The following is a 72,089-nucleotide window of genomic DNA, read 5'->3' as shown; positions in this document are numbered from 1 at the left end:
TCTCCACACACCATGAAGAAAACCATCTCCACATACCAGGAAGAACCATCTCCACATGACATGAAGATAACCAAGAACTCCATGAGTCCTCAAGATCTAACCATCTTCAAACACCATGAAGATAACAAGTGCACCATGCAAATGTCAAAGACGCTTCTGCAGCAACAAGATCTAAGACAAACCTCCAACATCTGCAAACACTCAATAAATATATCAATGCCAACAACTCCCACTCAAATGTGGTACCAAGTCACCTATGGCATCATAAAATCCATCTCCTATATGAAGATCCGAATCAAACCAGGAACTAATCCTACACTGTCACCCCATCACTGTCACAAGCTCCCACTAAACCGTGTATCCAAGCTATCCATGACATCATGATGAAAATATCCATCCTCTAACCATGAGAATCAACCAAGGCATCAAGCCATCAAAGAACTCAAAGTGCACATCATGAGCTCCTCAAAAGAAACTAAATAACTATGATCCTCAACCAAGAAGATATACCACCATAACTGAATCAAAAATCCAAGCTAATGAACATCAAGGATGTACCTGTATATCCAATCATGTCATGCCAAAATCCATGACACCATGATCACATCCATGAACCGAGCATCTGGCTCTCAAAGTGTCCAACCTATCAGCATAAAATAGTCAACCACAATCCTCCACCATGACTGTCCCTGGTAAAAACATCTCATCCCTTCTACATGAAGATAAAATCATGTGACTTAGGGCATAGACAACCCAAATCCAAGCCACCAATCTGAATATGCATCAATAATGAAAGATCAATGGGCAAAGACAACCCATAACCAAGCTATAAATGCAACTTGTAAGTATAGGCCGCTTACAACACTGCACAACTTGTAGATCCAACAAGTCATCATGCATATCCAAACCAAACACTGATAACCATATTATTATGAGACCAATCTGAAATATGAACTAAGTATACAATGACATCAAAACTTAAATCTCCAATGCCATAAACTCACAATGTTACCATAGTCAAAATATATCTATAAACTGTTCAGATCAATATATCAATAAAAAAAACATGCCAAACCTACACCAAATCTAAACCAATGTGTAAAGCTCTCCAAGAGCTTTCCGTTGACTACTTGAAGTCCAAAATCTGACTCCGTATGCCTAAGTTATGCCCCAATTCATGCTCAAAATAAATAACATCTGACTTTAGGGCTCTTAAAACTTGAAAAAATATTAATATCATAGAACCAAACCTACACCATCTTATAGTGCTTTGAATTAGCTTTCCAACGCCTATAAGAACTCTGAAATCCGATATTCTGAGAGAAAGTTATGGCCGTTTTACTAAGACAGTCTTTTTACCATTTTCAGTACGATTTTTAATTTTTAATTTTTTTCAATGACGAAAATCCCGACAGGATTAAATTTGACGGCCATCATGGGCTGAAACCAAAAAATTCTTTCATTTTCTTTGAACATGGCCAAGCTAGGGCATATTATATATCAAATTTTATGGAAATGTCGACTCGGATTCAATGGTGAGGTCTGTTTTTACCCAGGAGGTCATTTCTGCAAGCTACCCCCCAAAACCCTCATTTAAATGAAACATCCGAAAAAAAAATATTTTTGTCCAACAATTTCCCATGCCCAAATATTTTAACATCCCATCATAACAACAAACCCAAAAGCCTCAGATCTGCAATAAATCATTCATATATCTTGCCCTTTCTTTTATCCTCTCATGCATTCCCATGGATTCAATCTAGGGTTACAATAATAAAACCATAGCTCTGATACCACTTGTAAGGAAACTTGGCAATAAAGAATATAACCATTTCCACATAACCCATAATAGATCTAAAATAAACACGGAATTAAAATCCACATGCAAGAGAATAGAAAACATACCCACAAAATTGTGACACAAGATATACCCTGGGAAACCCTCATTGAGGGAAAAATCCAGCCTCCAAAAGCATCTATCATCATGTATTATTCAGCAAAAATACCATTGCCATACAACCACGGAAGCCTTCATGGCCATAGCCACAACTGAGCAAACTATGTCAACAAGCATGAATCCACACATCCCATGCCATGCTTTCAACCTTCACAAATGCTCCCTTGGCTAACCTGTCAAGCCTTGTCCCACTCGACTCTTGCCTTTCTCCTCTTCACTCTCTACACTCTACAATAACTACCCTTGTGGCTGCTTATATAGTAGCAAGTCCCACAAAACCACCAAGTGGTATTACATAAACCATGTGCTAAAACCATGTGCTACCTAACCCACTGACCCCACATTTAATATTGGGCATTTAATTCTTTTCCCCAATATTAAATAATTACATGAAATATTTTCACAATGTTACAATACAACTCATCAAGAATATTCCATGGAAATCTTTACATGTTGCACGTCCATCTAGGTACAACATTACATAATAAATAATAAAATAATAAAATAACAATATTATGCAATGTGTGCAACACCCATTATCTCAACACTTATCAGCATTCTCCTTATACTTTTTATTACTTTGTTTCAACGTCAACTTTACTTCCTCATGCAAAGACTTCATAAAACCAACAAATTCTTCCCCTTTAGAAATTCTCTTCTCTTTACCAACAACATCCCTTAAATATGAGACTCCTTTAGGCTCCATTTTAGTAACAATCTCAAAAGGTATTTTTTTAGTTCTCCTATTCATAGAATTATTATATGCAAACTTAGCTTGTTCCAATACCATATCCCAATTACTCAACTTATCCCCAACTAAACATCTCAAAAAATTACCCAAGCTTGTATTCACAAATTTTGTGTCCATATGCCTGTGGATGGAATGTATAACTAAACTTCAACTCAGTATCCATTGTCTTCTGCAAAGTCCACCAAAAGTGACCAACAAACTTGTTGTCTCTATCAGAGATAATACTTCTTGGTAATCCATACAATCTAACAATCTCTTTGAAGAAAATCTCAGCAACATTCATAACATTTGATTTCTTCTTACAAGGTATAAAATGTGCCATCTTATAAAATCTATCTACAATAGAAAATATAGAATCATACCCTCTTGCTATCTTAGGTAATCCAAGAATAAAATCTATACTAATTTCACTCCAAGGTTTCTTAGGAACCAAATAAGTGTATACATTCCAATATTCTGACTTACTCCTTTTGCAGCTTAATGAATTCCACAACTCCTTACAAACTTATGAACATCCCTATACATATGTGTTGAATAATAATTTTCCTTAAGAAAAATCAATGTGTTATTAATTCCAAAATGTCTAGCTAATTGATTACAATGATTTTCTTCAATCAAATTAACTTTCATATAACTTCTTGGTATATACAACTAAATTCCTTTAAACAACATATCTTCTTGAATGAAATAGTCATCATACTTACTTTGTTGATCTGATAGATTTGGTGCTCTACACTCTCTCCATGCTTAAGAAAAATCATGCTTAGTATCATACAACTCTTGCATCTCATCAAAACCAAGAACTTCAACCTTTGTCTCGATCAACAAAGAACATCTTCTACTCAATGCACCTACAAATTGGTTAGTAACTCCATTTTTATGATTTATTAAAAATGTAAAACTATGCAAATATTCAACCCACTTCATATGTCTAATTCAACTTATGTTGACTTCTCAAATACTATAAATATTTATGATCAATTTACAAAAAAAACTCCTTAGGAATCAAATAGTATCTCCACTTCTTCAAGGCTTGAACAATATCATAAAACTCTTGATCATACACATAATACTTCATTTTAGCATCATTCAACCTCTCACTAAAGAAATCAACATGTTTACCTTCTTGATTCAGCACAAATCCTATTGCACCACCACCTACACCACATTCAACTTGAAATACATTATTGAAATTAGGTAAAGCCAATACATGTAATTCAACAACATTTTGTTTCAAAGTCTCAAAACTCTTATCATCTCCATTTGTCTATTTGAAATCCTTTTTATCTTCTTTTATAGGCTCATTCGTAGCATTACAAATAGAATTGAAATTATTTATAAACTTCCCATACAAACTAACCAAACCATGAAATGATCTTATCTCACCTACATTCTCTTGTGTTGGCCATTCAAGAATTTCTTTAAAATTTTCAAGATCCATTCTCAAACCATCAACTAAAATCATAAATCTTAAATACACATCTCTTCTTGCATAAAGGAACAATTTTTTAGATTAATCAATAACTTCTCCTCTTTCAACATCTGCAATACTTTCCTAATATGCTCAAAAAGTTCTTCCTTAGTCTTACTAAATATCATAATATCATCCAAGTAAAAAATCACAAATTTACCCAAGAATCTCTTTAAGACTTCATTCATCAACCTCATGAAAGTACTAGGTACAATAATCAAACCAAAATGCATAACCATCCACTCATATCAATCATATTTTGTCTTGAAAGCAGTCTTCCATTCATTACTTTCTTTATTATGGTCTAATGATAACCACTCTTCAAATCAATCTTGGTAAAACACTTTGCAACACTCAAGAAATCCATTATGTTATCTATCCTTGACATAGGAAACTTACATTTTACTCCGGTCTTGTTAATAGCTCTAGAATGAGTACACATTTGCCATAGAGTAGGTACACCACATGTACTCAAGCTTTCCCTGACTAGACGTTTCTGCAACAACTTTTTTACTCATCTATTAAGTTATTTATTTATAGATTCTTCTAATTTTGCATTGACTTCTAATGTGTCTCCTAGAACCTTCTTCTCTCATCATGGATTCCAAATAAAATATTCTAAAATGTATTCCCAACCCTAAACCCAATTCAAGTTATTTAGGGTCATTTCTTGCATTGTAATGATAGTTTTTGGTGGATTTGGGAGAAGGTACAATGAAAAGGGCTTTTTTCTCCAAAACCTAATAATATTTTAAGCCCATAGGACATGTGGTTGAGTCCATTTTTCTGTAGTAAATGTAATAGCATTTCATTTTTGATAATAAAATTATCCTTTTCTTGTTGTGTTCATTTTGTCTTGGATTGTGCCTTCATCAAGTGGTATCAGAACGAGAGTTCTTGAGTGTGTAAACAATGCTGACTATGAGGCAATTTGCATCGAGAATATGTAGTTGTAGGTTTGAAGACAGTGAGAAGATGCCTCCATGGAAAGAATGTGGTAGAAGGGCTGAAGGTGTTCCCCTGAGGTTAGAGCCCTCTAGAGACAAGTTCAAGCATTACAAGAGGAGATCTATAGAGAGATTAATCTTTTCATAAGGGATGAAAGTGAAAAGGAAATTTTGTGTAGGAAGGATAAGAAGAAGAAGTCTTGAACCAAGTAGAGGATATGATTTTTAGGGTCATTTCCAAGCTAGGAAAAATATCTAAACTTGAGGTTAGGATGTTTTCAGGAAATCTAAACCCAGATGAGTTGATCGACTGGATCAATTAGCTAGAGGAATATTTTGAGTATAAGGATATTAAGGACCCTGATAAGTTCAAGTTTGTGAAGGCCATACTAAAGGGACATTGCAAAAATCTGGTGGAAAGAGATTCAATTAGAGGGGAATATAAGAGGGAAGGAGAAAATCACAAGATGGGATTGCATGGTGGACAAACTAAAGAACCAGTTCATTCTCGTTAACTATGAGCTTGATTTGTTCAAGGAGATAAAAGGGCTAAAGCAAGCAAGGAAATATGTCAAAGAATATAGGAAGGATTTTTATTGAGTCCTTATTAGGATAGTGAATGCAAAAGTAAACAAGGAGAAGGTCGTATATTACCTTAATGGATTACGACCTAGAATTCAAAAGGATATAAGTCTAGTTAGAATGACCAACATTGAAGAGGCATGCCAATTTCCCTTGTGAGTTAAGGAGAAGTCATTTTTTTTTTGTTTATGGAAAGAAAATAGGGTGTAGTCAAGGAGGAAGGAGAGGTGGTAGATCTTTTGGAGGCCAAAATGAAGACCAGAAGAAAAATAAAGATGTGGGTACCGGTCAAAACTAGAGGAACGAGGGTTTCAACCGCTCCCATGATTAAAAATTTTGAGACCAAAGAGGAAAGGTAGAGGATGTGGACAAGGTTAAAGAAGAGGATGCTTCTATGTCACATGTTTTCATTGCAAAAAGGAAGGACACTAAGCCTATGAGTGCCCTCAATGCCAAGGAATGACAGATAGGAGAGATGATGGTCAATCAAGGGTTACTTATGTGGATGATGATGCCAAGTCAGCACATTCAAAGGATGATGAAAGAGGAGAGGTTCAAGTAAATAAAAGGGTCTTGTTGAGTGGTGAAACTAAACCTAGACAAAAGCGGTGTTTATTTTGTGCTAGGTGCTTTAGTGTGAGGGTAAATGTTGTAATGTAATTATTGATGGTTAAGGCACTAACAACTTGGTATAAGAGGCAATGGTCTCAAAGCTAAAGCTCAATATGGAGACATACCCCCATTCATATTAGAATTCCTAGGTGTAGGATGATCTCAAGGTCTTGGTTAGTTAACAATGTTTGATGAAGTTCAAGATTGGGAGTTACCATGACAAGGTTCTCTATGACATCATATCGATGGATGTATGTCATTTTTTGTTGGGAAGGTCATGAAAATATGATAGGCATGATATACATGATGATCATGAAAATACCTATTCTCTAATGAAGTATGAAGTTCATCAAAAGTTGAAGCCCTTGATAAAAGAAGATGAAAATGTATGTAGTAGTGTGAGGGTTTGTCTTGTTGATGGAAGAAATTTTTTGGATGGGATGAAACATCAACATATGTGTTATGCTTTAATTCCTAGAAAGGATAAGTAAGTTAGTAGTGATGTTTTAGTTGAATTCTCAGGACTATTAAGTGATTATGAAGATATCATAAGTGATAATGTCCCAAAAGGGTTACCACTGGTAAGGAAAATCACTCATCAAATAGATTTAGTCCCTGAAGCTAGCTTTCCTAACAAGGTTGCTCATAGGATGACTCCTACTAAGAATGAAGAGTTGAATAGGAAAGTTTAAGAGCTATTAAGGAAAGGTTTGATTTGGGAGAGCCCAAGTTCATGTGTAATAGCTATAGTATTAGCACCAAATAAGGATAGAGAGTGGAGGATGTGTATATACTCTTGGGATATAAATAAGATAACCATCAAGTACCAATTTCCTTTTCAAAGGATGTATGATCTTATGAACTACTTGATTAGAGCTTAATACTTCACAAAGATAAATCTCAAGAGTGGTTATCACTAGATGCATATAAGATAGGGAGATGAGTGGAATCCTATATTCAAGACCAAGGACGGTCTATATGAGTGGTTAGTCATGTCATTTGGATTGACCAATGTACCACACACCTTTATGTGGCTTATGAATGAGGTACTTAAGACACATTTGGGAAAAGTTTTTATTGTCTATTTGGATGATAGTTTGATTTTTAGTACATCTCTAGATGATCATTTGTTGCATGTTTGTAATGTCTTTGACAAGTTCAGGGAAGAGAAATTGTTGATTAGTTTGAATAAGTGTAGCTTTTTAAAAAATGAGTTAGTTTATTTGGGGTTTGTTGCATCAATTGAACATCTCAAAATAAAACCTAGAGAAGGTGAAGGTCATCCTAGAATGGCCTGCCCCAAGGTTTGCCACTGATGCGAGTTCATTCCAGGATTTGGTTAGTTTTTATAGGAAGTTCATTTGGAATTTTAGTAGTATCTGTGCACCCCTAATTGAAACAATGAGAGGAGATAGAAAAGCATTCAAGTGGACTACAAGAGCTACAAGGAGTTTTGAGTTGATGAAGAAGAAGGTGAAAAGATAAACTATATTAGAACTTCTTGATTTTAACTAGGTGTTCTAGGTGGATTGTGATACTAGTGGTGGTGCTATTGGAGCTCTAATGAGCTAAGAAGGTAAGCCTCTTTCCTATTTTAGCAAGAAATTAAATGATGCAAAGAAGAAGTATTATATTCTTTTATCTAGAGTTCTATGCAATAATTCAAACCTTAAAGAAATGGAGGCATTATATGTTGCCAAAAAAAATTGTCTTATATACTGATCATTAGGAATTGCAAGTACCTTAATATACAAGTTAAATTGAATCAAAAACATTTGAAATGGGCAGAGTTTTGTAGAGCTATACTTTTGTATTGAAACATAGAAGTGGAAGATCTAATAGGGTTTCAAATGCATTAAGTATATAGGAGACAATTGTTACTAACAGAAATGCAAGTTGAAGTGGTTGCGTTTAATGAACTCAAGAATTTGTACCCTAAGGATCTTGACTTTGTAGAGGCTTGGAAAGCTTCTAAAGAAAATGTTACTCAAGATAGGACCATGTGGTTGGATTACATGATCTAGGACAGTATGTTTTTTAAGGATAGTCAACTATGTATCCGAAGGAGTTCCATGAGGGAGAACTTGATCAAGGAAAACATAGTGGAGGGATGACAAGACACATTGGTCGAGACAAGACCGTTTTTATTGTTAGTGAACATTATTTTTGGCCTTAGTTATCATAGGATGTGAAGAAGTTTTTGTAGAGTTGTCACATATGTTAGACAACTAAAGGAGTCAATCAGAATAGTGGACTGTATCAACTATTGCATATTCCATCAATGCCCTCAGAGCACATAAGTATGGATTTTGTTCTTGGATTTCCAAGGATACAAAGGTGTAATGAATAAATATTTGTGGTGGTTGGTAGCTTCTCCAAGATGACACATTTCATTTCATGCCACAAGACTCATGATGCAATGCTTATTGCAAATTTGTTTTTCAAAGAGGTGATCAAGCTACATCATCTCCCAAAAAGTATTGTTTCTGATAGATATACTAAAATTGTTGGGTATATTTGGAGGAATTTTTGGAAGAAATTGAAGGTTGTGCATAGTTTAATTTTAATTCTTCACATCATCCACAAACTCATGGACAAACAAAAGTGGTAAATAGAAGTCTAGGCAATTTTTTGAGGTCTTTAGTAGGATATAAGCCCAAGGGATGGGATTTGATTCTACCATAAGCATAATTCTCTTACAATAATTATGTGAATTGGAGTACTGGTAGGTCACTGATACAAATTATGTATGGGCATAGTCCAAGGACTCAACGAGAGTTGAGGAAACTAGAGCACAGAAAGAGAACTAGTACTGAGGCAAAAGACTTTGCTGGACTTATCAAGAACCTTCATGAGGAGGTACATGCACATATTACCAAGATGAGCCTGTAGTATAAGGCTAGAGAAGATCAAAAGAGGAGACATAAGGAGTTCCAAGTTAGGGATTTGGTTATGGTGTACTTGAGGAAGGAATGATTTCTAGGGGACACCTAAAATAGTTTGAAGATAAAAAAAATTGGTCCCTACAAGATTTTCAAGAAACATGATTCAAGGAATGAATATGAAATAGAGTTTCCAGATGGGATCCATATTTCCCCTATTTTCAGTATTGCAAACATAATTGAATATCATGAAGATGGTGTAGATGAATTTTATATGTTTGTCTTAGATTGGTTTTGACAATTGAGTGTCAACACACTTAAGAAATTTCTAAGTTGATGCCAAGTATAATATAGATGCCGAGCTATAGTATGTGCCAAGCCAGAAATTCAACAAGTGTCAAGTTATTTAGATGCCAAGTAGATAGATAGTGTCAAGCAAGTTTCAAGTGTCAAGTTGCAATTGATGCCAAGCTAGTATATGTGTGGAGTAAAATATAGGAGCTGAGCAAGACAAAATTCCTATATGTGTTGAGCATCAGCAATCAATAAGTGTCGAGTAACACAAAATCAACATAAGAGTTTGCACTCTCACAAACTCAGATGTAAACCATTTTTGAGCTGATTTAAGATGAATCTCAAAGGATCTAAAAGATAAGATTGAATCCTTTTAATTCCTTATGAAATCAACATGCAACCAATCAGAAAAATGGAAAGAATTGACTGGGAAAGATGGATGAATCTCAATCGTAGATTCATACCTAACCCTAAGTCTTGAAACCTTTTTACGGAGGTCGAAACCCCATAATGCAAGCATGGTATGGGAATTCAAGGAGAGAATGCTAGTGAAGTCTAAAGGGGTGTGAAGACTTATAGGAAGACCAACATTGCAGAATCAAGTTGATTAAATTAGAGCATCAACACTACGAATAGAGTCATATCAGATCAAGAAAGATTAGATTAGATTGGTCAGAACAAGGATATGAAATTAGCAATCAAAGATTGTAAGTTTTCAGGTCAACACATTCTACTATACTTTCTAGCCATTGTATTAGGAGAATGAAAATCCTATGAAGATAGGTTGGTTTAACAACCATATTGTAAATCCTTTAACAGGGTGACATTCCAAGTGAATGTTTGTAAATCCTTTAGATAAGTCACTATTAACAGGGTGTTAGAGCCTTTAACAGGGCAGGCCTCTCACAGGGCAGACCATTGATGATGGTCAAACTTTGTAACCTTGACAAATTACATATTGCTATAGTGATAAGTTGTGGGTGTCATCCCCACCCCAGTTTTACCTTCTCATTTTGGAGGGTTTTTGAGTGATCAAATCTTATGTTATCTATTTTCATGCATATTTTTACTTTCATGATAATTAGATATATTACATGCATGTATTGATTTCAGTCAAAAGGTTTTAGAGGTTAAAGTTTATTACTTTTGATTCACCCCCACTCTCAAAAGTAAATCTTGCCACTTGTAAATTCCAACACTTGGTGTCAGAGCCAAGTTCTTAAAAAAAGAAGACTTATAGCTTGAAGAAAAGATCCAACAATGGAAGTCTACAAACTTGGGAAGATCATAGAAAACCAACAGATTGAGATACATCTCATTCTACATTCTTTGGAAGAAGCTAGGGAAGAATTGAGGAAATCCCTAAAGCGAAGAAGAGAAATCGCCATAGTTGAGAATGATACATAGTACAAGGAGATTGAAACCTCAAAAGTGTTTGCAAATGGAGATTCCAAGGAGTTTGATGCAGCAATAGTAGATCTAATGGAAAAGAATACAGCTCAAGTAGAGAGATTAGAACTCTCAAGATTGAACAAGAATCACAAGCCATGATGCTTTGTGAAGTGACTAAACAAAAGAAGAGAGCTATTGAAGATAAAGCTATGATAGAAGAAGACAAGAGAAACATTGACAATAGATTGGAGAAAAATTTAATTGAGGTTGCAAGAATTTCCAACATGCAGCTAGACACCCTAAGCCAAATGATGAATGTCCATCATGAGCTGAATGTCAAGGACATTGAGATCTCCACACTAAAGTTGCAAAATGAACAACTGCAAAATGACTTGAAAAGAGAAAAGGAAATTTTAGAAGGCTTCAATAAACCTAATGAAGCTATCAAGTACTTTGAACAACTTTTGAAATCACCAAGATCCAGCAAATGACACTATAGGACTAGGATACACCAGTATTGAGGAAGGAGAGTCATCCAAGATTGTAGAAGAAAGAAATTATAAAGGTAAGAACACAAAACCCACTTGTCATTTTTGTGGTAAAAAGGGACATACTTCTATGTGGGAGCAAGAACACCAATCAACATGAAAAACCTAAAAATATGGGTGATTGTCATAAGTGCAATAAGCAAGGTCATTAGACACATGACTATAGGACTAGAACCATCATGATACCAGGATTTGAAGGTCACTACTATAATTGTAAGAAGTATGGACACAAAGCTTTTGAATGTAGATCTAAGACTAAATGGTCATCAAACAAGGGAAAAAGCCATGAAAATTCCTATAATTGGGACTACAACACTAGGCACATCTATCACTACTGTCAAGAGTATGGACACATCCTTGAAAATTTCATAAGAACACATTTTAGTAGAAGCTACAAAAGATGGTTGAGCCAAACTACATGCTTTAGTTGTTTGAAGACTGGTCACATTAGCAAGAACTACCCAACAAGGTCAAAGGCACCCAACTCAGAGTTCAACAAAGGAAAAGGAAAAGTTGATGTTGAACACATCAAAGGAGAAAAGAATAAAATATGGAAGAAGAAATATGGAGGCAATACATCCAATGGAGGGATCACTTCACCCAAAAGGTCAAGTGGTCACATTTCATCCAACTAAGAAAAAGAAGGTATGTGGAACTGATATACAAGATTTATCATACATCAGTTCCAAGACAAGTAAGTACTGAAAATGATAGATCAGCATAAATAGAGATGCAAAGTTAAACCTTCAATTTTTCACAAGTGTTGCCAAGTAAGAAAAGTTTTCCTCAAATGTGGAGTAAAATCCTAGTGTGTGCCGAGTTGTCTGCCTAAGTTAATAGATGCCCAATGATTAGTTACAATAGAGTTAATAGTGGATGCTGAGTGAAAAGGAAATTTGTATTGAAGCCGAGTAAGTAAAATTCCAGTGCATGTCAAGTGTTAGAAAGACAGTGGAAGTCGAGTAAAGCAGAATTGCTTAAGAAGCTGAGTGGACAACTGTACAAGCACTAAGCATTAAATGCTATGAAATGGAGGGTATATGGTTGCATTTTTTTATCATTTTTCACCATCACAAGCAAAAAGAAAGAACAAAAAGAGTATAGAAAGGATTTCAAAATAGAGAATAAGGCATTTGAGTAGATTTCAACATAGATTTAGCACAGTTTCAATGATTCAAGGTATTTTACTTGTGCCGAGCTACATAGTTTCAAAATTTCTTTGTGTTGAAACCCTAGATTACACAAATGGCCTCCAGATTTAGAAAACCCCATGAAAAAGAGCCATTTGAAGTCCAGTTAGTATCAAATGAAGTCAAATAGCCCAATTTTTTATTTATTCCCAAAGTTGCGTAAAAAAATGACCTTGCTGGAACCCTATCTGTTATTGCTCCTAAAGTGATAATGGTGCAAGATGTTAGGAGATGTTACAATTGAAAAATAGGTGCTATTGGAGACATGAAAATTAGGGAGGCATACAATAAATTGTGTGAAAATGGGGTCTTGAAAGAAGATTTCCAAATTGTTGAAAAGAAGGGCTTAACCCATGCTCTAGATTTTCCCACAGTGTTTATGATCGAATGGATCAAAATTCTATTAAGTAGGATACATGATGATAGCTTGTGGTTGGAAGATGGACCAGTCAAAATATCAAAAAGAATTATTCATAGGGTGACTGGGTATCCAACCCTAGAATGACCCAAAACATTGAGGAGGGATTCAAAAGAAGCGATTGAGAAGAATACTGGAGCTAAGTGGAACAAGAGAGGCATGACCATTGATACAATTAAGGATCCTCTTGTTGATTTTTTAGTTAGAGTCATATCTCACTAATTTTATCAATCGAGCTGACTCAACAATGTTCCCTATATTGTAGTGGATGTTGGTTACAAACTTGTCAAAAAGGATCATACTTATGATCTAGCTGAACTGCAACTACAATAGATTATGGAAAATTTGGGATTTTTAGGAAGGTTCAAGGGTGCTCAATGTAAATTTGGAGCAATTTTGATATGTTTATTCTTCTATGTATAGAATGAATTTGCTTCTTTTGGAAAGGTAAGCTAGAAGATAAATAGGTCTATAGTAGTTTAGGTGAATGAATACATAGAACAAATGGGAGCCAATTTTGAGACTATTATGACCAGCTACTTTGAAGATTCCAAGAAATCAATGAAATAGAGACTAAGGATACCTGTCTTTCTTATTGAGAAGCACATAAATGATATATGTTTTCTTTTTGATATTGATTACACCTACATCCAAGTAGCCATACCAAGGGTAAGATGGCTTAGGCCACTTAGTTATGAGATAAATATTGATGAGGTATCTGCAGCAATAACAACACTACTTGCAGAGGAAGTAGATAAAAGTGCCAAACCCTTTGGCACCTATGATGTTGTAAGATCCAAGGTGGATATGGAATTGAAAATTGCTTCAACACTAAAGAAAAAGGACAAATTAGTAAAGAAGCTTAAGGCCAAATTTGGTGAAGGCAGAGCAAAAGCAGAGGAAGAAGAAGAAGAAGAATAGGGCTAGGAGCCACTTGCATTGACCCAAGGCATGGGCGAAGATGTTGAAGAAAAAGAAGGTGATGAGGAAGAAGAGGAAGCACCTATGGAAAAACCTAAGAAGAGGAAATCACATAAACATCCTGTTACTTAGCCTAAAGGCAAGAAGAAAACTAAGCCTACCTGGAAAAACCTACCACTAGGGTAGATACAAGGGCTACAAAAAAGGAGGCCAAGGAACAAGAAAAGAAGAAAGCTAGGGAGGACTAGAAGAGAAGAAGCAAAGAAGAAAGTATGTGGCACCTTTTGAATTAGATGAGGAGAGGACAGAGTCTGATGAAAATGGACAATTCAGAGTGGTAAGTCACACCACAAAGTCTGATCTAGAGAATATATGTAACAATATAAGAGATAATGCAGACTTGTTTGGATTGAAAAGTATTGATTTTAACAAGTTGACTAGAGAAGAATAGAACATAGTGGAAGAATCAATGTACACTATGATGGTCAAGTTCAAGAATACTCCACTTGAACTTGACAATACAATGCCTAAGGAGTTATATTCAATAATAGAGAATAAATGGCATTATTGCCTAAATATGGAGAAGGAAATAAGAGATTCAACATTGGCTCATGTTATGCCTAAAGTTACAAAAGGGAAAATAAGTAAAACAAATAAGAAGCATGGGAGTAAATTTGCACCCAAATATAGAGCCTTCAAAATATTGCAGAATAAAATTGAGGATGTTGTAAAGAAGTCTACTCTAATGTGGAAAGTAATATATGGCCTCACAACTATAAACTAAGGTCAAGAAGATCCCTTTGAGGGAAGAAACAATGATGAAGAAGAAGAGGAAAATGATAAGGAAGAAGAAGGAGAAAAAGAAAAGGAAAATGTTACAGTGGAGAAGGAACCACAAAAGGTTGATGTGGCAATTGCTAAGGAGCGACAATAGGAACAGAGTGTGCAAGACACACAACTACCACCACCAAGCCATCCACATGTGACTCCCACACCTATAGATTTAGTGATAGTACAAGATGTTCTTGATACTTCTGGTCAGAACATAAACCCACTAATTACAGAGGATCTTAGAAAGATCCTTCACTATACTACTTTACAATCATAGCTATGTACCAATCCAATTTTGGTGAGTGTGGAAGATCTCCAAAAAATTTGTAGCTGACATCACAAAGGAGAAGGTGAGTCCACAAGAACCACCTTCACATATCCAAATAGTTACAAGTGGAAAACCCCAAGAGAAAGCAACACAAGACATACTAGCTAGGGTTGATTCCACAATACCAGACACAACAACTATTAAAGAACAAGTAAAAGCTCAAATAGGACAGAAGGATACCTCTATTCCTACTACACAAGGAAAAGTTGCACCACCTTAGATCATAATAATTGATCAAGGCAAAACAGAAGAGGAGGAGATCCCTAAGGAGAAAGAACAAGAGGAAATATAAACATTGGTCAATTTGCCTACACTAGGGACTCCTACAATGCCTTAGAAATTGAGGAATGAAGCAATACCGCTTCAAGTTTTAGCACCAAGCTCAAGCTCTACAAGAGTTCCAAGGGTACTTCACTATAGAGACCCTACACTAGATGAGGACATAGTCATTCCAAAATATGAGTATGAAAATATGAACATAGATCAGATAAATGAAGTGCAAGAGGCACTTGAGAGGAAGAAAAAGAAAGAGATACTCAGAAATGAGTATAAATAAAGGCAAGCTTTGATTGAAATTAAAGACATCTTTTTAGATGCATTTAGCTTGCAAGTACCTGATGAAACCAAGCCCATAATGGAGCAACTAGCTAGTATAGTGGACTAGGTACAAAATGAAGACCTAGACACAAATGAAAAATTACTAGAATGGTCTAAAAAGAAGTTCCAAATGAAAGTAAATGAATGAATATCAAGTGAGATAACACTATCTCAAGTGGAGCTAGCAAAGAAGGTTGAAAAGGTAAAAGAAGTACTTGAGAACATATTCTCATTGTACTCCAAATTGTGTGATCCATCAATTTTCACACAAGAGACCAACCAAAGGATACTAAGCTTGGAGAGGAACCTAAAAATATCAAGCATGTAACTACCCAAAGATCCAACTCAAAATGAGAAACATTTTGATACTATGCTTCACATTCAAAAGGAACTAGCTGTGCTAACATCAGATGAGGTGAACATAAAGGAAAAAATGATTCAACTTCAATCTACCATTACCCCACACATGGAAGGTTTGCAAAAGGAACTAGCCTATGCAAAGAATGTCTTGAAGAAAGATCCCATTCTTTCTACATTAGAAGGCCTAGTACACCTTGTAGTAGAGATAGCCATCCAGCTTAAAGCACTAGAAATTATATTAGACAATTGGGATGCTGCTCTGAAGATCATAATGGAGCTAAACAAATCCTTTTTGGCTAAGTATTCAATTAATGCATAGAACCCTTTGACATAGGTGTCAAAAAGGGGGAGATAATAAATTAGGAGACCCAAAGGGGGAGATATCCAAAGGGGGAGATAATAAATTGAGGGAGATAATAAAAATTTTGAGTTTTGAGAAGATAAAACTAAGGGTGAGATAAGGAGCTAAAGCCAAAAGGTTGCAAAAACTGCAAGGGAAGATGTGAAAAAGGGGGAGAAAATATAGAGGAGATAGAATAGGGAAAGCAAGAGAAGGAATGACAAGGCAGAGATAAAGAGTGTCAGAATAATCAACATGAGACAAATCTAGCATAATGAGTTCTAGATTCAAAAATGGCACATCAACTCAGGGGGAGTTACAAGTTTTGACATATATAGTCTTCTATGAAATTTTGAACAAGTTTTTGAAATTTTGTACATATGCTAAACAAGATCTATATTATACTCATAGAGGTCAGATTCATAATATTTAGTTAAGTGTTTTTGACACTCATGTCAAAGGGGGAGATTGTTGGTCTCAAATTGGTTTTGACAATTGAGTGTCAACACACTTAAGAAATTTCTAAGTTGATGCCGAGTATAATACAAATGCTAAGCTATAGTATGTGTTGAGCCAAAAATTCAACAGGTGCCGAGTTATTCAGATGCCAAGCAAATAGACAGTGCCAAGCAAGTTTCAAGTGCTGAGTGACAATTGATGCCGATCTAGTATATGTGTCGACTAAACTATAGGAGTCAAGCAAGACAAAATTCCTATATGTGCTGAGCATTAGCAATCAGTAAGTACCGAGCAACACAGAATCAACATAAGAGTTTGTGCTCTCACAAACTCAGATGCAAACCATTTTTGAGCTAACTTAAGATGAATCTCGAAGGATCTAAAGGATAAGATCAAATCCTTTCAATTCTCTATAAAATCAACATGCAACCAATTAGAAAAATCAAAGAATTGAGTGGGAAAGATCGATGAATCTCAATCATAGATTCATAGCTAACCCTAAGTCTTGAAACCTTTTTAAGGAGGTCAAAACCCCATAATGCAAGCATGGTATGGGAATTCAAGGAGAGAATGCTAGTGAAGTCTAAAGGGGTGTGAAGACTTAGAGGAAGAACAACATTGTAGAATCAAGTTGATTAAAATAGAGCATCAACTTTATGAACATAGACATATCAAATCAGGAAAGATTAGATCAAATTGGTCAAAACAAGGATCTGAGATCACCAATTGAAGATTGTAAGTTGTTAGGTCAACATATTCTACTATACTTTCTAGCCATTGTATTAGGAGAATGAAAATCCTATGAAGATAGGTTGGTTGAACAACCATATTGTAAATCCTTTAACAAGGTTTCATTCCAAGTGAATGTTTGTAAATCCTTTAGATGGATCACCATTAATAGGGTGTTAGAGCCTTTAACAGGGCATACCTCTCATAGGGTAGACCATTGATGATGGTTAAACTTTGTAACCTTGACAAGTTACATATTGTTGTAGTGATAAGTTGTGGGTGTCATCCCCATTCTCATTTTGGAGGGTTTCTAGGTGATCAAATCTTGTGTTATCTATTTTCATGCATGTCTTTACTTTCATGATAATTAGATATATTACATATATGTATTGATTTCAGTTAAAAGGTTTTAAAGGTTAAAGTTTATTACTTCTAATTCACCCTCCTCTCAGAAGTAAATCTTCCCACTTGTAAATTCCAACATGATACTAGAGCTATGTCCCATTCCTACTCCTAAGAAGGAGGAGACTAAAGAAATTCTAAATAGTTGTATGGACTAGAGTACTAGAAACATGCAGTATGAGGAGTGCCTGGTGAAGTGGAAGGGACAACCAGTGGAAGATTCAACTTGGTTATCTCAGATGGAGGTTTCCCATTTGGGTTTTCCTCCATCAATAGTAAAGTGGTAAGGCCACTTCTCAATTTACCCTAGGTGTTTGATGTATGAGCATCTAGTAGTGTAGGGGAAATCTTATATCACCCAAAAATATGCTTAGTGTTTGATTCTATTTAATGTGTTTGTATTTCTAGAAACCAATTTGGGCCAAATAATGATTCCAACTCTCATAGTTCCACTATTAGTTTTTTGGATTAATGTTTTTGAACACCTTGAGATACGTACCAATGTAGAAAATGGGTTAGTTTTCAATTGATCCATAATTATGATTATTTAGATGGTATAATTTGGAGGGATGATTGTACTTATAATTGAAAACACTCCAAAATAAGAATCAGGTCAAAAGACTTTACAATTTCAAAGTTATTGTAGTTTTAAGTTGCCTAGAAATCTCTTGAGAACACTTCAAAGTCATATTTGAGGCATTAAGAGGCCTTGTACGGGTCCAAAAAATGGAGGATGAGCTGTTATCATCATTAAATATATAGAGCGCTCAAAGATCTTTCTGGAAATGTAAATAATTTGTCAATCAAAGTCACAAAACAAAAGTTATGCCTCTTAGAAGTTGGACTACTATTTCTGGATTCTTCTAATTTTGCACCTACTTTTGACGTGTCTTCTAGAACCTTCTACTTTGGTGGTGGATTCCAAATGACATATTCTAAAATGTATTCCTAACCCTAAAGCTAATTTGGGATACATAAGGTCATTTCCTACATTGTAAAGGCAATTTTTGGTGGACTTTGGGAGAAGGTATGGTGAGAAGGTTTTTTTTTTCTTTAGAATCTGGTAATATTATAAGCCCATAGGGCATGTAGTTGAGTCCATTTTTCTCTACTAAATGTAATATCATTTCATTTCTTATAATAAAATGCTCTATTTCCTGTTGTGTTCATTTTGTCTTGGGTTGTGCCTTCATTGAGCACGATCCATGTCTATATTTTAGTTACCTGGTAATTTATGGTCAAAATTAGTACAAATGACATGTATGAGGTATATGCTCATAAAGACATTCATTACTATCATATTGCTTAAGTTGAAATTCTAGATATTTTTATTAAAATATCTCTATCTTAGTGGTAACAAAGACATAATTAGTAAAGATATCATGTATACTTATAAAGACATTGGATATCATCAAATTTTAAGTTGGATTTCTAAATGTTGTACATTAGGATCTCTCTCTCCCTCTCCTTGCACCCCTCCTCTCTCTCCATATAAAAATTTAACATTCAACCTACTTCTCTAATATATATATATAATTTTCTCAAATATAATTTATATTGATAAAATAAAGTAAAATAGCCATATCTAGAATTTTTAGTTACATTGAAAAATTGATCTAATAACTCACATTCTAATCTTCTCTCAAACTAGATTTATTAATTTTTTAATATTTTTTTATTAATAGTGTCACATATTTATACATGCATCGATGAGCCAATATGACAAATATTGAATACAATGACATGTACATTAAACATAGTTACATATAGATTCATATAGCTATATTTGTGTATAGAAGTATGCATATTTTAAATAATTATAATAATTGAAAGTAATCTTATATAGAGATAGATAGATACACAATTATAATGATTAAAAGAGCTACACCAAAATTTATAACATAATTACATGATTTATAAAATAAAAGTTAAACAAGAATTGATAGTAACTCATAATGCCTTATTAATTAATTATAATAACACCTTATGCATTAATTTTGACAACCATTCAAATATATTTTGAATCGTTAACCTCAAAAATTGAAACTTTCAGATAAATCACCATAAGTGCAATACTCATGAATCTAAAAAATAAATATGTGGCCAATGTCATTTTCTAGCTAGAAGAACACCATAGGGCCTTGGATCCATGTAAAAATGTTCTACAACTCAATTTTTTTAATTTCTTGAGGATAGTAACAAGTTCTAAAACCTTCGATTCATTGGATAAGACCTTTTTTTCTACAAAACATTAAATATAGGAATATAAACCCTCTAGGAAAAAATAGATGATAGATGATTGCAGTAATACAAATATTTGATCTTGTGATCTTGAAAGATAAAAGACATGCATTTGGATGAGCTGTGGAAAGACCACTTTCAAGTGCTTCTATTAATAAGACAATGCTTAAGGGGGAATAGATGTAGGATAAAATAGATAATCTTCCTCAATCTAAAATAGAAATGAAAATATTTCTCTATCTCGAAAGCATATGAAAGGAGTTCAACTACATAGAAAAAACATGTAGTAGAATTGCTAGTGACTGATGAGAACATCCTATTCTTCTTTTATCAAGAAGGGTCACATTCCAATCTCTAAAATAAACAAATCAAACTATGATTGGTTTAAACTCTAAGGAGCTTACTGGCAATTTGAAGAAACCCTCCTTTTCAAGCTTGTAGTTACAAAAAGACATGGTAGGAGACAAGTTCAAGGATGCAGACAAGAAGATAACACCATTTTCAAATTAGATTATACACTAGTACATGAAAAAAGAATAAACTACATTATACATATAAAACTAAAAGGAGACATTTCCCTCTACAGCTAAAAAGGATAAATAAATAAGGCCACACTAAATCAATACATTAAAATTAATATAGTGATAGGGAGATGGGGATGGGGATATTGGAGTTTTGAAGGCTCTATATTTAAAATCTTTAATGGACTACCAAAATGAATTCCTATCTAGGAAAACACCCTCAATTTTTAGCTTAATCCAATGCTTTCTATTTCCTTCCCCTTTTATTCACAATATTCCAAATTTAAATTAGATATCTATGTTAACTTGTGCATAATAACATGTGCAACACAAAAATTAATGACCAAATAATAAACAAATCTCTATAGCCCAAGGTTCAAATAATGCCTTAGTTAACTATGACAACATGTAATGTCCCTTGTTCCTCAATAGCTCTAGGTTTATCTCATCTTCTCAATTCTTCTATGTATTTCAATATTTATTATTGCTTTTGTACTTGATATAGATAAATATAATTAAAATGTTAATATGATCACTGAAAAGATGTTATTAGTGAAAAACAAGATAAATTTCAGCAACATAGTAAAAAATGAATGATTCCATAGCAAAAACACTTAATATTATTTCTATGAACATTTGTGTCATTCTCGCCAATGCAAATTGTGTGACTTTAAACGTTTGATTAAATCTGAAGAAGATTCAAAGCAAATGAGCAAGTTGTTAAAATCCTTAATAGTGTTTATCTTACCATAAGCTTTAAATTGGTCTATACCCATTTCCATGAGCATCATGTTATTTTTTGTTCCTTTAAGTGAGGATTATCAACTACAACACAAACTTCAAACATTATTTTTATTTGAATTAAATGCTTGGTCAATTATTGAAAAATGACGAAAGAAAAACAATAATAGTAATTTTCTCGAGTTGGAATTAAAAAAACCTTGTCAAATATATTTGATACATAAGAAAATAGATACATAAAAATATGTTGAAAATAGGAAGAAAGGAAATGAAATACAAGAGTATATCAGTTAAAATGAAAATAAAAAATGTTCCAAGGAAGGAAACTAAAAAATAGTTCCCCATAAAATGCCACTTTTTATGTCAAAACTGTATACAATCATAACCAATACCCTTTCTTTTTCTTGTAAGATTTGATGAAAGACAAATCTTCTAAGCCCAAGAAACCTGCATGCAAAAACCTATCACAAAGAAGTAGAAATAAGAAAAGTATAAGGGTTTTGATTTGAAAATGTCCAAGATTGTATTATTGGTCAAAAATAGTAAATGAAAAAGTACAATAGATCAACCCTTATAGAAGGAGATAAAAAAACCTAATAGAAAACCCTAGTATGATATTATATTATATTAAGATCATTTACATATTGGGTGCCCCTTAAGAGAAACAATTACAACTTATTCAAGCTCTTTTCAAACAATCACACTAGAAACAACAATTGGAAGACCAAGAGTCACAACTTAGAATTCCACAAAGATGTCTCTCTTGAGATTTTAACTAGGGTGTCCACAATGAGAACTCATTTCTTTAACCATCTAAGCTAAACCCCTTGGACAATAGGAAGCCCTATTAGGAAAAGAGTCATTTAATAATTGATTTAATTTCTAAGTGACTAATGCAAGTGCATGAAAATGAAATCTTAAGAAGGGAGTGGATTTAAGTTAATTTTAATATTATTAAATTAATACTTTACTCTAAGACCCCCCTCTCTTAAGATGATAAAAAATGTAGCTTCAAATAATGCAAGAATAAAGTAATGGAACTACAATGCTAAATGCAAACTTGGGCTTGACAAGATGGCCTAATGAGGTAACTGATCATAAACAAATCTCTATGAAATGGAGAAATAGGGAAAACCACATAGGAAAATTCCTACTCCAAAAAGAGGTAGAAAGATGCTAAAAGATGAAAAGGAAGGGAAGGCTGACCCTATAGAGAACCTTGAAGGACAACTTCTTTTGCCCCAAGCATAGAAAGTCACTGAAGATACCATGGGGATGCAAAACATTTAGTGAAGATGTCAACAACCTACTCTAAAGTGGGAATGTACTCTAAGTTGAGAGAATCATCTTAAATTAATTGCCTGATGACATGCATATAGATCTCAATGAGCTTGGTCTACTAATGCTCAACTGGGTTGTAGGAAATATGGACGACACTCTGATTGTCACACCAAAGAATAGTGGGACTATTAGGAGTAAAATCAAACGCTATCATTAACTTCCAAAGACATAAAACCTCCTAACTAGCTAGCACAACTGCTCAGTACTCTACTTTTGTAGATGATAATGCAAGAGCTACCTACTTTTGGCAAGACCATGTGATGAGACCAGAACCAAGACAAAAACCAAAACTAGAAGATGTAATACTCCTCCTTTGCTACCATTGTAGACTTAATTGTTAACGTTCTATATGACTCTTCTATAGATGTGTTAGCCCTTATTTGATATTTGAAATACAATACATTGATATGTTGAGTAATTGATTACATCAAGTTGTAACAATATCCTACTAGTGGTGATGATGCTTTAATTTCTCCTAGTTAGTTAATAAAATTAGTTTTATGATGATGTCATATGGTGTGTCTTAGAAAGATGTTCAATACGTCCTCACGATGATGAGATATTCATGTTAGGATATGATGCTATTTATATTCAAGATTTACTATTATACTTACCCCATACTTGAATGTGTATGGTATGTGTGTATGTTTTATAATTATGTTTGACATGCTTGGTATGGTTGAAGGAGGGAGTCATAGTCACCTGCTAGTCGAGATCTATACGATGTACTACTCCTTGTCACTGTCTATTTAGCTTAGACATATATGCACATGTACATACTCATATTTTATATAGATTTGAAGATATTAGGTATCAACTTCTGTGAATTACCAGGATGAGAGTGTCATATCGCAATAACTCAATGGTAAGAATGGGGAGATAATCTTTAGGTCTAATCCCAACCATAGCCTAATTACTTGTCCTAAGAAGGAGGACATTTATTTGACTTTCTACCCTTTTTAAACCCACAAGTTTATCTTTGCCTATGTTGTTTAATTTTGAATTTTGGTTAGTTTTGGTAATGTTGCTTTTGTCTAGATTTTGACTATGTGATTTATTTGGTAAATGATTTAATTATAATATTTGGGTTAATAATATAATATTGAGAATTATTAAATATTATTTGATTAGAAATAAAATGTTAAAATTTGAGAATGTTTAATTAGTTGTAAACTAATTAAATATTACTTTAATTTAAAAGACTTAATTTGGAAGTCTAATTTGAAAAAAATGGTTAAAGAGAAATTTAACTATGATGATATTTAATTAATTAGAAATTAATTAACTATGTGATTCAGTTTAAAAGTCTAATTTAAGAAGTTGCATTAAAAAAGAATTAGAAGATTAGAGATTTAATGTTACTTTATTATAAATATTTAATTAATACTAATTAAATTAGAGTCATACTTAAATAACGAGCTTTAATAATAATAATTAATTTAAATAGTGCTTGCATTAATTAATAAAGTGGAGGAAAAGAAAAGAAAATAATATTCTAATTAAAAGTTTTTTTAAGTGTGTATGAAAGAATTAAATAATTAATGTAATTATTATTAAATAAAGTTAGTGGCTTTTGAAATATTGGAGAACAAAAACCCTAGTTAGGGTTATGGTTCTTTAATAGAGAGTTTGTAGGTCATTTGAGGGACACATGTTTTGGGGAGCAAAATTTAGAATTGGAGCAAAATAATTGTTGAAAGTTTTAGGGGGTTTAGATTTGCATGCATTCACATATTGGCTTAGATTTTAGTTGTGCTTTTGAGGTAGGGTTTGAAAACCCATTGTAGAATTTTATTGAAAGATCTATCTACTTCATGTCTTCCTGAGTGCTTGCATAATGTTTATTAATTTATTGTATTGATATTTGGATAAAATATTATATTGTAGATTTTGAAAATGAAAACTTATTGATCAAGAAAACTTGACTGGGGAAAATAGTAGAAAAATCTAAAAATTTATTATGATGATATTCTTTTAAAACTCTTTCTAATATAGAAAAAATTCAATTATAGAAAATTAGAAGAAAACAACAAATTGAATAACTAGGTTTCAACTTCAAATTTGTCATTAGAACCATGTGATTATCATGACTTTTCTAAATAAAGATAAATATTCTTCTTATATTTAAAATAATTTAGTTGCAAAATTTATTGGAAAAGTAAAAGATTAATTGAGAGGAAATCATGTTGTAACTAAACTTATAAATGCATGTGAAAACAAATATACTAAAGATAGAAAACTAAGTATACAAATATACTAAAGATAGAAAACTAAGTATATTATCACTGCATGATTTGAGAGATCAAAGAAATACACAAATACTAATTGAATATTTATCTTTATTTTATAAAATATAATTTAATATTTCAGATTTATTTATTTAATTTATTTAATGATTAATTATTAATTTTACAAATTTTAAAAAATTAAATGAAAACATATTATCTATTTATTTTGAAAATTAAATAAACTAATACTATTAATTTTTTCATAAGTAGGTTTTTAATATAAATTACTTTTAAAACTCTTAGTAGGATATAACTTATTATATATTTATTAATGAAAGTGGAGTTATAAATTAATAAATATATATTTGTGATTCAGTTATATTTTTAGAGAAGTTATAGCGGAGTTGCTATATAATCATCTACTTGTGAATATTTAATATTATGAGAGAAATTGTAGATAGCTTAATTAAAACCAAAATTTCAAGTTTGAGTTATCTCTACTTGCATTATGAATTAAAAAAAAAGTAAATATTGATATTGGACTTAAATAGAAGTCAAATTAATATTTTAGAAATCAAATTGATATTAATATTCAATCCAATAATATACATTTATGTTATGAATTAAATCATTTATGATTTGAGATTATTTAAATTAATAACATGATAATGTTGCATGATATTTTACATGCACAAATAGATTTGACATTTAAATACTTGTTTATTTAAAAAGATATATTAGCCTAACTATCTATGTAAACATGTGTGTTGTTGCTTTAATGTTAAACGCATCCTTATGACCTAAACTAAACAAGAGAAATGATGAAATTAAACCATATGACTAAAAACTATGTGTTTTCTTAAATATTATATTTATAGACTTGTGATGTTTATTTTCGTGATGGTTTTCTTTGTGATTTGTTTAATTAGCCAAGTTAGGATGTGCACTAGAGGTATTTTTGAGATTTCTATGATTATTTGACTTGGATGTCATGATATACTTTATGATTTGAATTGAGACTTATGTTTTATGAGCTTTATGTTATTAAGCATTTATGAGAACTTTGGTTTTGAGAACCAATGTTATTTTTGGGTTGCCTATTAAGGAACCAAATTCGATCAATATTACTTTTTTGGTATGAGACACAATTGTGGTTTGTGATTTTTTGAAAGGTAGTCTAGATGCATGTCTATGTGAGTGGTTTGTAATGGGGGCCAAGGCCCAAAGTGGCTACCAAGGTAATTCATTGTAAGTTGCATAATAAGTGATAACCTAGTAATTAAAATATTTAGAAAATATTAAAAAGATAAGTTAGAGATTTTTCCTCGCCTATGCCTTGAGTTCTTGTATAGGATAAGGATAAGAATGTGATGATACCTAATGAGAGGTATGATTGGTTTTCCTTGTCTTCATGAGAGGGTATTCTAGTTCCACATGTGTCATGTTGAGGATCTAGGGTCCAGAGTGACTAGTTTAGGGTATCTCAACACTTGAGGGTTTGGGGTCTATTAAGAGACCAGTCTAGGGTAACTCAAGTAGTTTGACCATGTGATGACACTCCCTAGTATGTAGCCTAAGTCTCCTTTATGTTTAATTTTTTTTTCCTCTAGTGGTGTACTTGCTAGATATTACTTTTGATGGTGTATTTATTGTGAGTTGTTACTTATTGATTGGATGTCATTTATTATTGACAGTTGACTTTTATTGATGAGTGTCAACTATTTATTGATGATGTACTTATTGTTGGTGATTTACTTTTATTAATGATGGTTTTTATCTGTTGATTATTATTCTTGGACATGTGGACTTTGATTTAAAGTGGATATCTTTCATTGACTTTATCTTTATTTTTGATATTTGATTTATACTTTCTATTTGCATGTTGACTTGGTATGTGGTGTTGGTATTCAATTGAGTATTTTTTTGATTTTAATTATCTCTTCTTGTTGATTAGTTTATGTTACCCTTGAAGTAGTTCTAGCTATTAGGATTCCTTGCCTAGGATTCTTTTATGATTTGTTTATCTCTGTATGGATCGTACATTATCTCTCCTTCACGGTGGGAGTGGGAGCCTAATTACATGACCACATGGTCAAGAGGTAGTGTCTTCTTACCATTTGGGTCCTCCTCAGATTGATAGATGTTGGATACTCATTGATAAAATTGTACCATTATCATTCTGATTCTTATCTTGGAGACTTTAATTCATTTGATGTATCTACGTATCATGTGTTTTGAGATCCTACATGATATTGTATTATATATTGACGTATTTATATTTATTATTGCATACAATATGACATGTGCAGTGAATATTATTCAATAAATGTGTTTTCATATTATTAGTTGTACTTATGAATTTTCTTATGTTATAATCTATTTATTATTTCTTTATGATCAAGAGACTTTGTACTTGAGACTTAAACTAATTAATACAAACTTCTTAATGTGACTCAATGTGAAGGAACCCTTGAAGAATGAAAATTGTATTTATAAAATTGCTTATGTGTACTTGATGTGTATGTATATATTGCTTCCACATTATTTCTATCTTGTGTTGTTCAACTTTAAAAAAAGAATAGTTCAATAAACATTATAACATGTCAGTTTTATTTCTTTTGGGTTCTCGAGCAGGGTGTTACAAAAGTAGACTTCTAATCATCATTATCACCATCTCAATCTATGTTTGTGAAATAAAAAATGTGAGGATCTTCTAATGTGTAGTGAATCATATAAGAAGTAGTGCCCTAAATGTACCTCAAGATACATTAGGTAGATTGCCAATGACTCTAATGAGGATCATGTGAGAATCAAGAGACAAGATCAACCACAAAGGAAATATGAGGACATGTGTGAGTTAGGTACATCAAACTGCCTACAAGCTACCTTTGAAATGTTGAACCCACTGTAGGAGCAGAGAAAGTGGTAGATAAAATAATATTGGACTAAAAAGGCAAGGGGACATGATTGCAATCAAGCATGTTGAACCTCAAAAGCATATCAAGAGCATACTTTTTCTAGAGTATGGAGATCTTATCCAAAGACTAAATAACCTATAGGCCCAAAAGTAGTCTAGAAGTCCAAGATTAGTCATCTCAAAATCCTCACTCAAAGTGTGCTAAACACTTTGTATCATGGAGGAATAACTATCTATAATAATGAGATCATCAACATATAGCACAAGTATCAAAATATCAATCCCTTCACAACAAGACATGGCTTATACCTATCAATAGAACCATGTGCAAAATTTTTGTTATGATACTCCTACTTGCATTGAACCATCTTTTTTCCTTTCAAAATATGACAAAGATCCCAAGTATGATCTTCATCAAAGAAGAGTAATCCTCATCCATAACCCTATCCCACTTAGGGTGTCCTATTGTATGTGAAAATGTATGAGGATTATCTAAAATGACATTAATCAAAAGACTAGTACCAGATGTCTAAGCATGAGTATAATGAGTATCTAAAGGATCACTTGCCACAGGGCCAACTATACTAATAGTATCATGAGCCCACTTGGACACACGTTGAATATTTGGAGGTGGGGATGACATATCATTAGCTAGATTATCCTTAGAGGAGTGGATAAAGTACTATAAGCTAATAATGAATGCTCCATTTGAGGATAACGGTCATCAAACTAAACATCTCGCTGAAATAAGATTGGTCTAGAATCATGATCAAACAACCTATATGCCTTCATATCCTCATAGTAGCAAAAAAAATTAGTAGTTGGATTATCCTCTTCATAGCTTTCTTCTAAGAATATGGAATAAATGCCCAAGCCTCACTACTAAAAAATTTGAATTTAGAAACACTAGGCTTTTCATGGAACCAAGATTCCTTAGGAGTCATATATCATAAGGCCTTATGAGCCATTCAATTATGAATATAGTTGGAACAATTCATTGTCTTTGTTTAAAAAGAAGGCTATATATCTTGAGACCTAATCATATAATTGGAAATCTCCCATAATGTTTTTTTCTTTCTCTCAATAACTCCATTCTATTGAGGAGTATGGAGAATTTTCATCTGATGCAATATACCATGCTCAATGCAAAAATCACAAAAGTTAGATTCACATAGTCCTCCCATTGTTAGTACATATCTGCTTGATAGAAAGAGAACATTGTTTCTCCATAAATGTCTTAAAGATTTGAGATGAATCAAAGACATCAAACTTGTAATTCAAAATGTAAACCCATGTTTGTCTAGAGAAGTCATCAATAAAGGCGAGCACATAATGAGCACCAAAAAAATGAGTGGGAAAAAAAATAAGATCATTATATATAAAATCCAATGGAACCTTAGCATGTGAGGTTCTACCTGTCAAAAAAGGATCTTAGTGATTTTTTCCAAGGGCAAAACCATGACAAACACCATCAGTACAAGAGATCTATGGTATCTCAATTGCTAGCTCACGTGTACTCATCTACTATAGATGTTTGTAATTGACATAGCCAAAGCACTCATGCCAAAATTTTCTTACTATGTCTATACGATGACCAACAAGAAAAAACCTACAGAATCAGAGCTCTTGAACTCATCAAACATGTATAAGTGAGACTCTAAATCAACACTCCCAATAGACATAACCAAATCAGATTCATAAAGATCTCATATAATGACATCATATGGGGAGAAATCAACTATTTTACCAGAGCTAGAATGAAAAATATGGTAAACAAAAAGGAGGTTTGTAGAAATGATAGGAACCAAAAGAACATCCTGAAGAGAACTACCATCCAATGAAATAGTGGTTCAACTTGAAACTATAAGTTGTGTTGAATCACCAACTGTAATATGTAGTAGAACTGTGAGAAAGTGAGGTAAGTGTTGTCACAAAAGTTTGCACCCTTGCCTAAAGCTTGACCTAAGGGAAACCTTGTGAAACATGGAAATAATCTCCAAGTTGTGGGACTTGAACAATGAGATTGAATCTCTAGAGAAGGTCAACTTCCTCATTATTAGGATGCACCTAATGATTGGAAATATTATGACAAGCAAGTTACTGAGAGGGGAGGGGTGAATTAGTAACTTCTAATTTTTTTAATCCCAATTAGAAATTAATCCTTTATATGAATTCTGATATATCTACATGCATGAGAAATTGAAAACATGAAAGCATACACAACACTTTAATACAAGATTTGGTGACCTAAAAACCTTTCAAATAGAAAGTAAAACTAGAGTGGGGATGATACCCAAAGGCTTTAGTAATGTAGTATAAAGTTGGCCTGTTAAGGCTTACAATGATCACTTCTGATGATCTACCCTATTAGGAACAATAAGGACTGCTATGTCCACCTTGCAAAAGGATTTATAAACATACAATGAAGTATGCACTTGGTAAAGAGATTTACATAAGACTATTAGGTCTACCTTGTTAAAGGATTTGACAAATCCACTTGTTAGGATGAAATAGTAGCTGATCTTTGATCTGCAACTTGGTTTGCTGAATGAGATTCCTCTACTTTTACAAATCACTTTGCTGTGATAGATGAATCTTTGTTGCTCCTTATAGTACTACAACCTTTGTAATTCATTCTTCTGCACTTCTTTTAATGATTACATTACTTCTCTAGTTCATATTCTTATTATTTGGATGTGATGCAATACATTACATATATATCAATCCAATTACACAATTACAAAATCATCCACAACAAAAGTTTACACAAATATTACAAAGTCAGCCAAAGTATAGAAACTTAGGCTTTGAAGACTAACTTAGTGAGGTTCTGATACTCGACATCCATTGTCAATGCTTGGCATCGTCATGGATTTGATAGATATAGAAGCTTAGTCCATACTGATAACTTCCAAGTACTCTTGAACTCAATCCTCACTAGTGACTTGATGAATACTGTGAAACTCAACATATAAATTGAATCATTTGATTCAGATTGTATAGCTTGGTAAACATTGTCACTGTGAGCTTGGTATAAACTAGGTCTCTTGGTTAACACTGAGCAGCTCAATCAACACTAGACTCACATTACATCAATTATGAACTCGGTAAGCAATGTACAACTCAGTTTGCACTGGTAAACTAAGAACACATTGAGATGCTCGATTTACACTATTGATCATCACCTCCATAATAACTACTCGGTACAAACTAAAATCTATCCAAAGGACTCGGTAGCAACTATAGAACTCAGTAACAACTAAAATACTTGGTTAACACTATTAACTATACAATATGCTCGGTATGAACTCACAATCTAAATAAGTGTATGTCTCTAATAACAAACATGACTAGAATGTCAACAATCTCCCCCTTTGGCATTAGTGACAAAAATACTTATTAGTCAAAACTAAATTATCCATCACCTTATGTCTCTAACTTAGTATACTTTTTTTAAGATTTTTCAAAATTGGTTTTGTAAAGGATACATTTCTGTACATTGTAATGTTCCTCCATAGTATAATATATAGTATACTATACATACTATATACATTTTCTTATATTCTTTTTACAGTCTTCTCCCCCTATCTTTTTCAATCTTTCTCCCCCATTTTTTTTGCAACCTTTTTACATATTTCTCCCCCTTTTTGACATTAATGCCAAAGATTTATACTAGATGTATTTACATAGTAATGCCAAAATGAGACAAGAAGTTTGAATGTACCTTTAGTATGAGTGCCAAAGTGTTGTCCCAATTCTGTTGCAAGACCCTGCATGTGTGCAATGCAACCTACACTTCTACTGATAGTTCAATTATGTGGTCTACAATAGAGAAATTATTGTCATGGATGAGGGTTTTTGAATATACAATATGCTTCTATAGTGCATCCATGTTAGGGATAATCATATTCTAGATATCTATCAATGTAGATCTAATTCTTGCCTCTTCTTTGAGTAGTTCTTCATGCATATTTGTAAAAAATTCGATTCTATTGAAGTGAGTAGAGCTAGAACTTAGGTCAAGCTGCAACTGCTATGCACTTGCCTTTAGATCTTCATCAATTTTTAATAATTTGTCTTTTATTTATTTTATGAAAATTGATGTGTCACATAACTTACTAAAAGGTAATAATATATTAATACAAGAAGTTTCTAGAGAGCCCAAAATATTAGATAACTCTACTTGGGGAATGGCAATATTTTGAGCAATAAGTTCTAGAACTTTATTCTCAAACTTTTTCTTAGCTCTCTACAATAATTTTTCCTATTCAAAACTTCATTGTATTTCTGAACTACTTCTACCAATTGATACAAATTGGTTGAGAAGTATCAACCTCTATGCCTATAGCCTTTGCTGGAATGTTCTTGGCAACCTCAATGATCTTGAACTCCTTATTCCTTTCTTCTCTTAGCCTTTACTACTTGGATTTTTTTTGAAGATGTTCACCAAAGGTTTGCATTTTATCTAGAGTTAGATTTGAGATGTCCCATTTTGGAATGACAATCTCCTCATCAAGATCTATATCCTCCTCATTTTCTTTACCTTTACCAAAAAAAATTGTGCTTGGTCAAGACTTGGTCTCAACTATCCTTGCACTTATTGCTTGTGTATTTAGAATAGAAATAATACTTGAAATAGTCACTAATACATTTGGCATCAATTTGCGATGGCTATGTGTCACAATTATGATAGCTATGTGTCGCTACTGCGACAGTAATAGACATCACTATTTTTTGTCGCAAAATACAACATCTACCCTATTCTGTCACAATTACGATGCATAGCCATTGCAATCCAACTGATTTCTTGTGACACCAACCTTGGTGCAATTCATAGGGTATCTATCACAATACTGACACCTCCAAGGTTTTTGCGATGGTAGTTGGGGTGTCCACCTATAGCGACTCCAACAGCAACCCCATTGCAATAATTCCATTTTGTGTCGCAATTGCAACGACCATAGTTGAATTGCGAAGGAAGGGGGCATCGCCTTTATAGCAACCTTGTTGCAATTCATCATTTTTGTGTCACAATTGTGACAAGATGTGATGGAACATGGCGTCACCACTACCACTCTCCCGTCACAATTGTGACGGCGACAAAGTAAAACATAAAAAAAATTTTGTTGGCTTCCAGCTATGTCAAACAAAATCAGACCTCTTAAACCCTGCGTAACTTCATTTGGTCACATCTTATATTTGAGCAAGATGGTGTCTTATTGGTGCTCCCTCGATTATTTCATGAGATATTATTATCAGGCCATCCAATCAACTATAGGAAAAAGATGATTCTTGAACAATCGAATTAGCAATATGGTAGATCTACATTGCATTTGGACACTTGGTTTGAGGTTCATCTCATCAATTCCCATTCATCACAGGATCTTTATTTGATTAGACCTTAATAGAAAACATTGAGATTTCTTGAGCCCCAAGGCAAAATCATCCAGGCTTCAATCTCCACATATCATAAAGACTGTATATAGAGTTGAGCATCTCGTAGTTGGAAGCTTCACTTGCATCAGCTCTCGGATGGTGTGAGAATGCTCAACTCTATATACAAGCTTTATGATATGTGGAGATTGAAGCCTACACGATTTGGACTTGGGGCTCGGGAAATCTCAATGTTTTCTATCAAGGTGTAATTAGATAAATATCCTGTGATGAATGGGAATCGATGAGATGAACCTCAAACCAAGTGTCCAAATGCAATGCAGATCGACCATATTCCTAATTCGATTGTTCAAGAATCATCTTTGTCTATAGCCGATTGGATGGCCTGATAATAATATATCATGAAATAATGGAAGGAGCACCAATAAGACACCATCCTGCTCAAATATAAGATGTGACCAAATGAAGTTACGTTGGGTTTAAGAGGTTTGATTTTGTTTGATGTTGGAGGTAGTTGAGAATGACGTAGCTGGAAACTTCACCTCCCTTGTCTCCTCCCTTTGCCTCACTCCTTCTTAGGCCTTAATATGTCATACTTATGTTGCTTAAATCATTGAGTATTAACAATTTTGCTAAAATTGATTCCTTACATTTCTCTTTTCAAAAGCTTTCTTATAAGGATAAACTATGATAGAAACAATCTCTTGAACATGCACACACTTTTTTGGCTATGGTGGACTAGGAATGTGCAATATATATTTTGTGCACTAAAATATCATGGAGTGAAACCAATTATACAAATACAAATATAGAAATAGTGAAACCATGGAAGCAAAAGCCAGTAAAATTGGGAAGGTTTAATGAAAACAAATATTATGAAGAAAGATTGCAATGATGTGGCATTAGATTGAATACATCGATCTATGTAATTGGATCATAAATATCTTTGGATATTAATGCCAGTAAAGAAACATCATAATTTTTTGAGATGTGCGTATTGATCTCATCATTTTTTATTTAATTAACGTTACTTGAATGATTTGAACAAAAACTTACATAGAATAATAAAGCTACTTTGATTTTTAATCCATGTCACTCAGGTAGAAGAAAAATAGAACAACTTTCTTTTTTAATAATATGTATATCATACTTGAAATGCACCCATAAAGCCCCATCTCAGTTGATTTGTTGTCAATCTTGGGATGACAACAGAAATTACTGGCATAGTAGGCCTGTACTTAGCAATCAACCTGGGGCAAATAAAACATAAATATCATGCTGAGAATCAGAATTCGTAGATGTGTTATCTGTATATCAGAAAATCAAATTCACATTGGCATGGCAACAGATAAATCTAGAATTGACGAAATTGCCTGCATTATGAGCTAATGCTTATGATAACCAAACCCCAATAGTGGCAAAAATGAAACCAAATTGTAACTTATCACCAATTTCCCAAATTCGATAGTTTCAAATGTCCAAGGAATATATAATGTAGAATAAGAAAATAATTACTTTGCAATTCGTCTGAATGTTGTAAATACTGCTATGATAGAAGCTTTCACTTTGATTGCTGCACTTACCTAAAATTATCATACAAATACTTCTACTAAATTTATATCAGTTTCCACATATCAAATGAATAGTAAATTACAACCAACAATAAAATTCATCTGTAAACAAAACCTGAGTCATGGCAAAAGGAATTAAAATAATTTTATGTACTTACTACAAAGGTTGCAATGCATTCCAACTGAGACATCGGTTCACTTTGACATTTGAGAGTCTTCTTAAAATAAACAACCTAATTGTACACTTTCTCTACCTACATGAAATAATTAGAATATGTTATCTTTTAAGCAGTTTTTCAGATCATAATATGATATCACAATACATATATTTAGAGAAGGGGGAGAGAAGGTTATTGGTTGACCTCAATTTTGATGATCAGTGGCTGAAACAATCGACTGTAACTAATCTCTATATCCTCCCACCTAGTGCTGAAGCAAAGTTCATTCCAAAGACTTTTTTTTCCCTTAGAGAGTAAATTAGGTGAGATCGAGAAACTACAGTTGAAAGCAATCAGAATATATAAAAGAAAGAATGGTGAACACATCAAAACCAAATTTGTGATGGGTTTTTAACAAGACACAACTATTAGGCGGATAGTCAAGCAACATCCTTCTGCTTGATCCTTCATTTAGAAACTGAAAACAACTTAATAAGCCATCAGAATGATCAAATACCACATTCTCTCTTATTTACAACATTTCTCAGTTATCACTAGTCTAGATCATTCTTAGTTCATATTCACCTACCATTGTAATGTACCTCACCCATGGCAATGCTTGATATCCACTCTTTTCAATGATTTTTAGATACCTGACCCGTAGTAAAGAATTGCAACAAAATAAAGTTGTTATAAAGTAGCAACCTAAATCTAAATGAACAAAATGTAAATTCTCAACCATTTATTCAATGCATCAATTTACTTGTGGAGCTAAATATTTAAAAAGCATAATGATTTTCATTGAGGCCAATATAAATATAAGCAATGAACTTGTTCTCATCAGAAATATAGAAGTGAACACATAAAAGGGTCCAACACTGTGATGAATTTTATGGAGTTAGTCCAAAACAACCTGAAATGACTCAAATTTCAGATAAGTTATAAATCATGGTAATGAGCTAATGATACTTGCAAAAGCAATAATCTACATTTGTAAACTAAAGTTAAGAAATGGCCCAAATTCTTGATACAATAAAATATGGTATCTCAAATTTGACACGAATAGGCGCTCGCTTTTCTGGGGTTGCTTCTTTAGCAGTTATGCTAGAAAGGCTAAATTCAGCCCTCAATATGTATTCATGAATCAAAACCCACATAATAAGTCAATCAATAAACTAAAACATCAGGGTCCAGAACCATGGTACTATTAACCATCTTTGAACAAGAAAACCAATGAAAGCTGCAAGATACCTTTCCACCAAGAAATGATTTTATTTTCCAAAGCAAAGCATCCCTCTCTGGGGAGTATGCAGAAGTACCCATTGATGTGCATACATGAGGTGTAGATGCATCAGCTGGTATTGGCAATTCAATTTCAACATTTGTTGCCGTACTGCAAAGTTAAAGAAAACCATGAGACAAATTAGCAAATACATAGAAATATTAGTCATACTTAAACCATTCCCTGAAGCTAACATGTTAGAAAGATCTATCTAAATAGTAGATAAATTAGATCTAGAATAGGCATACATAAGCTAGAGAGATAATTTGAAACCTACGATCTTTGTATTGGCTGTGTGCTCTCACCAAATATTCTACCCGGCTTCTTGAATGATTTTCTAATTGAGCTTCAACCCATATCAATGGCTTTACCTACAAAGTAATAAAAACATATGATATGAAACCTACTTTAGAAGGATATCCTTCATAACAAAACTTCAAAGATTTGACAACAACTGCATTCTCTTGAATATATGAACAAACCTGTGTGCTAAGTCTATAGTTCATAAGATCAAAAGTCCCATCATGAGGTATGAAGGATATAGTTCTATCATTTTCAAAATGAGCAAGACGAATGCACCTGATAGAAGAAATAGAAATTAACATATGCCTTTTCAAGGGAAAAAAAAGACCAAGTACAACATCAAAGGAATTTGCAAGCACTTTAATATAAGATAAAATTGATAGTTTAAGGAATTAAATAAGAAAATGAGCTTGATTGCATACTGATGAAACTTGATGTCATCCAAATCAATTGCTTTACCCTTTGACGCTTTGCCTTGAGCTTCTAGTAGCACCCTATCATTGAGTCCAAGTTTGCATTCTGGCATTCTGCTAAATAAAAGTGAATCAAAATACACTTCTCATTAACAGCTAGCTATGTAACATTTCAGCAGTCCTGCTAAAAGTACATTATAAATAAATAAAAATTAGAAACAACCACATTTTGCACAAAACAAGCTAAATTAACCATGAAACACAATCAATAATTCAATGCCAAATATTAAATCAAAAGTTATAAAGGTTTAATACTTATGGCATATGTATAAAACAAAGAAATCATTAGTGGTCAAACTACTTCCAACACTCAATAATTATATAAAACATCTAAAGATATATACGTATTAGTATTTTATTCTTTTTTTGTAAATTTTCATACTGTTTTATTTCCAAGATCGACTGTGGGGATCCAACTTCAGCCTTGATATGGCAAGGGCATAGGTGTCCTAACCAAATTATTCTAGATACATCTATTATAGATCTGAGGAAGGCCTACAAACTATACAAATTGGACCTGGTCTGCGTATGGGACCTAGTGCAACATAATCTAAACTTCAACATTTGGTCATTATAATTTGACTTTTAATCTGTCACTCTAAACTCTCCAAGAAATTGGACTCTGTTCAATCATCCACCACAGTTCATTATTCTTCTATATTTGTTTTATTCTTGCTAAAACATGTAATTTGTTGAAATGCAAGTATCCAACAATGAAGTTGGTTGTCTCGTGACAAAATTTTATTTATTTATTAAATCTTAACAATGAATATGAACATAATATTTTTACTTATAAAAGTTGGACAATTTGTAGATTCTTTGTCTGATGGTAATTCATAATTCTACCACGTAAAAATAAACACAAGATGTTTATTATCTAAACTCATGCACCAATCCTGTTCTCATAATATATGTCTATTCTACCACGTAAAAACTCTCACACAATCTTCACCAGAAATTAAAATTCAATACTCATGGATTGTGGAAATCTGTTTGCTTTGATATGTCTATTTGTTTAGCTGTGTATAAGCATACATGGGCCTTTCAGCTTAGAAAATGGGGTTTTTCCTATTTCAAGGCGTTCCACAAGTAGGGTACATATTTAAGAAAATAGGTGTGCAGTAACATTATAATGTTCTCCATGAACCTAGCTGGACTTTACAGTGTTTCAACTTAGCAAAGATTATGGGAAATGGTTCCATGTTTCCTCTCTATAGTCTATTAGTTTTATTTCTAAAAGAACTCAATAATAAAATTATGCATGGGGTAAGAAAAAACTACCTCAAGTACGCTCTCATCTTCAGCGCTCCAACCACATCAGATCACACTATTTGCCCATTGCTACTCACAAAAATATTTACACTTTCTACTACATCCAAAAAGACCTTTAATAACAAATTAAAAGCACAAAATTAGTTAAATATCAATTTCCATATTCAAGCAAAGCACAAAGTTAAATCTAGATTAGCCTTCAACCTCATTTTTTTTGTATTGTATTCCTTCACTTCGCCAAGAAATTGCATTTGTAATAGCCATTGGAGGTCGTTGAGTGACTTCCATCCTGTAATCATCCATTTTGATGAATTGACTAAGAATCTTTGCCTCTGTATATTGAGGGTACCCGAAATCCATTATTTCATCTAGTAGTTCATACTGCACAATGGGAAATAAAAGTGGTGAAATGATATACACATATTTTAAATTTTAAGTTCGTGATAAAATATTCTCAAATAGTTCATTACAAGGAATTCTGAACCCTTGACCCTCTGTGGCTCAGATTAAAAATAGATGTGTACACTCACAACAACGACAAAATTGTCTCTCAAAGACTCTTCTTCTAGCTCTTCAAAATAGTGCTTGAATACCTGCAGAAATAACACACATGACAATCCAAAACTGAACCTAAAGTTGACATGTGAATCAATTATTGCAACACACTAATCATAGCAAAAAAAAAAAAGAGGAACATTAACAACTCTTGATTACTGTAATAACACCTAAATATGCATGCAATAGCTACAAATAAAATAATTATATGCATACACTAGAATCCTTGGCTCTACAAGTTTAGTAAGTTCCCTAAATGTAGTTTTCCATTTAATAATTGAAAATAGAGCCTCAGACAAGAAATAAATTGTGAATGAGAAGTGTAGATTATTGAACTTACATCCACAACTTGATCTAAAAATAATAGTAAGCTAGTTGCATCAGAGTTCTGTCTTGATGCTGCCATAAGGTAGATATTGTTATGCTGAATGAACATGTAAGTCACCCCATTGTCATAGAGTACTAGATTTTGTAACGTGGGATCACCCTGTCCATGTAATTCCATCAAAAAACTTTTCAAAACACATGTTGAAACCATCCTCACACATGGCCAATTCAGACTTATAAGAGACAAGATATAAGAGAGGGCGGTACATTTTAATGAATATATTCATACGAGACAATTTAATTTATGTGACATTGGCCACCTAATAGTCTTTAACTTTTAAGTAATTTTCATACCTCTATGTAAATATTTCATATTTGAGAAGCTTCTTTGTACAACATTGCAATTTTTAACTTCATGATGCACATAACATAGATGAATCAACAGAAACTATAGTTTCTAGTGTTCTTTCCATAGTTTTAAAAGAGTTCTTATCGATAGATCCATGTAAGAATTTTATTCCTCTAAAAATGGTTTTATTACCAGTTTTAAAGAAAGTGGACACAAACTAACTAAAGAATCTTCAAATCGAGGGCTGGAAGTTACATTGATGCAAAGCCTTCTAATATCCCCTTAAGGAACCCTATTCAACTCGAGGATTCAACAACATCTTGGAATCCACTCAAGGATCAATAAGAAGTCCCTAAATTAGTAGATCTCTTCCACACACCATACCCATGAATTCACTTCCTACCTCATTACCACAATCTGTTATTGTATCAATTTCCTTCTAGGTCACCTAGTGTACCTAGCACCTCCATCATACCAAAATCCAACTCCAGCATCTCTCACTGACCCTAACACCTTAGATCATCTTATCATGGCCTATCTACCATGCTTCAACTCTTCACGAGCTTCCAACAACCCATCTTTCACCATTTCCTACTTTAGCCCTTCTAGGCCTGTCTAGTAGCCCTGCCCTGTAGCAAATTGCACTTTTATCTCTAACTCCCCAAACAACCTAGTGACTTAGTCACCTTTTCAAATAACCTTTATGGTTTTATTCAAACCTTGCAAATATTAGTTTCTCAACCTGTGATTGTTTCACCTTTCTATTACTATCACTACAACAATTAGGCCTAATTAGCCCTTGCCTAACAAAGCAACTATGATTTGCACACACACCCAACTCTCCAAACCTTGAAAAAATCTTAAGACATCTAATAAATGATAGGATTCCACAATTTGTTTGACCCTCCCTACATTTATAGCCACCTTTTCATCAAACCCTCCCTTTAAGGGTTTCTAGCCTAGGGCTTCCTAGAAAAGACCCTAAATCAACTCATAAAACCTTTCTATTGGCTCAAACACCTTTAAACATACTCCCTAAAATGTTTTCAACACACATTTATCCATTCCAACCTCCATTTTCTCATATTCACCATGTGGTAACTTGCAAATGCACCTTCACTGTTTGGTACAATAGTCACCCTATTGTTCTTTTCTTTGTTCATTGTCACCTGCATCCTCCTGCATTAAAATCATAAAACCAAAATATTCATAAACTTAAGTGCCTCTCCCACAAGTTATAGTCCATTTACAAAAAGTGGGAGAGGCTTGCCTCCATTAATGACTACAAAACTGTGACAATCAGTCACGTTCTCTATGACATCAGAGATTTCAAAGATAGTTTTTTTTTAAAAATAACTTACAAAGTCCTTGCCAAGAGTTAAAAAATCATGACAATATTTTCAAGGAGCAACAACAATAAATCTTGAATATAAAGAACTTTATTGGATTACCAAGTCGAATCTTGCAATTAGGAAACTGTCACCGTGACAGTGAATAGTATATTTCTTTGATTTATTTATTTTCTTGTTACATACACCTCTCTTCAAATTTTGCCCTTGTGTCTTATAAAGAAATTTCTTTTCTAAATATTTTCCCATCTAACTAACTCATAAAACTAAACTAAAGCCCCCTTGGATGCCAACTGCTCTTCTAACTGTCTTATGATAGCAAATAGACAGTTTTTATAACTTTTATCATCATTACCTTTGGTTATCTTTTGTGACCTTTTCTCGGCTAAAGACTTATGAAAAATATAATGTCATTCCTAAATGACTCTAAAAGACCTTTTAAAACACTCTTCACACACCTATAACCTTAACTAACCCCATTCAAGCCTAAGTTGGCTTATGTTGCCAATGTTGGCAATTTTACAAGATCTTGCACTTTGAGTGCATTTTACATCATTTAGGGGCTTTAATAGCCTATTACATCATGTAAACACTACCATCTACCCATAAATATTCCTAGGACACCCTAGGACTTCAAATGACCCCTTACATCATATTGACTCCCTATTTGTGCCAATTTGCCTATTCTTGGCAATACCTTACATTGATAAGTAGGAGATGATTTCCACAGCTAGTCAAATTGTGATGTGAATATCAGGATTTAACTGTGTGATTTTTGAGTCAAACTCGATGACCCATGTTTCATGGGTCATCGAGTTTGACTCAAAAATCACACAGTTAAATCCTGATATTCACATCACAATACCTTACATTTTGTCAACTTTGTGAAATTTATTACATTTAATGGCTTCAATGGCCATTAATGGCTTTAATGGCTTTAATGGATTCAATGGCCATGATTCATCATCAAATAATTCAATAGGTCTCCATTAGGCATTGATTGTGCTTGTACCTTCATTATCTCCTACATAGCTCCTGGTGTACCCTGTAGGTTCATTTTTTCTTGGGTGCCCCTGCACCATACATGGATTCAAATGAAGGATTGGTAAAATATGGACAGGAAATTGAAAATTATTAACAATGATACCTCCTTTACTACTTAGTAATATAAAAAGTGAGGTTCACCACTAAGTATGTTGGTTAAGTGGTGGTGGTGATGGTGTAAGGGCCAACAAGGTTCAAACAACCACTAGGCCATCGTCATTGTAGGCTTGTGCCAATTTGCTCTCGGGGTTGAGCCTTAACTTTGTTAATTGTGGATGAGGTCCCCCATTTGTGGCCTCACCAATCCATAGCTCCAGGTCAAAAGCATTTTTATTGGGGTCGGAGTGTGTGTTGTGTTGTGTTAGCATCACTAATATGATCAAATTCTAATTCCCTTTGCTTAAAATAACCTCTTCCAAGCAGCGGCATATTCAGATAACATAGTCCCAAGACAGTGCTGATCAAGGGTTTCCCTAGTTAATTATGATAATTGTATCATTGGTGATACCATAGTCCCAAGACAGTGCTGAGATCCAAGGATGCAATTAAAAAGCCACAAGTTTAGAACTTCATGATAGTTCAAAGCATGAAGCCTTAGATGCATAGGACAATAGTCTAAACATAGGACAAAATAGAGAAATATTTAGTATCTTATTGAGCTTCACTTTATTTAGAGAATAGTTTAATATTCTCTACTAAACAGGGCCAACCACGTGAAGGTGGAAGCTCATTTGGCCCCACCCCCCTCCCCCTAACATCACTCTACATTCCCTGTTAACATCTAACATTCATTCATTCTTTCAACCATTAATAAAATGTAACATTCAATCAATATCACATGATAACATTCATTAACACATTAGATTCGTAAACATGTAACATTCATCAATATTTTGCATTAACACATAATTCATGAACATTCATTAGCACATAATTAAATTCATTGAGACATAGAATTCAGTCATTATCAATTAAGGTATGTAGATGACAATCATTTCTTTTTTTTCTTTCTATTTCTTTTTTCTATGTAAGCTCTAAGAGGAGCATCAGTGTCATCATCAATTCCCCCCTCATCAGTTGTTCTTTTCTCTGTTCTTGATGATTTTAAATTCCTATGCTATTGCAAAGGGGGGTCCTTTGCAATAACAAATAAAAGAGTTAAATTAAAATTAATTTATTATAATTGTTACAAGTATTTAATTATTTTAAATAACATAATTGTGGCACTCTTTACCTGATCTAACCACATCATTTTGTTTGGACTCAGCATCAACATGCTCATGAACATCGACCCCTCGATCCTCTACAACTACTATACAAAATGTTACGTTAATCCAAACACCAATTGCAATTACATATTAAAAATTTAATAACAAATGTATACCTCCACCACTGGGATGCACATCATGTGAACCTTTAGCATTCATAGATTGTGTAGAAGGATTGTCAGGCTACATTCCAACATCCTACACATTGTTATCATTGCTTGCTTAAAATAGATATACTCACTTTATATTGGAACTTAACATCAAATAGACTAATTGGTAAAGTATTCAATTTGAAATAAATTTCATTTAGCTTATTTACCTGTGGCTCAGATGCATCATTATTAGAACCTTCCACACCGATTTCAGCTCATAGCCGTTCAACCACGGTTCTATAGCCTTGTTGGAAGCCAATTCTCTTATTCTCTTCTATGAGGAATCTCTTGAACTTTGAGCCCTACATTTTTGCGTGGTATGGTGAATTTTACTTGCATTTTTTCATCAACCAATGGAGGGTAGTTAAAATATCAAAAGGAAATACAAAAGTTGCAAAAGTTGAGGATCAGGAGCATAGACAAGCTAGTCTATCCTAGCATTTCCCATCACAATATATAAAAAATTTGATACAATTTTTTATTTACTAATAATTACAACTCGTTCTTGAAGTTTCAAAAAACCACCAGAGCCAAGCTTGTGTGTCCCGTGCTTTTCTAGTCTTGCTTTTGTTGCCTTTGATGTGTTAGGCAATCTATGAAAAGTTTGAAATATGTTAGATAATATAAATATAGAGGTTAATTAGTACATAATTACATTCTCAATAGTATCACATACCTTGGTGTACTCTCCACTAGTGTAATTGCATTTTTCTTGTCATCTTTATACTTTCCATCCAAAATCAGAGCCTGCCACTTAGCCTCAAGAACATAGGGCGAACGCTTGTACCTAGGGTTATCCTGTAAATTTTTTCTGTACTGGTCCCTAATATACTTCAAACATAAACCAACTTTTTCAAGGAGCTTTTTTCTCTCAAATGCACGAGGTCCAAAGAGTTGGGTCATGCTCTCTATAAGATCATCCTTCGACTTTTTGTCTTGGTTATTCCACCTTTTAAGTAAAAAAAAACATGTTAGACTCATAAATGAAGTGAAGCTACCTTTAATATAGTTCAAGAAATGGATGAAAAGGAAAACTATTCTAGCAATGATATGAAATCAAAATAGTGGTTTGGGGTTTTAGTTAGGATATGATGTTCCACCAGGTATGCACAGTGGGCCCGAATATTCGCAAACACTCATCACCAAGTTTTTTCCAAAAAACATCATTCCCTACAAAACAATCATGGGATCATTAGTCGATGAAGAGTGATCAAAAACTAAATTACTATTATATCACTATAGAATAATAACTTTAAAGTACCTGGAACTTTGGCTACTTTTAATGGAATGCCTTCATGTCACTGACGATCAATATGGCATCCTTCACCATTCCCGTACTAGGAACATAGGAACATCTAGGAAATGATATTGCAGCTCCTATTGCAAAAAGTTTCATAAGTTTCATAAGTCTTTGTCATGAAGTATAAACACATAACACTTAAACACATAACAAAAGAGAGAAAAAGAGGGATTTGTGTACCAGTAGATGTGCAACAGTTGATGCCTGTAAGCTACATGTTGTTGACTCAGTAGTCGAAAAGAGATTTGTAGTTGTCCTAGATGGAGGCGGCATCGTCATAGGATCTAAAGCTAAAGAATAAAATTTTTAGAGCATGCATAAATATAGAACGCGTGGACTAGCATGGACAAGATTGTTAGAGCATTAAAAAAAAGGATTGTTCGAGCATGTATTGTCAATGATTATGATAATTCCTATATATATTCAGTGGAAAACACAAGTGGGGAATGGAACATGCGATCTACCTGAACCACCTGCAGCACCCTCATCATGGGAATGGGGCTCAAAATCACACAAAAAACTCTGTAAAAACAACGCATCTATATTTTAATTAATGCCATAAAAGAGCATAACATAAAAACCATTATTGAACTCTTGTTATAATAAAAAATTTCATTAATACTTACTTTTAAGGTTTCAGAGGTGTGCAACAATTTAGATGCCCTATCTTTTATTTCCTGAGTAATAGGCTTAATGGTTGCCAAACGTACAATTTCTTTGCCAATTTTCTTTAGCAACTTTTTAATTAAACCGATCAGGTCATCGATCTCTGGTAAACCAATATAAAAATGGCCCTCCTCAGGGGCAGGCTGTTGAGGGACTCCAAGTTCCTTTCCCTCCCTCCGACCATTGGCCCTCTGTGACAATAATAGTATTAGTATTATCAAAATTACTCCAAAACAATGAAGAAAACAACATTAAAAAAATAACATTCTACTTCTATCTAGTTTGCACAATTACAATGAGTTTTACCTACTCATGTGTAGATGAGCCAGGAACATCGCCAGCATCCCCTCTGGGTGGTTGCTCCATATTGTGCCCTTGTGTCAAAGATCAAGTATAAAAATGTTAGCCAAAAATTTATTGACTAAATGGTATGTTGGAGTCATTGATTAGAAGTTGGTTTAATAGTATGTACCACCCCCATGATAGTCGCCTCGTTTGTATCTATGTAGTTTAAATTGTAATCAATAAGAAGCTCTTCCCTTGCACGTATTGATTTTATTGCACAGATGAATACACGATTTCCCTCGCGCACCTCAAATATGCAATTGGATTGCTTTATAGTTGACCTGGGATGAATAGTATTTATAAAACCCACAACATTCCCTATTTCTTTTGGCCTTCCATCAATATATATAGCCACACTTTTACTTTGACTATTGTCTTGTTGTTGTATATAATTTGTTGAGAGGGCATACCTACGCATACTTTTTTTTATATTGAACAATATGCATCCAACTTTTGTAATCGTAACATGGTCCAACATACTCCATCAATTTAGAAACTTTGTTGTAAGACACCTTTATGCCATCCATAGAAAATAGGCCCAAACCATGTAATGATGATGGTGCTATGCGATATATCCTCTCGTTAACACAAAAATCAGTGTTTATTGGAGGAAGTTCCTTGGGTACCCAATGTTTCTGTAGATGTTGGTACCTCAAGACAACCTCGATGTCGCCTTCCATCTCATCATCATAAGAACATGACTCCCCTTGAGCAAGGAAAAATTTCATGCATTTATTGAATTTCCTTCTAGTCCTTTGACCTCTAGTTAATCTCCCTGTTCTAGATAAATTGCATGTCTCACTTTCCTCTTCTATTCCTATATTTCCCTCACTCGAGGAAGACACTTATGAAAAATACCTATTTTTTGGTACCTGCAAATGCGAGAGATCTTAGAAGATATCAATCTTACTATTGATACGTGTATTAAATAGACTATCTATAAGAAGTATTGACTTATACCTGTTGATCCATGAGACTATGCAGGATGCTCCTGAAAGGGGTTTAGTTTCCTACAAATGTAATTCAATTATCATGAGCATAATCACATCATAATCATAATCACATCCATCATAAGCATCACATAAAAATTAAAAACATTAAAAGGTACACAATATAACACTTAAATCAGGCTCACATTATAAGCCTACTAGGGAAGTAGACATAGTGAAGGGCTAAACACTTATATTATGTTTTCCCTATGAATTTTATTCTAGGTACAACTCCCTTTTATAGATATTTAATGAATTCCCTTTTCTAAACTAAACACTTACAAATTATTTTGACCTGAAAGAAAATAAGGCTCAATACATTCACGCATCAATATGTGTTTTAAATAGTTTTATTTAATTAATTTAGATTAATAGTTAATTTAGATTAGCTGTATTCTATTTCTAGTTGAAACTTGTAGCTTTTAAATAGATAATGAATAAACTATATAACCATATAAGAAAAATATATTTCTATCAAGAAATGAATATTAAATAGATTAAGGATTGATGGCATACCTCTAAATTTCATCATCATCATCCTCATCGTCGTCATCATCATCATCATCCTCGTCATCATCATCATCATCATCATCATCATCATCATCCTCACCATCATCATTGTTTTCATCATCATCGTTGTCATCATCATCAACATCAACATCATCTTCATCATCATCATCAGTAGCATCATCTACATAATCTTCTACTTCTTCAGTATCTTCTTCTTCCATCGCATTATACTTTATTGGCATTCCTCTCGGGTCATGTCTAACAACAAATGACCAACCCAGTTTATGTGGAACCTCTGAGTAAAATACCTGCTCACATTGGCTTGGAAGAACATAGGGCTCATCCCCAACTGGCTCAAATGACCTTGTAATAACCATTGTAAATCCATTATCATGTTCAATAACAATTCTATCAGGATCATTTGGATTAAGTCATAGCCTGTACCATTTGACAACGAAGAGTACTAATTTGAAGGAACTAAAGTCACACTCAAGTATATCATTCAAAATGCCATAGTATCAATTTTTGGACTCTCGAGGATGTAAGTCGTTTCTAGATGAAATATTAGTCACTTGGAAGACTATAGTTATTCCTGAATCACAAGTTTTCTTTGTGTCATCCAACACTTTGACGCAAAATTTCTGACCATTACAGAACATAGCCTTGTGGTTTTTAACCTGCAATAATATGTGAAACATGTCAAAATTATTGTATCATGAGTTGATAAACATATGGGTGATTAATAAATGTTTACGTACCTGGAAATCTCTTAAACCACGTGCTAAATCTATTTCCCTTTGCGTAACATTGGAATCTCCATTACGATGAGCTTCTTTAACCAATGAAGATACACCTTCCCATGTTAATGTTTGACTAGAATGTTGACATCATTCAATCCATACCATCATCCAATCAAGATTTTTTGCAATATACAAATGTAGTGCATCCCACTCTCGAGTACCTGTACAAAAGAAAAATAGACAACTTACAACCAATTTATTTTGAAGATTAAGAAATAATTTATTACAATAACATCTTATAATTTATTACCTCTCACTTTCCTCAATGTACCTTTCCCCATCAAGTACTCCTCTTCTAATTTTTTAAAAGGCTCGAGATCCTAAATGCGATCTACATAGATATTTGATGCAAACTTAAGAAGATATTTAGTAATGTACACCATAGTCTGGTATACCATATATCCCTCTACCATAGAACCCTTAGGATGTGCTCTTTGTCGAACCAAAGCCATCAAATATTTCAAGTGCCTCTCAACCATCCACATTGACCTAGTGTGTACAGGTTCACACAATTCAATCTCCTCAACTAGGTGTATGAGGTAGTATTCCTGTGCATTGAAAAAAGTTGGAGGTAGACACTTTTTCATTTCACATAGTAAATGAGAAATTCTTCTCTTCCAATAGTTTATATCTTCTTTATGGATTTCTTTAGATGACAACCACCTACATTAAGAGATTCAAGTCACAGAAAATATATAGATACGAGACTTTACAAAATAATATACAATAGATTACATAGCAAGAAAAAAAAATCATGAATATAATAAATATATACAACAAATTGAACAGATATTACTGCTTACCTCATGTATTTTCCAAGATCCTATATCACTTGTTTGATGTTATTATTGAAGGGCTCTAGGAGAGATAGAGGAAGCACGTACTGTAGTAATTATAAACCAATCATTTCATTGTTTTCTAACATAACATAATGAATAGTACATGTAGTTTATGAATATATTGTAAATACAGAAGAACATAACTTACCTTGATGAAAGTATGCCAATCATGCATTTTGAACCCTAGCCCAAATTCACTTTTTTTTGATATGAGATTGTTTATGTTCGCAACAAATCTTGTGGGAAATCAAATTTTTCGTATGACTTCTTTTATGGCATCACTTTGCTGCTCCATTAATAAACAAGGAAGGGCACTTATATTAATTTGATCTCTATTGCTATTTGAGTGAATGAAATTCTTCAATGCATGATTGGATTCATGAATGTCATTACAAATTTTGACAATTTTTTCTTTGTCATGCCTTCCATCCAATATTTTCCATAATGTCTCTATTATATTCTTTCCAATATGCATAGAATCAAAAAAATGCACAATTTGTAAGTGCTCATAGTAGGGCAACCTACTAAATTGTCTGGGATAGCTTTTTAGTCCCTTTGGAAGGTTGTCAGTACTGCCTTGACGACCTTCATGATCATCAATTACATAATTAGTAAACAAAAATCACAATAAAAATATATAAATTACAAACATAAACCATTACGTGGAACAACATTACCTCGACAAATAATTCTATTATATTCCAACTTCCATAGGCGAGGTGTCATTCTTCGTGGCTTTGATGTAGTCTCTTCTTTCCCATTGAAAAGATGTTTTTTCATACTTTGATACTTATGATTCTTGTGGAGGAAGTGTCTACACTCATCAAACAGCTGTTTTCCTAAACTTTTTGAATGATGAGATTTCATCTTTGGACCACAAACTGGACATGCAAATTTTTCCTTTGTTTGAAGACCTACAAGATAATGATATAATTGGATTATTAAATATGTTGATTTTTATAATTAGAATTATCGTGTGCAAGTTGAATTCACTATAACATACCACAAAAATGTGTTAGCCCTGGGGCATCATGTATTGTCCATGCAAGTATTGCATGGAATTGAAATTATCTTTGTCCTATTGGTCTAGACACGTCATACATAGTGACACCATTCCATAACTCCACCAACTCATCGGTAAGAGGCTCAATATATACATTCATATCTTTAACTTGATATTTACCTACTTGAATGAACAGTAATATTACATAATTATTGTGACCGTTTTACTACAAGATTTGTAAGTACATGTAAATTAATAACTATCAAAGAATAAGATACTTGGAACAATCATTGCCAACATAATGTGCTCCTTCTTTATTGACGTCCACGGAGGAATGTTATTGTTAATAACAAAAATATGCCACACCAAGTAAATAGATCTCATCTCTCCAAATGGATTGACACCGTCTGCTGCTAATAAAAGCCTGAGATTATGAGATTCTTCTTTGAAGTATTTCCACTTTTCCTCTATGTGCATAAATGTTGAACCATCCATAGGGATTCAAATAATGTCATCTTGACTTCTATTGCGTGCATGATAATCCATAAATTGAGCCAAGCTACTACCCCTGAATAATTGTCACTTCCATGGAATCGCATCCGTGGAATACAAATTATAATTAGAATTATCATGTGCAACTTGAATTCACTATAACATACCACAAAAATGTGTTAGCCCAAGGGCATCATGTATTGTCCATGCAAGTATTGCATGGAATTGAAATTGTCTTTATCCTATTGGTCTAGACACATCATACATAGTGACACCATTCCATAACTCCACCAACTCGTCGATAAGAGACTCAATATATACATTCATATCTTTAACTTGATATTTACCTACTTGAATGAATAGTAACATTACATAATTATTGTGACCATTTTACTGCAAGATTTGTAAGTACATGTAAATTAATAACTATCAAATGATAAGATACCTGGAACAATTATTGCCAACATAATGTGCTCCCTCTTTATTAACATCCACGGAGGAATGTTATTGTTAATAATAAAAATAGGCCACACCGAGTAAATAGATCTCATCTCTCCAAATGGATTGACATCATCCGCTGCCAATGAAAGCTTGAGATTACGAGGTTCTTCTTTGAAGTGTTGCTACTTTTTCTCTATGTGCATAAATGCCAAACCATCCACAGGGATTCAAATAATGTCATCTCAACTTCTATTATGTGCATGACAATCCATAAATTGAGCCAAGCTACTACACCTGAATAATTGTCGCATTCATGGAATCATATCCATGGAATACAAATTATAATTAGAATTATTTTGCGCAACTTGAATTCACTATAACATACCACAAAAATGTGTTAGCCCTGAGGCATCATGTATTGTCCATGCAAGTATTGCATGGAATTGAAATTGTCTTTGTCCTATTGGTCTAGACATGTCATATATAGTGACACCATTCCATAACTCCACCAACTCGTCGATAAGAGGCTCAATATATACATTCATATCTTTAACTTGATATTTACCTACTTGAATGAACAGTAACATTACATAATTATTGTGACCTTTTTACTGCAAGATTTGTAAGTACATGTAGATTTAATAACTATCAAATGATAAGATACCTAGAACAATCATTGCCAACATAATGTGCTCCCTCTTTATTGACATCCACAGAGGAATGTTATTGTTAATAACAAAAACAAGCCACACTGAGTAAACAGATCTCATCTCTTCAAATGGATTGACATCGTCCGCTGCCAATGAAAGCCTAAGATTATGAGGTTCTTCTTCGAAGTGTTGCCACTTTTCCTCTATGTGCATAAATGCTGAACCATCCGCAGGGATTCGAATAATGTCATCTCAACTTCTATTGCATGCATGATAATCCATAAATTGAGCCAAGCTACTACACCTCAATAATTGTTGCATTCATGGAATCGCATTCGTGGAATACAAATTATAATTAGAATTATCGTGCGCAACTTGAATTCACTATAACATACCACAAAAATGTGTTAGCCTTGGGGCATCATGTATTGTCCATGCAAGTATTGCATGGAATTGAAATTGTCTTTGTCCTATTGGTCTAGACACGTCATACATAGTGACACCATTCCATAACTCCACCAACTCGTCGATAAGAGGCTCAATATATACATTCATATCTTTAACTTGATATTTATCTAGTTGAATGAATAGTAACATTACATAATTATTGTGACTGTTTTATTGCAAGATTTGTAAGTACATGTAAAATAATAACTATCAAATGATAAGATATTTGGAACAATCATTGCCAACATAATATGCTCCCTCTTTATTAACATCCATGGAGGAATGTTATTGTTAATAACAAAAATAGGCCACATCGAGTAAACAGATCTCATCTCTCCAAATGGATTGACACCATCTGCTGCCAATGAAAGCTTGAGATTACAAGGTTCTTCTTTGAAGTATTGCTACTTTTCCTCTATGTGCATAAATGCCGAACCATCCACAGGGATTCGAATAATGTCATCTCGACTTCTATTGTGTGCATGATAATCCATAAATTGAGCCAAGCTACTACACCTAAATAATTGTCGCATCTCTGGAATACAAATTATAATTAGAATTATCGTGCACAAATTGAATTCACTATAACATACCACAAAAATGTGTTAGCCCTAGGACATCATGATTGTCTATGCAAGTATTGTATGGAATTAAAATTGTCTTTGTCCTATTGGTCTAGACACATCATGCATAGTGACACCATTCCATAACTCCACCAACTCGTCAATAAGAGGCTCAATATATACATTCATAACTTTAACTTGATATTTACCTTCTTGAATGAACAGTAACATTACATAATTATTGTGTCTGTTTTACTGCAAGATTTGTAAGTACATGTAAATTAATAACTATCAAATGATAAGATACCTGGAACAATCATTGCCAACATAATGTGCTCCTTCTTTATTGACATCCACGAAGGAATGTTATTGTTAATAACAAAAATAGGCCACACTGAGTAAATAGATCTCATCTCTTCAAATGGATTGACACCGTCCACTGCCAATGAAAGCCTGAGATTACGAGGTTCTTCTTTGAAGTGTTGCCACTTTTCCTCTATGTGCATAAATGCTGAACCATCCGCAAGGATTTGAATAATGTCATCTCAACTTCTATTGCGTGCATGATAATCCATAAATTGAGCCAAACTACTACACCTGTATAATTGTCGCATCCGTGGAATACAAATTATAATTAGAATTATCATGCGCAACTTGAATTCACTATAACATACCACAAAAATGTGTTAGCCCTGGGGCATCATGTATTTTCCATGCAAGTATTGCATGGAATTGAAATTGTCTTTGTCCTATTGGTCTAGACACGTCATACATAGTGACACCATTCTATAACTCCACCAACTCGTTGATAAGAGGCTCAATATATACATTCATATATTTAACTTGATATTTACCTACTTGAATGAATAGTAAAATTACATAATTATTGTGACCGTTTTACTACAAGATTTTTAAGTACATGTAAATTAATAACTATCAAATAATAAGATACCTGGAACAATCATTGCCAACATAATGTGCTCCCTCTTTATTGACATCCACAGAGGAATGTTATTGTTAAGAACAAAAATACGCCACATCAAGTAAACAAATCTCATCTCTCCAAATGGATTGACAACGTCCCCTGCCAATGAAAGCCTAAGATTATGAGGTTCTTCTTTGAAGTGTTGCCACTTTTGCTTTATGTGCATAAATGCCGAACCATCCAAAGGGCTTCGAATAATATCATCTTGACTTCTATTGCATGCATGATAATCCATAAATTGAGCCAAGCTACTACACCTGAATAATTGTCACATCCATGGAATTGCATCCGTGGAATACAAATTATAATTAGAATTATTGTGCAGAACTTGAATTCACTATAACATACCACAAAAATGTGTTAGCCCTGGGGCATCATGTATTGTCCATGCAAGTATTGCATGGAATTGAAATTGTCTTTGTCCTATTTGTCTAGACACGTCATACATAGTGACACCATTCCATAACTCCACCAACTCGTTGATAAGAGGCTCAATATATACATTCATATCTTTAACTTGATATTTACCTAATTGAATGAATAGTAACATTACATAATTATTGTGACCGTTTTACTGCAAGATTTGTAAGTACATGTAAATTAATAACTATCAAATGATAAGATACCTAGAACAATCATTGCCAACATAATGTGCTCCCTCTTTATTGACATCCACAGAGGAATGTTATTGTTAATAACAAAAATAGGCCACACTGAGTAAACATATCTCATCTCTCTAAATAGATTGACATCATCCGCTGCCAATGAAAGCCTGAGATTACGAGGTTCTTCTTCGAAGTGTTGCCACTTTTCCTCTATGTACATAAATGCTGAACAATCCACAGGGATTCGAATAATGTCATCTCGACTTCTATTGCGTGCATGATAATCCATAAATTGAGCCAAGCTACTACACCTGAATAATTGTCGCATACATGGAATAATGAGGATGTAACGAAGAACCTTTTGAGGCCCCTTTTTTGTTAGTCAATCTATTCAATATCTACTCGTATGACATACAGGGCATTGTGTTGCAAATTCATGTTCTTTATAATATATAATATGATCATTGGGACAAGCATGTATTTCTTGATACTCCATTCCATTATCTTTCATAACAATAGATAATTCTGGATATGAGCGAGGTAGAATATTTGATGATGGTAATAGAAACTCGCCTATTAATCTACAGCAAAAAATATAAGTTGTTGATATAAACAATATTAGTGGTACATTATTCACCCTTTGTTAGCTATAAAGACATATATGACATACCTTAATATACGTGACATTGTTATGTTGGATAAACCATTCATAACCTTCAAGTTCAACAAAAATGATATAGTAGAGAGAAGAGTTGTTTGGGAGTCTTTGTATAGGGGCTTGTATGCCTTCTCAAGTAGAGGTACATCGAGGCTATCATCATCATCATGATCAGATACGCTTGGACTAAATGTGTCATAGATCAATGTATTTATACCATCATCTTCAATTGTGTTTTCTGGCTTATGATCATCATCTTCCATGGGATCATTATCTTCACCTTGGATATTTGCACCTCCATGTTCCTCCACTTCAAAAACCATATTCTTTGGATTGTTGTGAGTCATATCATGTACTTCCCTGGGGAGATCAACCTATATAAAATTGATTAACATAAATAAACCATGATCATCAACTCATCATCAAGTGATTTCATATGTATATAAATTGTTGAAATGATATAATGAATGACTTACCAATGGATGATAGTCATACCCCCTTTCAATGTGACCATTCTCCCTACAATGTCTCTTAACTATTTTGATTAGTAGTCTTCTACAGTTTAAGCCCTTACAAATTTTGCAAGGACAATAACATTTTCCATCACCTTTTCTTTTCAAGTTAGACCACAATCTAGCAATTGTCTCCCTATTTTGTTCTTCACTTATATTATCTAACATGATCGTTCTTTGCAAGAAGCAAAAATTGGGCTATGAAAAATTCGATCTACAACTTTCAAAACTAAGCAAAACTGTTGAAAGTACACAAATCTTCTTAGACCTAGCTAAATACTTTAATATTTTAAAAATACTTTCTTTGACTTTATTCCTAAGACATTTAACCCAATCACCTTTTATAACATTCAATCAATTGCTCTAGGAAAATTTGTGGATAAGATTATTTGTAAAACTTTGACCAACTGCTTGAAGGTCTTATTTCAAGAGACCTTACAACATTAAGCCACTAAAAGCAATTTCAAAACATATAAGCTAAAATTCTAGTTAAAATATACATTAAATTAAAAAATATACAATTTTCATACTTGAGCACGCGGCTATAAGTCGTGCAACGACCTTCTTGCTTAGTTGTAGAAGCTCTCCAACAATCAAATTATACAAACTACAAGGCCTAACAGAAATTTCAAAATGTATAAGCTACAAGTCTAGTTAAAATATACATTAGATTAAAAAATATACAATTTTCATACTCGAGCGCGTGACTATAACTCGTGCAACGACCTTCTTGCTTAGCTATAGAAGCTCTCTAGCAATCAAATTATACAAGCTACAAGGCCTAACATCAATTTCAAAACATATAAGCTACAAGGCAAGACATATTACATGACATGGCAAAAGGAACAAAATTTACAAGCTTTAGCAAGACATATTAAATGATATCATAGTGCTAGAGAGAACACAATTATTTGAGTCAAACATAGTCATGAAAAAGCACATGAATTAGTTATTATATGCAATTAAAAGATATAAGGTTAGATAGGGGCATCCATAGGGCATATTGAAGAAATGAAATGGTCATATAGATTTCATATGGGATTTTGAAGATGATAGTGTTCTAAGGCAAAGAATCCATTCATATAACCATAATGGCATTAAATGTTTAAGCATGGACAATCATCAAATACCAAAATAGAGTAGCAATAAATCATTAGCAATAGTATTTGCTTGAAATTTTCTAAAGCCTTTTCAAAAAATCCATTTTGTTCTTTTAAATCTTAAAACATTTTCTTTTGTTTCTGTGATAATACAATAGCAAGCAATGTTATTCAGAATTAGATTCAACAAACCTTAGCAGTGTAAATAGCCATCTCCTCTAAACTGGACTCCAGACATGAGGGGGCATTCACATACTCTTCCCCTAAAGGTATCCTAAAGAATAAAAGCCACTATTCTTGAGTTTGTGAATTGCACCTCGAGATGAATAAGTTTAAAAGGAATGAAAATTGTTTTCACACATTTAAATCAGGATGTAATATTTATTCATAAGTATATACCTTGCAAGCACTTATAATTGCTGTTATATGTGTTGCAAGAAAAGAAGAAGTTTCAAGATAAGTTTACATTGCTGTTATATGTGTTGCAGGAAAAGAAGAACATTACATTGCTTTAACTTGCCATTGATGAGTATCATCTAAGACTTTTAGCAAAATTTTCCTAGAAAATTTTATCAATTTTGCCTCTCCATAATTATACTTATTAAATAAAATAAACCACACAATTATCGTTTAGTACATGAGAGTTATGTTCATATGTTAAGAGACAATTCATTTTCTATTATGAAAATCTAGGGATGCCAAATGCTCTCAAATCTGTTATATTCACTTTTGTTCTAATTTTATTACATTTAATTTCAATGTAAATTAAGGTTATGCTTTTTCTGAAGAATGATATTGAATGGTCTGTCATAGGTATGTGCTTCATCACTTGGTGAGATTTCTGCTAAGGCTCAATTAGATGAGAGAGTCATGATTGAAGAGGCCTCAAATTCTGTAGCCGCTGATATGCCAATCATTCATCCAAGTGCTACTAAGGAACATGGTGAAGTAGAGAAACCAAAGTCTTCAAAAAAACCAAAGGAAATGAATGAACCACTTAAGGAAGATGGATGCTAGTTAGGTAGGGTTGATTCTAGTGAAAAAAGACTTGAAAATTTTGAAACTCCTGTGCAACAAGATATAACTGAAGAGGTTGAGATGCACATGGTGGAAAAGTAGGAATCTCCAACCATAGTTCAATCATCAATTGAGATCCTATCTCGAAGTGATGATATTGTGAAGTAGCAAGAAGAAGGGTTGCTAATTGTGGAGCTGGTTGCTGGAGCTGATGCTAATGCTTCTGCTTCTAAAGAACCTGAGTCTCAAGGGGTACATTCTGGTGTTGATGTTCAAAATGAAAAAAATGTGATAGATAATAGTGATATTCAATGGAACAGTGATATTCAATGTAACAATGATATCAATAGTGCTTTAAGATAGTACACATCTCTTAGACAGTGATATATCGATAAAAGACAATGATGCTCAATAGATGTCACTGCTATGACAAGCAAGGTCTTTTATATTACAGAGATCTTGAAGATGATAAGAGCAGTTAGGAGCAGCATTATGAAGAGTCATGACAAAAGGAAAGAAACTAAGAAATGAAGACAATATCAAGGGCATTGATGAAAACATCAAAACAATGAGATAGCTATTAGAGAAGATACGAAGCAAATGAAATAAATTTTTACACAAATGTTTCCAGTATAGGAGTTCTTATAAAAATTTTCCATTTTTATTAACTTTCATTATATAAATGAAGATCTATCTAGGTTGCATTGCTTGCAAAGCAAATCTTTATGATTCTGGTAAACTTACTATTGGTAGTTGGGTAAGAATGGCACCTTACATCAAATGTAGGATGATCAGGTTGATCTAGACATCCATGGAAAATATTGTGACTTAGAGGGATTTTGCATGAATATTAGGTCCTAAATGATATTTACCACTATAGAATTTTGAAAAAAAAAGTGATAGTCATGACAACTCAGTCAAAAGGATGTTCAACAGAGCATAAGGTCTCATGAATATTATAGTAGCAAGAAAGAGATAAAAAAGGCACGTGTTTTAGAGACAAAGATAAAAGTTTGTCTAAGAGAAAAAAATTACATAAAATAAGACAAGAACATTGTTGTTGAAAAGACGAATATTGAAATCTAAAAGGAAAGCCCAAAGAACGAGAATTCCAGTGCAAAATAGTGATCAACAAATTAAGGGACAACAACAGTCAAGAATCATGCAATTAAGATAGTAAAAAGAAAATTAATGGACAAGAGCCAAGTTGGTAAATGGTGCTCATTCAAAGACAAACACAAGTGCTGCAAAAGACTAAAAATAGTGAGAAGGAATTGGAGATATCTTGAGTAGAGATCAATCAGAAGTCATCAAATCAGTCACTGTTGTCTAGGAACAATGTTAAAGGATAGTGAAAAAGAAATATGACATTAAAGGATAGTGATGAAGAAATTTTGACACACTTTTACATGTATGTTCAGTGAGCACAGATCAAGAACAATGGTAAATGTTGAAAATAACAAAACATATATGTCATGAAATGGAATCCATAACAGTGACGACAAGATAGTGAGATGGACTGTTATAGAAACTCAAAGATGATAGGACATGGAAAGATGTACATTTATCATTTTCTAGAGGGGCATCATCATTAGAGGTTACAAAAGAGATATCAACAATGATATGAGTAGATTTAATGACATTAAAACAACATGATCGCAATTAATTTCAGTGAAGAAGAAGATCAAAACTATGATAAATATTAGAGAGCACGACTCATATGATAAGGGGCATAAAGAGAGATAATTTCACCTTTTTGTTAAAGGTATTTAGAGTGTTCTCAAGGTGATTCACTATCCTTGGATACATTCACAGCTTTTATTTGAAGGACATTCACCATATAATGATCATCAATTTACTATCTTATCTAAGGGGTCCAAGCTCTAATGTCAAAGACCATTTTCTGTTAATAATGGTACAACACTTTTGGTGAAGATACAATATCTACGATTGTATGAAATGATGCTCTTGGTTACATAAAGTAGACCTAGAAATGTAGTAAGAATATTATGATGGCCATCAGACAACAAAGAGCAGTGAGGTGGCCAAGGGTAGAAACAATGTGTGTGCCATATAAAAGTAGCAATAAGATATGTATAAGAGAAAAAATAGTGATCAAACAATGTAAGGAAATAGTGAGCAGATATGCATCCAAATAGCGCTACTGCAATGCAAAAAATAGTGACATCAGAAAGAAAGATAGTGGTGAATATACATGCAAAACAGTGATTGATGTTATGAATAAATTATAAAAAATGAATGTAAATAACAGTGACATGGAAATAGTGAGTAAATAGGAATATCAATATCAGAGGATAGGAAGATCAAAAATAGTAGTCAGAGATTAGTAATACAACAAAATTGGGTACATTATCCAGTTTTTAAAGTTCTTGATTGGAGGGGTTTAGATAATTGGCCTATTAGGTTTTATGCTACTCGAGTTGTACTTCCTAAGAATCCTCCTTTTAAGTTCCAACCAATGTGGCTTCATGGTTCTGAGATCATATGATAGAAGTAAGAAATTGCAATATGTTTAAATGGCATATCAAGAAATGGTCATGTATTGGTAATATTTATGCTAGGAAGAGGTAGGCACAAGATCGTGTGTTGTCACTTACAAAAATTCAAGATCTTGTCTTTTCATAGGATTTGAGTAGAGAGGAGTCTCAAGTTGTTTGAGAACTTAAGTAAGTAATGAGAACTATTTTTTGGAAGTAGAAGGTAAGGGTTGATTGGCTTTAGGAAGGAGATACGAATATACTCTTTTTCTATAATTATGTGCAAACTTATAGTTAAAATAGGATTTATATATCTAGTTTGGTTAATTTAGATGGAATTTATTTGATCTTTTCATATGTTTTGTCTCGAAAAAATCTACGTGGTACTATTTAGAAGATTATCCCTACTAAGGATGAGGGGCATGATGCAGAGATGGGTAAGGGCTCTTTATCAACTATTAGGCAGTCTTGCCAAAAGATCAAATTACAATCCAAATTGACAATGTTCCTTAGGGCTACTAATGGCTCACATATACAAATACAAGGACTCAACTTCATGAGGGTTCTACTATGGTTTCCAAGGTCCTCAAACACCTAACCCAACCCAAAAAGTTCACTCACCAAGTTAATGGTTATAAAGATTAATTTGAGCTTGTAAACATTGTTTCAGGTTTACAATTTTTTGTTCTCTAAATAAATAAACCCTCTATGATCAGGTAGTTGGAGCAAGAAAACATCAAATGCTTGGAGTGTATTTGCAGTGTTCATGTTTAATACTATTGGCTGCATTAGTGCTCTTGATTTCTATTTACATCTTTGCAACTCCAATCCTGAAGCTACTATGGCAGGAGGAGAATGTAGCAAATCTATTAGGAGAATATGCACTTTGGATGCTACCAAAACTATCTGCCTATGCATTAGGTTTCCCAATGCAAAATTTTCTTCAAGCACAAAGAAAAGTCATGGTAATGGCTTGGATTGCCTTGGCGGTGTTGATGTTTCATGCATTTCTGAGCTGGTTATTAATCTTCCAAGTGGGTTTAGGCTTAGCTAGAGTAGCTATTACATCAAACATATCATGGTATATTATCGATATTAGTCAGCTTTTGTATATAGTTTACTTTTTCCAAGAGGCATGGAAAGGGTTCTCTTGGCTTGCTTTTCATGATCTATGGGCTTTTCTTCGAATTTCAGTGGCTTTGAGTGTAATGCTATGGTTAGTAGCACAATCACTCTTTCTATTTTGTGTTCTAAACTCAATTTTTGGTATAAATCCTAATTAGGATATGCAATGATGGGTAATTTTAAAAATGCAACAATTCAAGTTTGATGCACTATCTATTTGGTAAGGCACTCCTCCACAAGTTTGTTTCAAAAATCCAACTTTTTCCTCAAATGCAACTTATCTAGTAGCAATGGACTTAGATATGGGTATTTCATAGGTGAAAATGTTTGTTACCAAATTGGGCGTCTCATGGTGTATATGGTTGTTTAAACCTATAATAAGTTACAATAAGTAGTTAAATGTTCTCCTTTTGATAGTTTACTCTGTTCTATTTACAACATGATTTTGAATGGATGGAAAACCATGATCTTCATCCATTTAAATGTTGGAATTATGTATGAATTATTCTTATAGTATATATTCTTTGATGAGTGTTAGGTCATTGGGCGTCAATAACATGATACTAGCTGTAATAGAAATAATTACACTGAATTCACCTGACCAATCAATCAGAATATGTTACTGGTAGTATTGTATACTCAGAACCTGTGTGTGTGAATGCAACTAATTTATCATTTAGCAATAAAACTTCCACCCACACAAATTACTAAGTTGTGGACATTTCTCACCTACAGAGCTTGATAATATACCCTTCTCCAAATGAATATAATGCAAAATACCAGTGCACATACCCTTCTCCAAATGCCTATAACGTATGTGATGACCCCTAGTTTTGTAGGTAAGTTTGAGGGTTTTTGAATGCGAAAGAAGTTGGAATCAAATCAAGTTTTATTTGGGTTTTGGGAGATTGTGAACGTGGATGAAGATGAGGATGAGCTAGTATAGCTCTCCCTTTCCCAAAGTTTGCAGAGAGATTTTTCTCCTTTTTTTCTTTCTAATAATTCTCCCTTCAGTCTTATGTGATTATCGATGGTCTATCTGCAACAATGCCTCAACTTTCATGGAGGGGAGTGCATACTTCACAAACTTGGATCGAGTAACTGCCAATTTTTCTCGCAATACACCTCAAAGTTGAGGTTTTCAATGTTTGAAATGGCATATAACGTGACTTGATATGTTGCAAAAGAAAACCTGCCGAATGACCAACCCGAGCTTTTTTTTTTTCAATTATAGCCCGATGATGTTGCAATTGCGACACCTACATTGCCTAATGTCACAATTGCGACGTTGTCAGGCTATAATTGAAAAAAAATCCAAAAAAATATAACATTTTCCCGCCATCGCAAATTGGCATCGCAAATTGAGAACTAATGTATCAGTGAGTAGGACTCATTGCAAATATTTATACTGCACTCATTGTAGAAATACTAGTGGAAATACCTGTTGTAGGAAAAATTGATGTAGAGGATGGAACTTGCAACTCGGTAGATGAAGTACTTGGCACTTTAGTCAATGATGTGCTAAGCTAGACTAGTGCAAAGATTGATTAAATGCTTGTGCTTGCTGTACTTGTCACAATCAATCCTATTGAGACTATCTCTATGCTTGACATTGTCAATGTTTTTCTTGGAGAGTGAGGCAGTGAGGCTATAACTGGTGTAGCAATCTTAACTAGGTTGGTTTCCTCAACATCTTGTGTACCTTCCTTGATAGCCTCTTGCTGTTGTTCCTCTTCATCATCCACATTATCAAAATGAGTTACTTCTTCATCATCTTTCTCTTCATATTTTTCTTAATCATCATCATCATCCTTGTCACTTATACTAACTAAAAAATCACTTGATTTATGAAGAAGATAGATATTCTTCCAAGTATTTGTTGCATTCTTCACAACATGCTCTATTTCATTTAACAAAATAAGACAAGTATTGAATGTTAAAGTTAATTTTCTTCATTTTTCTTTAAAGATTCTTTCACTTCCTTGTCATTCAGATTTGGCATGAGCTATTTCAATGTTTTCTAATAAATATCTTTTGCAATTTTCATTGCTTGTTCCCATCTTGGCTTGATTTTGTTGATTAAAGCATTGGGAATTTGCTGAGTGAGCTGATCGGGTGAGTATTTCCATTTGCCCATCTTAGTTATCAATATGTCTTCAATATTATTTTGCTCATCAGCTATTCTAGTCTCATATTTTAATGCATTGAGGTTTGTTATTCTAGAACCTGATTCCAATTCCTTCATTCTCTCCTCAAATGTGGGTGGAGACGTCTTGAAAATTATGTCTCCCCCTTCTTTGTCTACCTTCTTCCTGGAGGATCTCCTAGTGAATATTGTAGTAGATGTCTTGGTAGGCTTAGTAATGATTACCTTGCCCTTTTTCTTTGGTGGCTCCTCTTCCTTTGATTCTTCATCCTCTGCTTCTTCATCTTTGCCTTTGCCCTTGGTAAACAAGAGAGTGGAACTTGTTTTCAATTTGGCAATCCTCTTCTTGCCTTTGCTAACCATCTGAGGGAGCTTAATCTTTAGTTCTATTTAGGCCTTAGCCTCATCAAATGTGCCAAAATATGAAGTCTTGGGATCAATTGGCTCATTTATCAGTGCCTCAATTATATCCTTTGTTTCATCAATATTTATCTCATATCCTAGTGGTTTTACCCTTGCAATTCTAGGCCTAACTGCCTGAATGTATACTTTATCACTATCCACCATACCAAAAAAATCATCTTTATAATCCTCAACTAGTTGCTTGGGGATTCAAAATCTATTATTCATTTTCTCCTTGAATGCATCAAAATAATTGTCGATTATACTATTGTAGTTTTCTCCCATCTTAGCAATGTATTCACTAATAAAGTAGTAGCACATCTTTCCTCCAAACAATAGTACCTTTTGATGGAAATAATTTCTGAACATAGGAGAATAAACATGTCAATAGAGAGCCAAACTTACATGGATTATTCTTTGATGTCTTGATGCTCTCCATTTTTTTGTTGAATTGATTCATTAGTAGCTCGATAAGGTCAAGAGATAGGTTATTCTTGACTACCTTGTATGCCAGGTCCATGGCTTTACATGACACACTATTTAACCTACTCAAACTATAGATTTTGTGTACAATGACATGAATGCTGAACTTCAATTCTATGTCAATGACACTGCTTATTTTTATTCCCCTACCATCCCACTCGGCTAGGGTTTTCTTCTCTAGTTTGACCCAACCTAGGGTTTTAGTTGTTTTAGCTTTTGCCAACATTGGGAGACTAGTGATCCTATTGATCATGTTCTTTGTTATTAGAATTGGTTGCTCCAACCACAATTGTCCATTATGCACATGAATGAGGATAAACCTAATCCATTTCACTTGGAAGTCTCGTGGCATGTGAGGAATATGAGTTAAACCTTTAGCCTCAACATGTTGATGCTCAGGTTTCAATACACCATCAAGAATGACTCCTTTAAACATTCATCCATTTCTAGCGTACCAATATCCTAAATTGCACATTTAAAATGAGAATGGATATTTTTGATCAATAGTACCTTGGGAGGGATTTGCGACTATGCTCCACTCGGATCTAGGGTTTCAACAATGGTAGGTGTTAGCTTGAAATTAGGTGCTTTCCATTCTACACCACAAACCAACATAATTGAACCTTGTTTCAGTTTACTGCTAGTAGCTACCATGTTCACTCAGTAGGGCTTGAGAGAATTCAAATTTTTTTGGTAATAGTTCTCTCAAATCACTTGAATGCTTTTGAAGATCACTCTACAAAAATAGCTTTTGAAAATTTAGGGTAAAAATAACTTTGATTTCATTGCTTTTATCAATTTTTTCCATAAATGCCTGCTACGAAAGCTAGATCATCACTTGCATTGATTACTTGGTAGAGTCTTCCATTATTGTGTAGCCACATAAGATTTAGTTACTCCTGACCTCACTTGGTAGAGTCTATGACCCAACTTTACTCAATAAGGAAGGTAACTCGATAGTAACTGGTATTTCTTACTTGGTGATCCCTTTGCATCTTGAATGCTGATATGGATCTTTTGTCCTATCAACTAGAACTTATTTAGATGTCTTCTTTATTAGCCTAGTTCCAATTTTCCTCTGAGGAATCAGGTGGAAATGGTACAATCACCAATTTTTGAGTGACTTGATCATTATTTCTTGGACTTTCATTCTCGATAGACTTTGAAACGCATTGTTGTATCATTTATTTTCTAATGTTATCAACTTTTTCATTCTTTTCATCTTCGATTCTTCCAACATTCATATAGTTCTTGGCAAGATGACTGAGTTCTGTACAAATGAAACATCTTTTGGTAGTATCTCTTTTCCTCAAGTGATGCTTTACACAATTCATGCCAATGTGTCCAAATTCTCCATAGTAATGACATCTAAACCAAGTGTTATAGCCCCAACCAAATATAGCTTTCACAATTTTTTCTTCTGGATTCAATGTCTTGGTTTTGCATTCTGATGACTTGTGCCCATGCTTCTCACATTTGTGACATTTGCCTTCAAATTTTGGTTTCTCTTTGCATTCATTTGCTCTATGACCATGCTGATTGCAATTGTAGCATTTTCCATTGAATTTTTCTTTCCCATTGCTCTAACATTTGTTTGATGTATGACCTATCTTACCACAGTGACTGCAAGTGGGTTTTTGGTTCCTTTGAGCTCCTTGCTTGGATGATTCACCTTCTTCTGTATATCTAATTCCTACTTTTCCTTTTTGTCTGAAATGACTTTGCTCATTTAATTGATTCATGTCTACTTGGGATTTTATCATTCTTTCATTGGTTTTCCTTTCAAAGTTTAGATCATTCTACAATCTTTCTTTTTTTGATCTTAGTTTCATGATTTCTTCATTTCCATTGGTGATTTGATCAATGAATTCTACTTGTTGAAGGGATAGGTGCTGAATTCTATTATTCTTTCTTTCTATCTCTTCTCTTATCTTTTTTTTCTTCTCTTCCATGACTTTACACAATGTTATTGACTGAATTTCTCGTTCTCTTCTTAGTTTTCTTACTTCTTCTTGAAGAGTACTATTCTTCTCCAATAGTTCTTTGATTGCTTCATCTAAATCACTTGAAAGGATGTCTTCAATTCTTTCTTCAATGTAGAGTGAATCATTCATCTAGATTTTAAGATCTTTTCTTCTTTTTTAGGGACTAAGAGAGTTGCTCTTTTTCTTTCTTGAGTTGTCCCATCAGTAATTCCAAATCTAGCTTCTCATTGTCAATAGCTTTGTCAAGTTTGAATACCTCCATTGCCTTTGATTTTTGCTCAAGTTGTTAAACTTTTCTCTAAGAACCACAAAGCTCTAATATCAATTGTTGGAAATATTATGACAAGCTAAGTTACTAAGAGGGGAGGGGTAAATTGATAACTTCTAAAACTTTTATCCCAATTAGCAATTAATCCTTTATATGAATTCTGATCTATCTACATGCATGAGAAACTAAAAACATGAAAGCATACACAACACTTTAGCACAAGATTTGGAAACCTAGAAACCTTCCAAATAGAAAGTAAAATTGGGGTGGGGATGATACCCATAGGCTTTAGTACTGCAATACAAAGTTGGCCTATAAAGGCTTACAATGATCACTTCTAATGATCTTCCCTATTAGGAGCAATAAGGACTGCTAGGTCCACCTTGCAAAAGGATTTATAAAAATACAATGAAGTATGCACTTGGTAAAGAGATTTACATAAGACTATTAGGTCTACCTTGTTAAAGGATTTTACTGATCCACCTATTAGAATGAAATAGTAGTTGATCTCTAATCTACAACTTGGTTTGCTGAATAAGATTCCTTTGCTTGTACAAATCACCTTGTTGTGATAAATGAATATTTGCTACTCCTTATACTATTGTATCCTTTTTAATTCACTCTTCTGCACTTCTTTTAATGATTACATTACTTCTCCATTCGATATTATTATTATTTGGATGTGATACAATACATCACATATATATCAATCCAATTACACAATTAAAAAGTCAGCCACAATACAAGTTTACACAAATATTACAAAGTCAGCCAAAGTGTAGAAACTCAGGTTCTAAAGACTAAATCGATGAGGTTTTGATACTCGACATCCACTAGTAATGCTTGGCATCATCATGCACTCAGAAGACATAGAAGCTTAGTCCATACTGATCACTTCCAAGTAGTCTTGAACTCAGTCTACATTGGTGACTCAACAAATGCTGTGAAACTTGACATATAAACTGAATCATTTGATTCATGCTATATATCTTGGTAAACACTATCATTGCGAGCTTGGTACAAACTGAGTCTCTTGGTTACCACTGAGTAGCTCAGTCAACACTAGAATGACATCACATTAACTACAAAATCGATAAGCACTACACAACTTGGTTTGCACTGGTAAACTTGGCATACACTGAGATGCTCGATTTACACTACTGATCGTCACCTCTGTAGTAACTGCTCAGTGCAAATTGAAATCTATCCAAAGGACTTGGTAGCAACTATAGAAATCGGTAACAACTGAAATACTTGGTTAACACTGTTAACTATACAATATGCTCAGTATGAACTCACAATCTGAATAAGTGTATGTCACTAATAACAAAAATGACTAGAATGTCAACAATAACTACTTATTGAGAGGAAAAGAGAGAAGGAAATGCATAAAAATCAAACTGCCTAATCTAATCTAGAAGGGTGATACACCAAATAGTATGTCCAATCTTATCTCTGCCTAGAAAAGCATAGTTCATCAATATAATCTCAAAATACACAGATTTAATCTTTTCTTAACTTGACAACCATATGTAGATTAGAAAAAAAATAGAGTGCTATAAGGATGGATCTTCACTCTATATCATTCAAAGGCCAAATAAATACAATCATACAAGTTGAAGAATGGAGGCAATACATTAACAAAAAGTAAGAAGATATTGCACAATGTATTAATGAAGAAAGAGGTACAATAAAGGATTATATTCATTTAGAGGAAAAAGGGAATTACAGTAGCAGAGTATGCAATACAACTGATATATAATTAGAGAAGAGACCGACCCTTGAAGGAGTTACAAAACTTGCCTTTATAGCTTAGGCATAACTGAGAAAGATTCCATTGAAAACCAAAATTCAACTACTATCTTCAAGTTGTAGAGAACCAGAACTGATGATCTAGGAAGATTGATCAGGGGTACATGTCCATATGCAAACTATTAGATCTTTAAGTGAAAATTTTGGCCCCAAAGAGATGGAAACAATGACCATAACTGCATGGCTAGATAGATAGATAACCCAAGGTAGCAAAAGGATGAAAATTGCATTTACCAAGCATGGAGAACACCAAAAAACTAGTTGTAGGAGATCAAACGAACCTATTTGACATCAAAGAGCTACTTTGAATAGTATTCACGACATGCCAGGTTAGCTATGTCATCAAGTCAACTGAATTCAATAGTTGACTTTGCCATTGGGCCCTATATCCTTTAAGAATTCTTCTACCTCACACAACATTCTAACTATTATGATGACCTATGCCTATTCATCTTTGTGGCTTTAGAACTCATTTTATCCATTAATTATTTGGCCATGCAAAATGGTGATGTCTTTATTCTATTTTTGATTGTTACTTTGTAGCTTGAAATTACTTTAGCTCATAAACTGTTGTGACCTTGCAAACATCACCAAACTGACTATTTTGTACCTTTACAATGGTTAGGACTTAAAATTCATTTAACCCTATGATGTTGCAATGACCCCTATCTTTACCATGTTGCCTCCTTGCAACTGCAAAACACAAGCTTGCCTAAAATTGTGTGACATTGAAAACACTACCTTGGATGACTACTATAATTATTTTGTAGCTTTGCAACTGAAAATGTTAAGTGCAGATCAAAATCTACAATGTTGTACCAATCACTAACTCAACTATTTTAATTTCATATCACAACTTCGTGACTTAAGCATTTAACTTCCCTCTTGATCTTGTGAGAGTGTGATTACAAGCCTATACCACTTCACTGCCCAAACCTCAGGTTAATCATAACCATGTGCAATGATGCAAACAAAGTATTTCACAACCTTATGGCCTTAACCCTACATCAATCATAACTCCCTATGATGAAGAGACAACCATTTGACTTTGACCCTAATTTAGTTTTTTTGTAGCCTCAAAACCTTAACTCTTCACCTCATCTTTAAACCCATGAATGTACGACAATAGGCTTTCACCACTTTGCAACCTAGATCAAGGGTAACTCTTAACCATGTGTGATGGAAAGATGACTGAATTTGATTGAAGGTGTTGATTGTCGCACCATCACAACTTAAATCTTTAACTCATCAATTGACCCTATGAAGCTATTGACTTTTAGACCATTGCAACTTAAATCTTTAACTCAACAATTGACCCTACAGAGCTGCAAATAAAGCATCCCATATCATTGCAACCCTAACCTTAGGTTACTCTTAACTCCTTGCGAGGATGCAAAAATTTTGAAATCGATTACCATCATTACCCTTTGCAACTTTGCAACTTAAGCTTGACTTCTTTTTGATGGATTAATAATTGATAGAGGCTAAGCTGCATTTATTGGTAAGACATTCCTCTAAAATGATTAATATTAAACAACCTCCTAACCCTGTGACAATGTGATGAAGGATCTCTTACGAATTAGGGCCCACTAAGACATGTGTCCACTGCTCCTATTCTCATAACTTGAAATTGGGGTTTAGCATTTAAGTTTTCAAAATTACTACCAAGCCATTTCACTACTTTGTAGCCTTAACTATAGGTAACACTTAACCATGTGTGAAGATGCAAAAAATCATTAAACTTGACTGCTGCTATAGATTAGGACTTCACAACTTAAGATTCCATAATGCGTAGATGATATGGGATTATGCGATTGGTAGCCTTTGCTCCTTTGTGACCCAAAATTGAAAGTTAGCTCGAATAGCTACAAAGTCATGCTAATGGTGAACTTTGACTATTTTTCACTTTTGTGACCCATCTGATAGTTAATTCTTAAACTAGAGTGATAGGGTGATGAAGGGATTCACATCGTCACAACTTGAAGCACTCGTAAGATGGTCATATGATGCAAAATATTTAAAAGGCTTAGGGATATAAAAAGAAAGAACAAGGTTTATATGTATCCCTTATATGCTTGCATGGTTATTTATAATAATTGATCAAGACATTGGTCATGGCCATCACCCTAGGTGTTTACGAAGGTAGCAACATTGGAATTTTACGAAGGGGCTAAAATGGCTAATAATAACCATATCAGAAGAGTGTGTCATATGGTTCATAGCACTAGAATCAAGGATCCATGTAGTAGTAGAAGACATAGAGTGTGCAAAAAGTGTTAGGATTAACCTCAAATAGAAATAATAGTTATTAGGGAATAATAAATTTCCATAAGAGAACACAAGAGACAAGGATTTATCATGGTTCACCCATTCCCTGGGCTACATCTACCAATACCAAGTTTAATATTATTATTATCTAGTGATTACAATCCACAATCTCTTGCAGCTCAATACCACCACAAGAATCTAAAAAGTCATCATTATATTATAAAATCCCTAACCCTAAGCAATTTTATACAAGCTTTTGTTTCTTACAAAATTAAGGCTAGGATAAGTTGTCCAATAGGAAAATAACAATTGACACCTTTTACAATAGTAGGGTTATTTTGGGCTTCGGGGACACTGCCCCCCAAAACCCTAGCAAGGGCATTGCCCCTCGACCCACCCTACACTATGATAGGGAGTACACCTGAGGTGCTTTCTCAGGACCCTTCAAGGGGTACTCCCCCTTGACCCTGACCTTCGTAGGAATAATATGGGAGGAAACCACACTAAATAAACCTCTAAGTCTAATTAGGCTCCACATCATCAAAGAAAGAGCATACCCTTTCCCTAGAGGAGAAGGAGGTGGCTTTAAAGAAGTAATATTGTGTTGTTGCATGGATTCCTCAAGAGCCTCAAGTTGTTTTCAACACTTTTAAACTGGATGCCCTTCCTTACTATAGAAATTGTAAGCATCATCTATGTACTTCTTAGTCTTGGAGGAAGACTCACCAAACTTAGAATATTTTCCTTTGGAAGGGGGTTTCTTATTATCTAATTTATGAGCTAGCTTGGAGGAATTCTCAGTACCTACTGAATCTAATTTGGGCTTTTGTTTCTTCTTCTACTTCCCTTTAGATATTTGAGAAACCAATGCCTATTTCTTTGATCCAATGAGAGAATCCAATTATGTAATCTTGGTCTTCTCTCTATTCAAATGATCATAGAACACCTCAAAAGTGAGCATTTAGAATCTAAGACCCAAGGCATCCATAGTGGAGTGAAAAGTAGAGGAGAAAATCTGAAAGTTTCCTTGAAGCTTAAAAAAAAAAAGATAAATGCACTTAAAATCATTCACTGCCCTAAAGCAAAGATCTCTACTATTTGAACTTCATTAGAAAGTCCTCAATAGTGTGAAATGAATTTGGTACCAATGTTGCCAACTTTTCCTCAATCTAAAGTGCTTTAAACTTATTAACTATATGAAATGACCTTTCAAACTTGGTCCAAATCTCATAAGGAGTAGTGCAACCATCAAGATGAAAGACAAGACTATCTATAACATACAATGATAAAAATCCCATGGCTTGGTCCATTTTTTTTCTTCTGTTGCATAACCTCAAAAAGTTGTGTCAACTATGCCTATCATATAAAGAGGTTCATAACCCTCATGATCTGAGGAGGCGAGTCATATGACCTTTCTAGAGATGGTAATTATGTAGTGTAAGAGGCTCAACTAAAGATGAGTCTTCCATGCTACAAGTTGTGCCTCAACTGCTCTAGTTTTATTATTATTAATGTGGTCTTTTAGAACTAGATAAAAGATGTAGAAGGGGTTTTCTAGCTCGTGTTTTATGTTTTTGAATTCCAGTTTTTTGATATAAATAACATAAATCATGAAAAATACCCCCCACAATATAGACAAAGAAACCCCAGTACACTATGAAAAGAAAATACAAGAAATAGAGA

At 33.6% G+C, this 72,089-nt stretch overlaps 1 pseudogene; it reads right to left on the bottom strand.

The window, feature by feature from the left end:
- Positions 1-35,682: 35,682 nt before the first annotated feature.
- LOC149578717 (AP-1 complex subunit mu-2-like) lies at positions 35,683-39,546 on the bottom strand (annotated as a pseudogene).
- Between the last annotated feature and the right edge of the window lie 32,543 nt (positions 39,547-72,089).

This window comes from Cupressus sempervirens, chromosome 1 (genome assembly GCF_028749045.1).
Source record: "Cupressus sempervirens isolate cs-2001-9-10 chromosome 1, ASM2874904v1, whole genome shotgun sequence".
Taxonomy (NCBI): domain Eukaryota; kingdom Viridiplantae; phylum Streptophyta; class Pinopsida; order Cupressales; family Cupressaceae; genus Cupressus; species Cupressus sempervirens.
Note: the sequence above shows the minus strand (reverse complement) of the source record. Positions and strands in the feature narration are given on the sequence as shown.